The sequence below is a fragment of the Eptatretus burgeri genome, chromosome 4 (genome assembly GCF_056783735.1).
Source record: "Eptatretus burgeri isolate ZD-2024b chromosome 4, Ebu_testis_v1, whole genome shotgun sequence".
Lineage (NCBI taxonomy): Eukaryota > Metazoa > Chordata > Myxini > Myxiniformes > Myxinidae > Eptatretus > Eptatretus burgeri.
The window spans coordinates 129,831,884-129,903,972 of record NC_140964.1 but is presented as its reverse complement, the minus strand read 5'-3'; the positions used below and the strand labels follow the sequence as shown (position 1 = coordinate 129,903,972).

The following is a 72,089-nucleotide window of genomic DNA, read 5'->3' as shown; positions in this document are numbered from 1 at the left end:
GTTTACGCAGACACTTACCCTATCCCGTGTCCCTATCTAATTACGTGACAATTATCATTTCCCCCTTGAAGAAATGAACATTTACTAGACAACTTATTACATCGAGATCCTGGTAAACTCGAACAGCATGGCATACCTAATTAAACATCCTAATTACCCTTTGAATGCATACCCCCCCCCTCAAACGTAACAATATACTCGTGGCTCTGGGGGGGGGGGTTGTGTACATGACTCTTTTAGAGCGTTACCCTAATTTTTTTTTGTTCTATATGCCAAGACCTTCAAAAAAAGTTTGGGTAACACCTCCAGATCAAGTACGTTTTCTCTGTAGGGTCAATCTGGGATTCACAGTTGGCTACCAGCAAACCATAATTGAACCAAAATGCCCGTATTGGGTTTGGATGGAATATATCATTGTTAAGCATGCATGAATTATTAATTTTGATTTACTTCAATTACTTATGCATTGCTTAAAACATTTTAGCATGATTTATTCTCTTAAAACTTGGTTCACAGTAGAAAATGACCATATTTTATGTAATTTTAGTCAAAAAGTCAAAAATGGCTTTCAAGTTGAAAGTACCTCAAAGTTTGATGGTCTCCGAATGACTTAATATTGTAAGTCGAGCTATAAAATTTGGCCAAATGTTTCATTATTAAGTTCTCTGAGCAATTCAATTTTCATATTCTCACAATGGGGCTGTGTGTGATGACCACAGAGCTCATTGTAAATTAGTCACCCCTACCCCCAAATGGCCACTTTTGCGGTACTTCATCAAATTATATCTCCTTAATTAAATGCCATGGAAAGTTGATTTTTTTAATACTAAATATAGGTTATTGACCCCAAGGAATTCATTGGTAACATTTTTGTATTTTTTTAGCTGATTAAATTAGCATAATCCCAAGATTTTCCTCAAAATGACTGCCAAAATAATGAAAAATAGACATGATTTAACATTGAAGTTTTAATTAATGGTCTAAAACAGTGATGTGCATATGCTTCAATCCCACAGAGACTATATTGAGACACTCATCTTAATTAGATGTAGGGGAACTTGGGGCACAACCACATACCGGGGCAAGGTCAAGTCCCAAAAGATTTCCATATTTTATTTCTAGCCATCACACCATGTTTAGAATGATATGGGCTTTTCCTCGTGATAATTCAAGAAAATATATCAACAAGTCAGGAGCATATTGAGCTATTTGGCAGCAATGTGTATGTAACTAATAGTATTGATGTATGTGCACCACTGTATTAATGGTTGTGCATAAAGCAGAATTATTTCAATGTGTAAACATTAAAATTCTTAAATTAATATTGCTTTTGACTTGTTTTAATAGATAGGCCAGAGGGAGTGGGAAGGATATTAAGTTAGAGTTTCATCTTGAATATTGTTCTGCATTCCGAATTTAATATTTTGGCAGCAATTTTGGAATTATAAGTAGATAAACTCCAAAAAAATGTAACCAATTAATTTATTGTGGTCAAAAACCTATATATATATATACATGTCATATCAGAAATCAACTTCTTATGCCATTTAGTTGAGTAGATATCATCATTTGATGAAATACCATAAAAGTGGCCATTTGGGGGCAGGGGTGACTGGTTTACAATGAGCTTTTTTTCAATATTTTGGCAGCAATTTTGGAATTATGCTAAGTAGATCAGCTACAAAAATGTGACCAATGAATTCCTTGGGGTCAATAACCTATAGTTGGTACAAAAAAAAAAAAATCAACTTCCAATGCCATTTAGTTGAGGAGATATCATTTGATGAAATGCCGTAAAAGGTCATTTGGGGGTAGGGGTGACTTTGGTTTACAATGAGCTCTGTGGTCATCACACAACCCCATTGTGAGAATATGAAAATTGAATTGTTCAGAGAACTTAATAATGAAACTTTTGGCCAAATTTTATCGCTCTACTTACAATATCAAGTCATTCAGAGACCATCAAACTTTGAACTACTTTCAAGTTGAAAGCTATTTTTGACTAAAATTAGGTAAAATATGGTCATTTCCTACTGTGAACCAAGTTTTAAGAGAATAAATCATGCTAAAATGTTTTAAGCAGGGCATAAGTAATTGAAGTAAATCAAAATTAATAATTTATGTATGTTTACTAATGATTTATTCCATCTAAACCCAATATGGGCATTTTGGTTCAATTATAGTTTGCTGGTAGCCAACTGCGAATCCAAGATGGACCCAACAGAGAAAATGTACTTGATCTGGAGGTGTTACCCAAACTTTTTTTTGAAGGTCTTGGCATATAGAACAAAAAAAATAGGGTGACGCTCTAAGAGTCATGTACACAAACACCACCTCAGAGCCTATACCAATAAGTATAATGATACGATTCACACCTCAATGAATACTAAACCATCAGAAACATTTACAAAATTAGAATATGAAAGATTAATGTCAGAAAGCCCAACTTCAAAGTTAGTGATATTGAAAGAATATATAGGTGGAAATCTCATTTTGAAAAGGTTATACAAAGCGATGGACAAATGAACTTTTTAAAATCGTTGATGTAAAAGATAGTTCCTTGGACTTATAAGGTATAGGATTTAAAGGGGGAAGAGATTTTAGGTTCATTTTATTTACAGGACAGACAAAGATAAATTGAAAATTTTTTTGGACTCCACCCACACAATCCACATCCACAAGCTCCACCCACAAAAAACACATTCATCATATTCACATAATTAGTGATTAGTTAGTTCCCCACACATGTTTATTTAATTTAAAAAATTTGCTCCACCAAACCACACAAACCCTGCCCACCCCCCTCATCCCCCTGTGCGTCCCCACCTTTGACCCACCACCCCCCCCCCCCACACACACGGGGAGGGGAGGGGGTGGGATGGTGGGTCGTTGGGGGAGCGCACATACCCCCCCCCCGCACTCCTTTACTCTTTTTTTTTTTTAATAATTAAGAATTAAATAATTGAAAGCAAAGCAAATATAATTCATCAAGATTGAAAATAAACATTCTTTTTTGGGTAAATATTCAGTTGTAAGAATGGATGATCTTTCCCAGCAATCTGCTTCAGATGTCTTGAGTGTCAAGTCAGATTCCTCCACATGATTAAGTTGAGTTTGGTTCATCCAGCAGAGATGCCAACTTTTGGAAATCAGAATTAGGGAGGATTTTCAACCGACACCAAATAATGTGCGCGAAGCGCACATCTCGAGCGCGGAGCGCTCGACCCTTGCGGCGGGGTCCAGGGCCCGCCTTAGGGCCCTGGAAGCTCTGGGGTTCTAGACGCTCTCTAGTGCCCTCTGAGCCCTATTTTGGAGCATTTAACATGTTAAGAATTCCCACTTTTTGAACAAAAAAAAGGGGAAAATTGTGCACTTTTTAATGTTACATGTATGTTAATATTAGTAAGTTAGGGGACAATCAAAGATTAACAAAAAGCACAAAAGAAGCAATATTTTTCTTACCTTACTGGCTGGTACTACTGCTGCTTGCTTTTTCCATGGCAGCTTTGCTGAGTGACAGCTGTGTGGCTCTTTTAGCCCTTCTGATTATGTCTTTGCTGTATTCTCTCTGGTAGCAAGGGGTGCTATGAGCTAGTTTTTCAATTAAGAGAGCTTCCAGGGTTTTGACACTCAAATTGGGACGAAATTCAGTATGATTCTTCCGTACAAGACTGAGTGCCCGCTCACATGATGCGTTCGAATGAGGAATGACCAAGATTCCCTTCATCACTTTGCTCAAATTAGGATACTTCTTGGCACCAGTGCAGGGATCTGTGAGCTGTGAAATGCGATGCCACTGCTCATCCACTCTCACTGTCTCAGTAGCAATTGTAGCTATGGAGGCGTCTGCCTGGTAGTGAGCGAATTCACTCTCAAGACTGTCTATGTCACTATCACCGCCACTGAACAGACAGGGGAATTTCTTGATGAAAAACTCTACACAGTCAAACCCCACTTCTTGGTGAAGCTTAACATCCAGCACCTGAGCATGCTTGGCTAATTCATCATCTAGCGGCCAGGTTTTGAAGATGTAATTGCAGGCTTTCACATAATATGAGCAAAACTGCACTGAAGAAACCTTGGATGTCTGACTCACTCAGAGTGAAGGTGGATTTCTTGAGACTCCTTTGTTCCCTTATATACAGTTTGGCATCGTTCCCAATCATGAGGTCCTCATCATTCTTCTGATGATTTCTGTCAGAGAAGGGTAAATTTACCAGAGGAACCGATGACACCGATGGTTTCAAAAACCGTACGAAGATATCTTTCAGAAGACCATTCAATTCTCCGTGCGGGAGACGAGTACAGGGTTCGTGCCTCTTTGGAGCAGAAGATTCCCTTCTCAAAAGCTTGTTAGCATATCGAAGGAAGAAACAATGGAGTTTTGTTTGTGGAGACAAGAACATCCTGTTGACACGTTTTCTCTAGATTCCTGCACAGTGTTTGAGGAAGATGCGCTTTTAGTTGTAGAACTCGTAGTACACTTAGCCGCAGGGCGATCACACTTGCGTTTACTGCCAGCAGAAGAGGTCAGACTCGTAGTACCAGATCCAACTTTACGTTTGAGGAGAGAGCTTGAGGTAGGTGCAGCCAAGGAAGAAGACCTCTGATTCGAAGGTTTTGCTGAGCTTCTATCAAGTGATTTGGCAAAAGCAGAACTTAGCAGGTCCTTCTTTGCCTGTAGATGGGACTATCACAGTCTTTCTCGACTCTGAAGGGATCTGCTTTGTAGATGAACGTGATGAAGGGCCGGTGATGCTACCTGCTCTCAGCATTGGTTTTGGTGCTGTCCCTGCTGTCTTCTTCGCAGCAGATACTGCAGTGGTAGTGGTGAATGCTGCTCCACTAGTGCTTGATCCTGCAGTGCCAGTACTGGCAGTAGATACAGTGCCGTCCTTCTTGCTCGTTGTTAGAGTCTTGGCTACAGTTGGTTGCATTTTTCTTCGTACTTCTTCTTTGAAGAAGAGGCGAAGTGGCTCCCACTGTTCAATCAGCCTGTCTAGGCACTGACCAAGGGCAGCCACCTTGTTGCGACATGCTTCAGAATCTTGTGTGTCGGGGCATCACAGAGTTCTTGCAGTGCTTTCACTCCTTTGACGCGTTTACTACTTTTGTCCAAGTAGTAGTAAATATCGATGAGAAAGTCATCTAATTCAATGGGTAAGGCCTGAGCCGCCTTCTGGCCGTATTGTGCATCATATGGCAAGGGCATCCCATGATGTAGCACTCTGGATTTTGTTTGTGGATATAAGCAGCGACTCCTTTGTGCTTGCCCACCATGACAGAGGCATTATCAGCACAAAAGGAAACACAATTTCCCCACGGAATTTTCCTGTCACTGAACTCATGATCAAGCAGTTTGAAAATGTTTTCTCCAGTGGAATCTTGTTTGCACGCAGGCAAACTTAGCAAACCTTGCTTCACAATCCCAACACTGTTGTCATAGTACGAAATCAGGACAGGATATAGCTGGGCCTCACCACTGTCATTGCTACCATCTGTAGCTAGGCTAAATGGAGCTCGTCTAGCAATATCGGCAATAGATGAAGCAGTAACATTTGACAACTCACCAATTATTGCTGAAGTTTTTGTTCTTGCACATCCATACTTTGAAGCAACTTTTGAATCTGGAAACATCTTTTGAAATAGAGGTCCAGCATGATCTGAGACTGATATGGGCAAGTTATGTTCCACAATAAATCCACTAAAGAGAAGTTCCGCTCGGGTAACATCCTCTTCCTCGCTTGTCCCTTTGTTTGGTGAAATAATTCAGAAGTGTACCAGTACTCGTGCTCGAAGATCTCTCCTTTGCAATGTCTGTGTGCCGTTTTGCTTCCAACGTGCTTCCGAATATCATCGCGACCTCCGTGCTCAACTGAAAATATCAACGCTGCATACTGTACAATACGCATGATGAATTCCTCTTTCAGACTTTCGAATACACGGGTATTGGAGACTGTATTCGGTCTTGTACTTCTGAGACCATTTCTTGGTCTTCGTAAGTTTCTTTTCTGCCATTTCGTAATCAACATCGAGGGCTTGAAGCATCGGTAACTTCGAAGTCAATACAATATCTGATATTGTATGTGCAATACAATATCGAAGTCAATACAATTTCCCTGACAATATCTGCTGCTCTTCCTTCGCTCCAATTGGTTCTTCTGACCACGTCCTTGTTAAAGTGGACATCTCTCTGGCTGTTATCAGAGAACCACCTCACCGCCGTCGAGTCTGGCATTTCACTCAAGCCGACTGGCAGGGTCTCCCGAGCAGCCATCAAACTTACAGACTGGTCTCCTATCACTACTTTCTCAAACATCAACTCATCCTGGGAATTCTTTCAAAGAAACTTGCTCTCCCTCATGCACAGATTTATCCCCTCTCGTGTTCAGTTGTCTTACCCTTCCTCCCGCCCTTGGTTTACTGAAGCTTGTGGCGAGGCAGTTGTCCTGGAAACAACTTGCCTTTGCCTCATGGAAAGCAAACCCAACTGAGGGCAATCTCAGTTCTTTCCACAAAGCTCGGAACAAGTGTGTAGCTACCCTCAGGAGAGCCAGAAAACAACATCTTTCTCATCTCAAGTCTGAACTCTCAAACCTCTCTCCCTCCTCAAAATCCTGGTGGCGTTTAATCAAATCTGTTTCTGGTGTATGTTCCCCCTCCATCCCCTTCCTTACCTCAAATGGCCGCACTGCTGATTCCACACGTGATAAAGCTGAATGTCTAAACTCGGTGTTTGCAGCTAAATCTTGTGTCCCAAACCCATCACTATCTCTACCCACTTTACCCAGTCGCACCCAACTGTCCCTGGACTCTGTATCCTTTTCTCCTGACAAGGTGGAGAGCTTGCTTTCAAACCTCGAGTCAGATTCTGCAACCGGTCCAGACGGCATCAGCCCACGTGTCCTCAAAGCCTGCTCTTCTGCTCTTGCTCACCCTCTCTCTGTTCTATTCACCCTCTCATTTTCCCAAGGTCATCTGCCATCTGCTTGGAAATCTGCTAACATCACTGCCCTGCATAAAAAAGGTGCAAAAACAGATCCCTGTAACTATAGACCAATCAGCCTTCTCCCAATCATCAGCAAGGTTATGGAATCCATCATCGCCCAGACATGAAATCCTTCCTCTTCTCCAATGGCTTGATTTCCAATCATCAATTTGGTTTCAGACCAGGTCACTCTACCCTAGATATGCTGCTACTGCTCTCCCATCAATGGATGGAGGTCCTCAATGCCAGACAGGAAATCCGAGCCGTATCCCTGGACATATCACGTGCTTTTGACACAGTCTGGCACCCTGCCCTACTCACCAAACTCTCTTCCCATGGTATTCAAGGCCATCTCCACTCATGGCTCGCAGACTTCCTCTCATGTCGCAGTCAACGTGTGGCCCTAAATGGAGTTCTTTCATCCCCTCTTCCTGTGCAGGCTGGAGTTCCTCAAGGTAGCGTTCTGGGCCCTGTTCTTTTCTGGTTTTCATCAATGATCTCTCGGACTCTCTGGAAAATCCTCTATTTCTCTTTGCCGATGACTCCACCCTCTGCCGTACCATCTGTCATCCCTCAGACCGGCAAGCAGCAGCTTCTTCGCTCACTGCAGATCTGGATAAAATCACAAACTGGTCCAACACGTGGAACATGTCTTTCAATCCAGACAAATCTCACACTCTCACTATGTCTCTTCGAAAGGACCGTTTACAAAACCCCCCCATCCACTTTCTCAACAATCCTCTGGAAGAAGTCTTTTCTTTCAAGCTTCTGGGTCTCACTATCTGCCATGACCTTTCCTGGGAAAGTCACATTTCCCACCTTGCCTCAAAGCCAGTCGCCGACTGGGAATCCTCCGTCGTGCAAAGTCCTTCCTCGGCCCTCTTGAGCTCCTGACCACTTACAAAGCTTTTGTCCGTAGCCTGATGGAGTACTGCTCTCCCCTCTGGGCTGGTGCTCCTGCCTCCCACCTTTCTCGACTTCACGCTGTCGAAACCAGGGCTTTTAAGATCATTGGCATCTCCCGCAATGAAGCTGAGTCTTTGGGCCTCTCACTCAATCACCGCAGGTTGGTCGGTGGTCTTTCTGTCTTCTACCGACTCCTCTCCAGCCTTGGCCCCCCTGCTCTCTCTGCGATTTGACCCCACCACATTTCCACAGGGCGCTCAAGGTCCGCCAACAACCCCCTTCTGGTAAAACTACCAAAATCACGAATCACTGCTCATCTTCTCTTTCATTCCTCTTTTTTCCCGCCTTTGGAATAAACTTCCTCACTCTATTCTTTCCCATTCTTCCCTCCTCCAGGCTTTCAAAACAGCTGTTCACCACCACCTCTTATCTTCCCCCATCCAAATCCTCGATCTTTTCTACCCCGATAATCCACCGAAGCCCACTTCCTTCAATTCTCCTGCTTTCCTTCCTGAAAGTCCCTTTAATGTCCATCTTCCCCACGCCATGTTCCCGTCCCATCCCCATCCCTCTCCCTTCCACATTTCACCTGTGTCTGTTCCCCAATGTTTTGTCCCTTCCACTCCCGCCCCTCTTGTCTCATGCCTCCTTGCTGTGAGTTGTGTGTTAGCTCTCATACGAGCCTCGACCAAGGTATACAAAAAAAAAAAAAAAAAAAAAAAAAAAAAAGTCGATGTTCCCACACTGCAGCGCCACTCCGAGAACTCTCGCGGCTGGTAAAAACCCCACGGGGGTCGCGACCGCCGGGCTGGTACGGGCCCAGCTGCATGCAGTGAGCGTATCGCATGCATATACACTGTGCATACATACCGCATGCACTGTATTGCACACATACCGCATGCACTGTATTGCACACATACCGCATGCACTGTATTGCACTCATACCGCATGCACTAAATCTCAGTGCATGATCGCATAAGCGAGATCCAGACCCAATGTTTCGCTGCTCCTCATTTGAATTTGCAATTTTTTACGTACAATTTGGAAGCAGCGAACGTTATGGAGTTACCACATGCTATACGTAGCAGACGATGCTTTTCATTCAATTCTCATATTAGTACATTCTGATTAGTGAACAGTGCAAAAATATCAAAATTTCGGGAGGATAAGGATAGTGATCGTAAGGGCGGGAGTTTGGGTGAATTTTCGGAAGCCTCCCGATGAAATCGGGAGGGTTGGCATTGCTGCATCCAGACAGGTGTTTAAACTGAAAAATAATAATAATAATAATAATAATAATAATAATAATAATCAACACTCAAGAGATATAGACAGATAGATAGACAGGGGGAGAGAGAGAGACAGACAGAGACAAAGGCAGAGAAAAACAGAGAAAGTCAGAAACACAGAGACAGTGATAATCTCACCTTCGGCTTGGGATCAAAGGGCATGAGAGTACTTATTTCCAGTCAACAATATCATTCAGTTAATTTCTGAACGATTGAATATTGTGAAGAAAGTCGTTCATTTTTATCCACTCGTCGTGTAAATCAGATAATTCATTTTCCACATCTGTTATTAACAATGCCCTTATTGGAGACAATCTGTTGAAAAAAAAAAACTATTAGTCATGCAGTGATTTAATTCTGTTTTAAACAATAAATAATAAATTGGGTTGTGAAATCTCACCTGTCTTGTGAAAACGATTGATCCGTAAGGTTGTACAATCCATTCTGTGAATGAAACTCGGCACAAGTCAGTTTAAATAAGCTTAGTAATGACTTAATGGGAGATTTCACAACAATGATTTTTAAGGGTGTGTTCCAGATCGGAAATGACTTGGTTTGGGTGAGACAGCTTGGGAGAGACGTGGGCGAGACGCTCAAGCAGTCACTGATTTTAAAACAAAAATAAAAATACTTTAAATGATTGATAAAACCTACGTTTAAAAGCTGTTAACTAAATTTTGTTCTGTTTGTGTTGTATAATTAATCATCAGACACGGACACACTTCCTCATTTTCGCAGCACGACTGTGCTCTTAAAAAAACACTTCCCTATTTTACAAAACCAAAGGAGGTTTCGTGCTTTAAGAGATGAATACACTTGATTGGTTCACTCTTTGAGTGGAATGAAAATATAAAAGGAAAGAAGTGCTTTAATCAGTAAGTCTGTTTAACATTTGCTCAATGGGGCAGAGATCAGTCTCCTGTTTTGGACTTTTTGGGTTTGAGTTGGAAAGGTTTCCCCATTCATTTGTATGGGAGAGGGAGGAAATCAGTGTCCTATTTTGAGCTTTTGGGGCTTGAGTCAGAGTTCCCCCATTCATTTGAATGGATGCCTCAGAAACCACATTTATCCTCTACTTATGGCACTCATTGAAATCCTTTCATCTCCTCTCCTTGTCAAGGCTGGAGCTCCCCAAGCAGTATTCTATTAATAGTCTGATTCCTGATCTTTATCAGTCATCTCTGACTCTTTGGAAAATCCCTTATTTATTTCCTAATGACTCCATCCTGTACCATGACATCCCTCATACATCAGACAGGCAGGCTGCAACCTCTTCAGACCTTGTCTACTGGTCAAACTTGGAATAGGTCTTTCTATCCTGACAAATGTCACTCCCACAATCCCTCTCCAAATGGACCATCTGGCACACCCTCCCATCCTCTTTCCTAATAATTCTCTTGGTGAAGTTCACTCACTCAAACTACTGGGTCTCACAATCAGCCATGATCTTTCCTGGGAAAACCACATGCAGAAGTTGAGGACTTGTGGTGGGGGATGATTTAAGCAGAATATTTTGGGAGCATAGAGCTGCACAATATTAACTTCAGCTAGTATTGCACAGTATTGTGAAGTCACACATTTTAAATCACGTGGAAGTGCTGTGGCTTCCTACTCATGTGATATCTTGGGAAAACGCTTATTTTTAAATAACTGTTTATTATGAAACTTGAATTTATCAAGGGTTTCAGAATAAAGAAAGGTCATAAAAGCAGAAGTGCTCAGTCTGTGGTTGGTATTGGGATTGTGTAATGGCATACGATGATCAAAAAACAAGTTCTCTGTATACCTAAAGGCAATGACAGAGCAAATAAGGCTGCAGCAGAACTATGATTTGGCTCTCCAACAACAGGCAGCTGCAAATGTGAAGACCTTGCTTGAAAAATCCAAACGACAAGCAACAACCTGCAGATCAGTGCTGAAGCACAAGTCTGCAGACTAAGATGTCATCCCCAATGCCCATGCAATTTCTCCAAAATTAATATTGTGGGTTTGAGGGTGATGAAACAATAACAAAATGTTGTCAATGACAGTTGACATTGAAAATTTCCCATTATAAATCTTTAATGGAAAATGTACTCAAATATGGTATGATTGTATGTGCTTGAACATGTAATTTACATAACCATATCTTTCCTCCGTGTTGAAAGATGATCAACCTGTCGAGGAAAGATGTGATTTGCAGCCCAACCTTTCAAATATGCTTTAATTTAGTAAAAAATGGAATTCCCTTTTAGTTAAATATATTTTACTTAAAGGGATTTTATGACATGATAGATACAAGGTACCAGCAAGCTTGATAGGAAAATATTATATCAACTCAACTGGAATGTTGGTCTGAGGCAATGTCCAGATGTATTCACTAAACTCTGAGGGCTTCATATTATATACAATTCCCTAGTCTGTTAAGAAGCAGACTTAACTTTTCACCTTCCATACCATAAATTGTATATGATCTATCAAAGTACCCAAAGGATTTCAGTTTTGACATCGAGCTGGGATAGATTTTACACATCTGGTCTTGAAATATATGTGACAATCCTTCAAAATTAGGCCGATCGCTGCACAAAAGCTGAAAATGATTTTCACCTGGAAATACATCAACCTGACAAACTGAGGCACCAACGTTTGAAAATGCCAAAGAGCTGCATGTCTCACTGAACACTGAAAAAAGAACTAAAATTCTCCATGTATTTCAGAGATCCAGAGCAAGACCTCTCACCAGATTAATATACATTTTGCATATGGAGTAAAGAAATGATAATTTCTTGTACACCTGTAACTGCATCAGCATCAAGTTGAGTAGGGACAGGAATAAAATTATCAACCATACAATTTGAATATCACAAATAAACATATTTTTGGCCCCAATCTTGGAAAAGACATAAATATATATGTATTAAACTCCCCCCCCCCCAAAGAAAAGAAGGCAACCCCTCAGATGGCTTAATCTGTACCACATTTATTGGCCAGAAGTTGAATGCACCATCACTCAAATGCACACAATCGTCATCGACGTACCCAGCACAAGTGAGCAAGTTAAACGTTCTCACCACCACCAGACAAACATGTTCATTGTGGAAAAAAAAAATAATAAAAAGAAGGAATCACAAGGTCATCAAATCAGAGTATATAGTGTCCAACATGACGACAACCATTTTGGGATAAAAAAAAAAGAAAGATTAGTCAAGCACAAATACAAGCCGAAGCAGAAAGTCACAAGTAGAGTGTAACGGCACAATTCAATCGAGGACAATATCATGATAGAGCCAGAGGTCGAGGAATTACATCTTTAGGGCATATACCTATTGGGGAGTGGGGTGGGGAGGAAGGTGCAAGTGGTACGGTGAAGATCACAAACAAACAATTACATCCCAACTCGTATACGAATACTTGTGATAGGTGGACTGCCAAAATTACACCTCATGCACTCAACCTCACTGCTTTAACTGAAACTTTGGCTTCCGAAGACAACCGCATGCTTTCTCAATTGTCGCACCTTGTCTGCAAAGTTTCACCTCCAAGCATTGTCTGCATGGCTACTCGAGTATCCCACAAATTTTTCATCACAAGACCAGGAACAGAGCTCTCCAACACCATCACTGACAAAACAAGATGTCACTCCCCCCTCCCGCCCAATAAAAAAAAATTCCAAAACAGACAATTCAGGGCTCAATTCACCATGGTGGTCTTTCTCTTTTTATAATAGACAGTGAAACGAATGAAAGTTGAGTCAAAATCACCATCTGCTCCTCGGCATCCTTCGTGAAGAACTACGTATCAAGATCGAGTCTCGTACAACCCACTGCGCCCAATGTACCGGACCCATTTGATGACGTCGTGATCGCTGTAGTTCAGCTTGGGCTCGAACACCTTCAGGTATCGCACCTTAAGGCCCGATGGAGCAAAAGGAACCTGAAGGGGAAATAAACGGTGACATATTATTGCATTTCCTGAAATGCAGAACTGCAAACATGCTTTCGTATTTATGTCTCCACAAGCAAGCCTGTGGGCCAAAATACAACTTTTTGTTGTCGTTCATAGCACTAATGTAAATTATTATTATTTTTTTTTATTCTCATAAGCAAATAGGTACAGTAAGGGAGAATTGATGTTACTTGCTAGGAGCCAATCACAACACACCATTAATCAACAAAGTGTTGTTACAACAGCAGGCCCCATACTTTGGCTATGCATTTATCGATGGGATCAATAAAGATTGCCCAAATGAATTTTTTCTTGACCATGCACTCACTGCCCAGGTCCTTGGTAATGAAGTCACATTTTAAACTTTGTGCAACCTGTGGTTTTGGAGGAGATGTAAAACTGAGACCGGATATTGCATCGATGGAACGCCCTGGTGAGTTATCTGCTTGTTCTACTGTTCTTATCTCTACATCTCCACCTGTAGAGAATTACAGTTTATAAACGGTTAGATTGAACTGATGTTGTGCACACTATTTTTGTCATCTGAAATGATTTCCCCATTAAAGAGTCAGAGGTTATGTTTTCATGCCTGTTTGCAGGATATGTCTAAACGTTGTGGATGAATTCCGATGAAATTTGGTGGGTCGGTGGGGTATGATACAAGGACGATCAGATTTTGGTGAAGATCCATATACTAGAATTGTTCAAGCAATTCGTCAGAGACGGCGCCAACAACTAGATGAAGCACAGTATCTCAAAAAAAGTTGTGAACATTCAGACGAACCTTGGGCAGGTTATGTGTGTGGCCAGGACGAATCGATTTTAGTGCAAATGCGAATCCAGATCTGGGAATCATTTAAAATTTTCAGTGATTCTTCACTTTTGTTAGATTGGGGGGGGGGCGAAAAAAAAAATTGGGCCAGATATGTTCTACTTTATCAGGCATGAGGTGGTGGAGGTTCACTGGTTCATTCAACCGAGTGCAGTCCTAGTTATTACTACACTACATGATCCAAGGCTCATAGTGGAGCGACCACACACCTCTTTCTGCATTAAAGTTCCTTGTGAATCTAATATATATATATATATATATATATATATATATATATATATATATATATATATATATATATATATATATATATATATATATATATATATATATATATATATATATATATATATATATATATATGACTGCTTAAACCCTATAAAGGAAATGCTGGACATTACATCAATTTTGGTGGATGTTTAGTTTGTTTACATATTACGTACACACTGACAGACATTGGCTATTATCGTAATTTTCGGCCTACAAGTCGATTTGGTCAATTTATTTCGTTCATTCATAGTAAAAGACCAAGCAAATAAACTTGGGGAGTTGGCAAAACTGTCAGGAAGAACAATTGGAGGTGTTAATTCCTCCCTGACACTCACAAGCATCACTTGCGTCCAAGGTCATTAATACTAACTCGCCGTTTTGGGCATATTGTTTATATATATATATATATATATATATATATATATATATATATATATATATATATATATATATATATATATATATATTAAATGTCGGATGACCTTTCTGATAAAATTAGGAATGTAAATAGTTTTCACATGTTTATGAAACAGAGGTGCAATATTTAAAACAAGCTGCAGAATCATTATCAGCACATGTATCACAGTTTGTGACAGTTCACAACCCTTTCCAGGAATACATCCACAACACTGTGGAAACTTGCAGTCATGAGTTTTATATGAACAATCAAGCAATTTATTTCTGAAGACACTGAATTTTTTTTTTTTTTGCAATTGTACAATTCAATGTCAAACCATAGACAAGTCCATTCTGAGTACAGGTCAAGGCTCAGACACTGGGTGGGGGAAAGATGACAAAAAAAAAAAAAGTCGTGTGTGTGTAATATATATAAAACACCACACAAACACACCTGATCAGCACCATGAATCGGCTACTGCAATCATTTCCTGGTTTACAAAAAGTTGCATTTCATGGGAATTTGATCATACCAATGGAACCCTTCACCACTATTTTGATTGTAATGTAACAAGGCAGTTGACATTGCTACTCAATATGGTGCTGTTGACAATGTATAGTTTACTTTGTCAGCAGTACCACATTCACCTCAATTGTTGACACCAATAGGTATTCAGACCTACGCTCTGCCTCAGATTGGTTCCGATGTTTCTTATGGAGACAGAGCATCAGTTTAACGTGAACAAACGTTGATTTTCAAAGCTATTGCTTTTCCTGGGGGAGATGCGGGTGAGAGGATGACTCGGACAACATCATAACCATCACGAGCTTCCATGATCACCTCACATACAGTGGGGAGAACAAGTATTTGATACACTGCCGATTTTGCAGGTTTTCCCACTTACAAAGCACGTCGAGGTCTGTAATTTTTATCATAGGTACACTTCAACTGTGAAAGACGGAATCTAAAACAAAAATCCTGAAAATCACATTGTATGATTTTTAAATAAATAATTTGCATTTTATTGCATGAAATAAGTATTTGATCACCTACCAACCAGTAAGAATTCCGGCTCTCACAGACCTGTTAGTTTTGTCTTTAAGAAGCCATCCCATTCTCCACTCTACCTGTATAACTCTGCACCTGTTTGAACTCTTTATCTGCATAAAAGACAGCTGTCCACACTCAATCAGACTCCAACCACTCCACAATGGGCAAGACCAGAGAGCTGTCCAAGGACATCAGGGACAAAATTGTAGACTTGCACAAGGCTGGGATGGCTACAGGACAATAGGTAAGCAGCTTGGTGAGAAGGCAACAACTGTTGGAGCAATTATTAGAAAATGGAAGAAGTTCAAGATAACAGTGAATCTCCCTCAGTCTGGGGCTCCATGCAAGATCTCACCTCGTGGAGCCTCAATGATCATGAGAAAGGTGACAGATCAGCCCAGAACTACACAGCAGGACCTGGTCAATGACCTGAAGAGAGCTGGGACCACAGTATCAAAGAAAACCATAAGTAACACACTACGCCGTCATGGATTAAAATCCTGCAGCACACGCAAGGTCCCTCTGCTCAAGCCAGCGCATGTCCAGGCCCGTCTGAAGTTTGCCAATGACCATCTGGATGATCGGGAGGAGGAATGGGAGAAGGTCATGTGGTCTGATGAGACCAAAATAGAGCTTTTTTGTTTAAACTCCACTCGCCGTGTTTGGAGGAAGAAGGATGAGTACAACCCCAAGAACACCATCCCAACTGTGAAGCATGGAGGTGGAAACATCATTCTTTGGGGATGCTTTTCTGCAAAGGGGACAGGACGACTGCACTGTATTGAGGGGAGGATGGATGGGGCCATGTATCGCGAGATCTTGGTCAACAACCTCATCGAAGATGGGGTGTGGCTGGGTCTTCCAGCATGACAACGACCCGAAACACACAGCCAGGGCAACTAAGGAGTGGCTCCGCAAGAAGCATCTCAAGGTCCTGGAGTGGCCTAGCCAGTCTCCAGACCTGAACCCAATAGAAAATCTTTGGAGGGAGCTGAAAGTCTGTGTTGCCCAGCGATGGCCCCGAAACCTGAAGGATCTGGAGAAGATCTGTATGGAGGAGTGGGCCAAAATCCCTGCTGCAGTCTGTGCAAACCTGGTTAAGAATTACAGGAAACGTCTGATCTCTGCAATTGCAAACAAAGGTTTCTGTACCAAATATTAAGTTCTGTTTTTCTGATGTATCAAATACTTATTTCATGCAATCAAATGCGAATTAATTTTTAAAATCATACAATGTGATTTTTCAGGATTTTTGTTTTAGATTCCGTCTTCTACAGTTGAAGTATACCTATGATAAAAATTACAGACCTCTATGTGCTTTGTAAGTGGGAAAACCTGCAAAATCGCTAGTGTATCAAATACTTGTTCTCCCCACTGTATATCTGGAGCATGCTAAAGTAGTGAATTTCAAAGCTGCTCTTCTCAACCACAAAAAAATATATATATAAAAAAAAAATTGGGAATGGGAATGGTGGAAATACCTCGAAGTTCATTGAAATAGGAGGTCGAGCCCACTTTTTCTTCTCATTTGTAGGAAGCAACTCTATCTCTGCACTGATTTGAGACTCCTTCATCCCAGCCATGCGCTTTAGCCTGTCAAGGGGGCATTTGGCTCATCACACCGCTTGGTGGAAAATTCGATTCTCAAGGCCATACCAAAACAAACAAACATTCACAATACTCACTTCCACACAATGGCATTTTCACTTGCTTTGTACTTCGCTTTTCCCTTCATACAAATAACTTGGACTCCACTGGTATTCAATGGCGTTGGGATCCGCACCTAAGCAAAACATTTCAAATTCGCAACATGTGAAACGCAATACCACCCGGCCACAACCCTTTTCGTCGATGTGCGATAAATTATGTGTACAAACGTACCTCAATCTTCTGTGCCAGCAGTGAAGGCTTAAAGTTTGATTTGATGACAACCTTCACCTCCAGCTTCGCTCGGCCAACCTCCCTCACAAGAGGAATCACACGAAACGGCAGAATTATGTCCTTTGTGGTCCGGTATCTGAAGGAAACCCCAAAAACTGTCAATTGACAAAGACAAAAATAATTCACAACCAAGCAAACTGCAACTGCTGAACACCAACCAAGTCTCACCCACGTTTGGCAGCTGCAGAATATAGCTCCAATCAATTTATTTCACACAATCTGGTTGTGTACCTCTGAAGCTACAACAGTTCAAAACTCTCAATATACAAGTGGTGAAGGAGGGATGGAGTGGGAATAAGCGAGTTTTATACAAATCAAGATTCTCTCCCAGACAGACATCGACTGCACAAAATATGTCGCAAATTTTCCTGGAATGAAAAACAAACGAGACAATTCCACGTCAAGACGTCGATCGATACGCCTCCACCCACATTATTACATATACTTGTACAAAGTGATTTAAATCCCTTCAGCTGTTCTCAAGTATCACATTTTTTTTACCTGACACCAAAAACTAATTCGTTCATCTTTGCATCAATATATACAGTGGGGAGAACAAATATTTGATACACTGCTGATTTTGCAGGTTTTCCCACTTACAAAGCACGTAGAGGTCTGTAATTTTTATCATAGGTACACTTCAACTGTGAAAGATGGAATCTAAAACAAAAATCCTGAAAATCACATTGTATGATTTTTAAATAAATAATTTGCATTTTATTGCATGAAATAAGTATTTGATCACCTACCAACCAGTAAGAATTCCGGCTCTCACAGACCTGTGAGTTTTGTCTTTAAGAAGCCCTCCCATTCTCCACTCATTACCTGTATTAACTCATTAGCTGCATAAAAGACAGCTGTCCACACTCAATCAGACTCCAACCTCTCCACAATGGGCAAGACCAAAGAGCTGTCTTAGGACATCAGGGACAAAATTGTAGACTTGCACAAGGCTGGGATGGGCTACAGGACAATAGGCAAGCAGCTTGGTGAGAAGGCAACAACTGTTGGTGCAATTATTAGAAAATGGAAGAAGTTCAAGACAACAGTCAATCTCCCTCAGTCTGGGGCTCCATGCAAGATCTCACCTCGTGGAGCCTTAATGATCATGAGAAAGGTGAGGGATCAGCACAGAACTACACGGCAGGACCTGATCAATGACCTGAAGATAGCTGGGACCACAGTATCAAAGAAAACCAGAAGTAACACACTACACCGTCATGGATTAAAATCCTGCAGCGCACGCAAGGTCCCTCTGCTCAAGCCAGCGCATGTCCAGGCCCGTCTGAAGTTTGCCAATGACCATCTGGATGATCCAAAGGAGGAATGGGAGAAGGTCATGTGGTCTGATGAGACCAAAATAGAGCCGTTTGGTTTAAACTCCACTCGCCGTGTTTGGAGGAAGAAGAAGGAAGAGTACAACCCCAAGAACACCATCCCAACCATGAAGCATAGAGGTGGAAACATCATTCTTTGGGGATGCTTTTCTGCAAAGGGGACAGGACGACTGCACCGTATTGAGGGGAGGATGGATGGGGCCATGTATCGTGAGATCTTGGCCAACAACCTCCTTCCCTCAACAATAGCATTGAAGATGGGGCGTGGCTGGGTCTTCCAGCATGACAATGACCTGAAACACAGCCAGGGCAACTAAGGAGTGGCTCCGTAAGAAGCATCTCAAGGTCCTGGAGTGGCCAAGGCAGTCTGCAGACCTGAACCCAATGGAAAATCTTTGGAGGGAGCTGAAAGTCTGTGTTGCCCAGCGACAGCCCCGAAACCTGAAGGATCTGGAGAAGATCTGTATGGAGGAGTGGGCCAAAATCCCTGCTGCAGTCTGTGCAAACCTGGTTAAGAACTCGAGGAAACGTTTGATCTCTGTAATTGCATACAAAGGTTTCTGTACCAAATATTAAGTTCTGTTTTTCTGATTTATCAAATACTTATTTCATGCAATCAAATGCAAATGAATTATTTAAAAAAAAAAAAAAATCATACAATGTGATTTTCAGGATTTTTGTTTTAGATTCCGCCTTTCACAGTTGAAGTGTACCTATGATAAAAATTAGACCTCTACGTGCTTTGTAAGTGGGAAAACCTGCAAAATCGGCAGTGTATCAAATACTTGTTCTCCCCACTGTACTTGTACCAAGTTTCATCAAAATCCCATCACTGGTTCACAAGTAAGCACGGTAACAGAATTTTTACCCAAAGGGAAGTCTGACTTTTAACCCCATAATCTAATCAGTTTATCAAAACATCATTAGACATACTTTTATCAAGTTTGACGTGGATCCCTTCAGCCGTTCTTAAGTTATTGCGGTAATGACAACCCATCATGGACGCACAACTCGTAAACAATGCTTCTGGTGACAGTCGGTGGAAGCAGAACAAAAATAAAAAAAAGTTTTGGAAGCTTCGTTTGCAGGAAAACATGGTTACGGCAGTCCCATGTAACGCAACCACGGTGGGGCACAAATCAACACAAGGCAAGTGACAAAACTCGCTTGATAACCATAATACCAATAATGAGCAAAACTGCTCACCTCATGAGCTCAAACTCGCCATCAGGTGGGATGAAGCTGATGCTGCGCTCGGACTCAAACTTGCTCAATCGTACGCACTGATGGAAGGTGCAGTCATCAATCGCAATGGACTGTTTGCCACTGCAAGCAACAGAGCATACATACACAACAATTAGTATTAGGTAGTTGTCAATACCCACAACCATGCATGCAGCACACTTGAGACATGACCAGATCACATCACATCGGAACCTTTCAACACAGATGTAACGAATACATTTCATCAAATTAAAACTCATGCTGGAGTTTCAACATCTATATGTGGAACCAGAACGGCATGCGGTGGAGCACGTTCCTCTGTCAGGCTGAACAGTTTACATTTTGAATCCCACTAACAGGCCAAATCTGCATCTGGACCTGAACCAAATTAATCCACAATTCGTCAACTTTTTGAGATGTGATGCTGTCCATCATTTTTTAAACACTGCCCCTCCCCCCAATCTCTCAAATGCTGAAGAATCAAAGAATAAAATTCTCATATTTAATATCTTTACCAAAAACAAATCAATTAGTCTGTCACACTCAAACTGTCCACCAAATTTTGCCAAAATCCATAAACAACATTAAGATACCCTGCTCAGAGAGAGAGGGGGGGTAAAAACAACCTCCATCTACCTAAGGTCGTGGAGGTAATAAAGATATCGGTGTACTTTTACACATATTAAAAGAACAGAGGCAAACTTTGTACAAAACAGCTCTTTTATAAACATCAAACTTGTTAATAGTTACAACTCTATTGAGGGGGGAGGTCACATCACAAGGTACACTACATGGCCAAGTATATGGACACCCCTTCCAATTAGTGGAATCTGCCATTTCAGCCACACCCATTGCTGACGGGTGTATAAAATCAAACACACAGCCATGCAATCTCCATAGACAAACAATGGCAGTTGAATGGGCCGTACTGAAGAGCTCAATGACTTTCAACGTGACACCGTCATAGGAAGACACCTTTCCAACAAGTCAGTCAAATTTCTGCCCTGCAAGAGTTGCCCCAGTTAACTGTAAATGCTGTTGCTCCTTGACATTTCCACTTCACAATAAGAGAGAGCTCAGTCGCAAAGTGGTAGGCCACAAGCCCACAGAACGGGACCGCCGAGTGCTGAAGCACGCAGCGCGGAAAAATCATCTGTCGGTTGCAGCACTCACTACTGAGTTCCAAACTGACTGGAAGCAACGTCAGCACAAGCACTGTTTGTTGAGAGCTTCATGAAATGCGTTTCCATGGCAGAGCAGCCACACACAAGCCAAAGATCACCATGCGCAATACCAAGTGTTGGCTGGAGTCGTGTTCAGCATACCGCCATTGGACTCTGGAGCAGTGGAAGCACGTTCTCTGGAGTGATAAATTACACTTCACCATCCGGCAGTCTGACGGATGAATCTCGGTTTGGCGGATGCCAGGAGAATGCTACCTGCCGGAATGCATAGTGCCAACTGTAAAGTTTGGTGGAGGAGGAATAATGGTCTGGGGCTGTTTTTCATGGTTTGGGCTAGGCCCCTTAGTTGCAGTGAAGGGAAATCTTGAGACAGCATACAATGACATTCTAGATGATCCTGTGCTTTCAATTTTGTAGCAACAGTTTGGGGAAGGCCCTTTCCTGTTTCAGCATGACAATGTCCCCATGCAGAAATGGTTTGTTGAGATTGGTGTGGAAAAACTTGACTGGCCTGCACAGGGCCCTGACCTCAACCCCATCGAACACGTTTGGGATGAATTGAAACGCTGACTGTGAGCCAGACGATCTAATAGCCCAACATCAGTGCCCGACCTTACTAATGCTCTTGTGGCTGAACGGCAGCAAATCCCCACAGCAATGGTCCAACATCTCGTGGAAAGCCTTCCCAGAAGAGTGGAGGCTGTTGTAGCAGCAAAAGGGGAACAAATTCCATATTCATGCCCATGATTTTGGAAGGAGATCTTGGGCGAGCAGGTGTCCACATACTTTTGGCCATGTACTTATGGATGAAACAGGAGCCAACTTCATAGCTTCACTCACAAACCACAAACCCATTTTTCTCCACCCAAAACATACCTTGCCCTCACTTTTCCTCCATTAAAAATAAAACCAAGTAATTCCCTTTTCAGGGCACAACCAAACAGCCCACCTCTTGCCTGCCTCATCCGTTCCTCCTTTGCTTTGCTTCTCAATTATAATCTTGTCATTCATTCCAAACTTGCACTCTGGCATGCCACTGAGATAGCTCTTCATGACGACACGACCAGACACGTGTGCACTCAGCACCTGACCTGCCAGAGGGTTCAGATCACATGTCAATGTTGAGGGTGGGGGGGAGGGACACAGAGGGTGTAAGGTCATTGGTGACCGATCCACAATGACAGTGGTGGGGGAGGGACAAAGAGCTAAATATCAGTGGAATATTACCCTGTGGTGACATGAGCAGATTTACACTCTCCAACACATCCAGGAAAAGCTCGTTTCTCCGATACTTGATGCCCTCGCGGCGCCAACCAATCTGCCCGGTCACCTGGCTCGTTATTTGAGATTGCTCTTCTTTTGTCTGAAAACGGAGTACAATGTTAGGGTAGGTACACAGTTACAGTCGATATTGTTTTAAAAATAAATAAAAAACTGACACCTTGAAGTGACAAAATGGTCATAGTGATCAACTACCATGCACTCATGCCAAGGCTCATTCATGATCTTGACAACTGCAGCAGCCACACTTTTTTTTTTTTTCTTGTGTTGCTTCATTCCTCCCCCCCCAATCCAATTTGTATTTCAGAATGGAACAATTATGGCAAAACATATCGAAATGTCGACTTCATCTGAATGCTGAAAATTATGTTAAGACCATTTTAGCAGATTTCACACCACGAACGGCAGGTTAAAAGTGCTCCAGTTTGTGGAGCAGAGTCCGTGGATAAAAACTCGAACAGCACATGCACGGAAGGCCTCATTTAGCATTCATACGTCATTTCAAAAGTCACGAATTACCGTTAAAGACGAGTGTAACTCACGTCTTACTGTGCTAATCAGATAAATACCACACATACACCCTGAAGAGTTAAACACGTTCAACATGCCACTGACCAGTCATCATTTTGTTTTTCATACACGTTAGGAGTCATCCGTCACGCTGAACTCAGCACCTAAAATGGCTCCGACTGTAGATCGGCAAAACACTGCTTTGGAGTGAAATTTGTAGTCCTGAACTGGAGTTAATTTTTGGGGTGTGGATTGTACCAATAAACTGGTATTTTCCTGTGAATTTCGGAAAAGTTATCTGTGTCACACAAGTGATTACGGTATGGTCTCATCATACTGGTTAAAACCAATAATATTGGCTCATGCACTTTATAGATATCAGGGTGAGCAGAGGAATAATAAATCCATGGGGAGGACCACTCCGACACAGGATACCAGCAAGCTGGCACTCATTTTGCCGACCTCAGGATGGCAGGCGGAGTCAACCCCACCTGTTATCAATTCAACAGCAGAGGGGGATTTGAACGCAGGATCCTAAGATCCCAAGCCCAACACCCTAACCATCAAGCCAACACAAGGCATACAGATCACGATGCACGCCATCTTCCCTCGCTTAAATATAGGAAACTTTCCACACATCAAACCAATGATTGACAGAATATTTAGAAATCGCTTCACACTTGTTGATAAAAGGATTATTCAGAAGAGTGAAAAACCAAACCAAGGATATGAGGATGAAATAGCCAAGTTAGAGGATGGCACAGCATACCTGATGCTATGTTAATTGGTAGCAATGCCAAGTCCGAAGACAGGAGAGCACGCAAGTGCACAAGGTGTCAAGGGGTTTGAGAAACAACAAACAGTCAACAGTATTAAAAACCTCTTCATGACCAAGTAAACCAATGTTAACCAAATCATTTGCTTTTCCAGCAAATGACAACTTTGCATGCAGTTACAACAAAAAAAATGAAAGCAAGTCAACAAAAAGATCCACAGAAAATGTAATGAGAGAAGCCCCATTGACAAATAAATAAATAAAAATAAGTATTAGTAATGAAATATTTATATGAATGATTCTTCAACTCGAAACACTACCGAGATGCAGAAGAAAGGAGTCAATGGAACAGCAAACATCACAAACTTCCCACCTGTGACTTTATGCCTTGTTGGGTGATGAATGTTTTCAATGTTCCCGTTTCAGAGTTTTGTGGGTAACCAAAGTCCAGTATCTCTGCAAAACAGACTCCAACCATGGGTTTTGCACATTGACAAAGCACATCCTCAGTTGCAGCTCTTTCAAACTCCTATAAAGTAATTATATACATATACATCCATCCATACATACACGAGGTCCATCTAAAAAAGTAACATGACTGAGCCTGTGTGCTCCACTTACACAACTTGAATGAACGGGTTGAATCAGTCTTTAGCAACATTCCAGCAATGTGATTGGAGATTTTTTTTTTTTTATATATATTTTTTTTTTTTACAGGTCGTGCTTTATACTTTGCCTAGTCCGAGTCGTGAGCAGAAAGCCAATCTGAAGTTTCTTGCCAAAACACCTTCCGAATCCTTCGCAATGCTGCAGCAAGTTTATGGGGAAGACACTATGTCACGTACACATGCATTTGAATGGCACAATAGGTTCAAAGAGGGATGGGAGGTGGTTGAAGACGATCCACGGTCTGGAAGACCTTCAACGAGCAGAACGGTGGACAACATTGAGCGTGTGAAGCAGATGGTGCGCGCAGATAGTCGACTCATGGAGCAGATGATTGCTGAGGAAGTTTCCATCAACAAGGACACTGTCTGGAGCATCATCACTGAAAATCTCGAAATGCGCAAGTGTGCGCAAAGACGGTCCCCAAGCTGTTGTCCGAGGACCAGAAACAGCAGAGTCACTGTCTGTCAAGACATTATCGAGCGCCTAGAGGATGATCCAGATCTGCTCGGGAGAGTCATTACTGGTGATGAATCGTGGATATTCGAATACGATCCCGAGACCAAACGGTAGCGTCATCAGTGGAAAAGTCAGTAATCACCAAAACCAAAGAAAGCAAGGTTGCCGAAGGTCAAGGTGGTGCACATCGCGTTTGACATCAAGAGCATCGTCCACTTCGAGTTTCTACCACAAGGTCAAACAGTGAATCAATCTGCACAAGGAGATCCTCCGGCACCTCATGAGATCAGTCCGGAACAAGAGGGATCTGTGGGAGAACAACGCTTGGGTGCTCCACCATGACAACGCTCCTGCTCACAGTGCCCTGATTATCCGACAGTTTCTGGCAGAGGAACGTGCCAACATTGGAGCAACCCCCGTATTCGCCAGACTTGCCCCTTGTGATTTTTTTTCCTTTTCCCCAAGCTCAAGGGGACCTGATTTCCTGATGTGGAGGCCATCAAAAGGGCAATGACGACAGAGCTCCGGAGGATTCCAGAAGAAGCCTTCTGGGGGGGGGGGGTGCATCGAAGGGTGGAAGAAGATGGACAAGTGTGTGAGACTGCAGGGAAACTATTTTGAAGGGGACAAGCTGTGATTTCAATATATTGTTACGAATTCACGCCAGCCGGCGTGCGATCGGCCGCGTAACTCCAATCGAAACCGCATCACCCACCGGACGGACAATTCAGTCATGACCCTCCTGGAACTACCGCCAGGAACCAGTCATGGGTGGGGGTTTAACCTCATCACAGCCCAGTCCGCATTCTACCCGCGCGAAATAGGGTGAATCGCGGAATGTCGATATACCCAAGTACCCGTGCAGCTAACCTACCGAGGGGCTGCACCGCGCCGCAGGTAGGCCTGGGACACGAACTGCTTAAGCGGTCCGTTCCGTACTACAGTGATAACCAAGCGGTGTTATCGCCGACCTCGACGGATCAGATTCTCTTTACCGGGCGTTCAAAACCAACTCATTCCACGATGCAAGATGGCACTTTCAAAGGGGAAAGGACGCAACGAACGGGATACGTTTCACACAAGGACATTTATTATGAAGCGCAACGCAAGCAAGGGCAGTCATGCAATATACAAGCAAGGAAAAAAGCATTACCACCGACTATAATTATTATGTACAAGCACTTAAACAGGTTTAGAGGACATGGCGCCACAGCATGCATACAAAAATAACAGGAAAAGACCTCCCTTCAGCGGCCGACGAGTCACTCTCCCACGACCGTCAGCGTGGTTGCGGCCTCCCACGCGGCCGGCAAACCCTCTCCGGCACCCCTCGTCCGGACGCGCAGGTCCACCAGACAGCCGGCACTGCTGCGCCTCCCGTAAGAGTCTCCACCAACAGGCCGCTCGCCAGACCACGAGCGCAGGAACGAGCGAGGGGAAGAATTGGACCACCGAGGAGACAGGGGAGAGCATGAACCGAGAAGAGAGAAAAGCAGCCTCGCGCGCGTCCGCGCTTTATAGCGCGGGGCTCCGCCCTTCGCCCCACCTCGCTTCTGACTCCACCTCCCTTCGAGAAGGTTCCCAAAAAAGGGGCGTTCCTCAATCCCGTCCACATCACGCCGTTCATCCACCAATCGGGAGAGAGCTGCTTTCCTCCACACCAAGCGCGGGGGATTCAGGCAGAAGAATCAAGCGAGGGAAAATTAGGCAAGAAAAACCTCACAGGCTCTGCGAGAGCTTTTATTCTGTCAATCCTGACCCGCGTTCTCGGACGGTTCCCGACGCAGAAACCGTCGTAGCGTGGACCGTGGAGGATGGCGTCCTCAAGCGGGCGTAGTGGGGGTGATTTGAGCATGGTTGGCATTGTGGCATAGTTTGTGGCAGCGGTTGTTTGTGTGGAGGTTCAAAATAACGATAGATAAAGAAAAACCCTATCTCAAAGGGTCGCAGCCCGGTGTACACGAAGAAATCCCTCTAAACAACGGTGGGGAAAGCTATCTGAACACTCACTTACTGGCATAGCTAATGTAAGGAACCTTTATGGTGTTCTGCGAATTTCCACAGCCATAACAATATTTTTTGGAATAAAATTTGTGAAGTCAGTCCCATTACTTTTTAGACGGACCTCTTATGTGTATATATAAAAAATACAAATAAAAACCTCGCTCGACTGTACCAATGCAAATTCATAACACAAACAGTTTTTTTTCGGGGGGGGGGGCTGGGGGACCAGCAAGATGGCCGAGATGCACACATTTACTTTTGAGCCGTTTAACCTGGGTTCAAAATTTGATCTACAGACTGTCATTCTGGTGTCTCACAGGCAAGGCATCAATGTGCGTGCCATTAAACAGGATGTCCCATCTGGCAGAATTAAAGACCCTATGGTGTCCTTTGTGAAGAGTAGGGAAGTTACCAATAGGACCCCAAACAAATTCCAAATTCCTGCCCTAACCTACCACGTGGTGGAAGAGGGGGGGGGGCACTGCTGCATCAGCGGCACAGCCATGCGCCACATACAAAACGACTGTTTTTCCATGAGCCTCAACTTTGTAGAATTGTCAATTTTCTCTTCTGCACAAAGATTGATGTGAAATGGACTCTTTTCTTAACGCAACCCACCATCAAGCAGCTCATAAATGAGCACGAAGTTGTTTTTTATATTCTCTTCGGAGATCTTGCCAAAATATGAAGCCATGACTTCACAAAGCTTCAGCAGGAACTCGAAGACCATGGCTGCATTAACATTTTGCTTTGTGACCGCAGCGAGCCACACGTTGGAGCGCTTCACATGGAAAAAGCTTGTGCGCGCGATGTTCGTGACCGGAGAGCGAACTTGCTGCCGTGCATGGATCACATTGACTCGGAAAGCATCCACTGCATTCCGCCGGCTGTTATGGAGGGGGGGGGGGGGAAACAACAAAATAAATATATATTTCACAACACCAAAAAGCAGATCAAAAGCAACAAGGAAAAAGGCCAGGATAACAAGGTAATCAAATGTTAAATGGAGAGTACGAAATATTTTATGACAAGCAATCGTTCTCGCTCTCTCTCTCTCTCTCAGCCTGTGGCTGCTGGTTGAATCATTGGTTGGGACACGGCCATGCCGCTGATGCAGTGTCCCCCTTACCAGTACACTGGTACTCATGTTGCCGACCTCGGAAGGCTGACAGGCTGAGTCAACCTCCTGGTGTATATCAATTCAGCGGCCAACGTGGTTTGAACTCAGGACCCTAGGACCCCAAGCAGCCACTAGGCTTATTGTACACTCAAATACATAAACATCCAAAAGGCAATTGAAGCATTACAAAACTTGTTTGGGGGTGGGTGAAAAGAAGAGGAAAAAAAAAAAAAAACCAAAGAAAGGACTCGTCAGAACAACTGGATACGCAATGACAGTTTGTAAATTAATCCGATGGCACATCTGCAAAAGCTTTGTTATCCCAGTTCCACAAAATGTGGGAACATGAACCAAGAGCAAACACTGAAAACATGGAAGTATCTCTCATACGACCTCAAGATCCCAGCGAACACAAAGCATTGCAACCAGATATCATACTTGGGTACAAAAATAAATAACAAAGACGAGAAGGGCACTCACTGCAGCGCATACCACCACCACGTGATGCCCGATTCACGACAACAAATCGGACCCAATACATTTTTGAAATATGCTATATGCATTGAGCCAAAACACGACCACTGACAGGTGAAGTGAATAACTGATTATCTTGTTACAATGGCACCTATCAAGGGGTGGGATATACAAGGCAGCAAGTGAACAGTCAGTTCTTGAAGTTGATGTGTTTGATGCAGGAGAAATGGGCAGGAGTAAAGACCTGAGCGACTTTGACAAGGGCCAAATTGTTATGGCCAGACGACTGGGTCAGACCATCTTTGAAAGGGCAAGGCTTGTGGGGTGCTCCCGGTCAGTAGTGGTGAGTACCTACCGACAGTGGTCCGAGGAGGGACAAACCGGTGACAGGATGTTGGGCACCCAAGGCTCATAGATGCGCAAGGGCAATTAAGGCTATCCCGTCTGGTCCGAACCGACAGGTCTACTGTGGCAAGTCACAGAAAATTTTAATGGTCACGTGAGGAACGTGTCACAATGCACAGTGCATCGCACCCTGCTGCGTAGCCGCAGACTGGTCAGAGTGCCCATGATGACACCTGTCCATCAAAGCACCAACAATGGGCACGCGAGCATCGGACCTGGACCTTGGAAGGTCACCTGGTCCTAAGAGTCCCGTTTTCCTTTAGATCACGTGGATGGCCGTATACGTGTGTGCAGTTTACCTGGGGAAGTGGTGGCACCAGGATGCACTGTGGGAAGACAAGCTGGTGGAGGGAGTGTGATTCTCTGGGCAATGTTCTGCTGGGAAACCCTGGGTCCAGCCATTCATGTGGACGTCAATTTGACACGTGTCACCTACCTAAACACCGTTGCAGACCAGGCACACCCCTTCATGGCAATGGTATTCCCTGATAGCAGTGGCCTCTTTCAGCAGGACAATGTGCCCTGCCACACTGCACACCGTTCGGGAATGGTTTGAGGAACATGATGAAATGTTCACGGTGTTGCCCTGGCCTCCCAATTCTCCAGATCTCAATTCAATTGAGTATCTGTGGGATGTGCTGGACCGACAAGTCAGATCCGTGGCAGCCCCACCTCGCAACTTACAGGACTTTAAGGGTCTGCTGCTAATGTTTTGGTGCCAGATACCAGAGGACACCTTCAGGGGTCTTGCAGAGTACATGCCTCAGCGGGTCGGCAGTGTTGGCAGCACACAGAGGACCAACAGCATATTAAGCAGGTGGTCATAATGTTTTGGCTCATCGGTGTGTGTGTGTTTTTTATATATATATATATATATATATATATATATATATATATATATATATATATATATATATATATATATATATATAAAAAATCATTTTTGGCTCATCTGTAAATGGCGAAGAACCACTAAATAAGTAAATAATAATAATAAAATTATAATAATTCTCATATCCAGATCTTCACCAAAATCGAATTAATTTGTTAGGGTCACAGACCCAGCCTGGCCACAAAGTTTTATGAATCCGTCCACAACTTTTTGAGATATCGTGCTGTATATTAGTTTCGCCATATCTCTCTGGTGAAGAATCACTTAATTATTGGATCCAGATCCAGATCTTCACCAAATATCGAATCAATTTGTCAGGGTCACACACCCAACGTTTCATCTGAATCCATCCACAACTTTGAGATATGCTATATCTCTTTCTGGCCGATCTCTCAGGTCAAGTAAAAGAGCATGCTCCGGAGTAGCGCGTCACTGCGTCTGCCGGTACTTCAGGGGCCTCAGTCTGGCCATCCCCCAAGCAGATGACCCATCCTCATCTCCTTGAGATGCTGATCAACCTGCTACAACCACGAGGCACGTGGTCGGCCCATTAGCCTCCTCCACTCACAAGTCTCCCTCACAAAGAATCTGGTGAGCAGGATCAGCATCAGGAAAACAAGCTGCATGTCCATACAGCCACAGCTGACACAAGGACTATGCAGGTAACAAATTTCATTTGGGTCTCGCTCAGCAAATCGCTTGTTGGACACAAAATCCGACCAGCGATGGCAAAGGACTCTCTGAAGGCACCTGGTACCATAGGAATCAAGTCTCCGCCTCAGATTCCGAGTCAGAGTCCAAGTCACAACCATAGAGAAAGACTGGAAGCACCAAGGACATGAAGACTCAGACTTTTGTCATACTGCACAGGTCACGACAGTGCCACACCCCATGATCCAGTGAATCCATGACTTCCCAGGCCCAACCCAGACATCTATTGACCTCTGGCTCACAGCCAGAGACATAAATATCACTGCCAACGTGAGTGAATCTCTGACTTCAACATCTTCACCACAAACAGGAACAGACAAGATGTCGTTGAAAGCCTGGATTAGTCTTGACCGAAGAAATCCATAATCCCAGCAGCTCAGACTCGTCATTCAGCACCTCGAGGGAACCCAAAAGGATATCCAGAGTCCCCAAAAAGACGACTATCATCTGCGAAATCAAGGTCAGAGATCTTGACATTCCCAAACGATGCACTGCAGGAACTGAAGAGCAAGGATACGGTCGATCATTGGCCTCTTTGGTGTAAAGCCTGACTGCTCTGGACACTGGTGCTCAACCAGATGGTGGCAAACCCGATCAAAGACCATGCCTGGCACTGAGAACAGTCACCCCTCGGTAGTTGTTGGTCCTGGCGCTCACCCTTCCCTTTCCAGACGGACAACAAGGCCCCTCTTCCAATCAGTTGGGATGATGCCTATGTTTCATAGTGGGGCAGATAACAGCAATTTTTGAGAGGAATTGTGCAAATGATACAAGCATCAAATTTGGCACATTTGTTCTCCAGGGGATTCTAATCAAATCTGCCAGATTGGCCATTTGAAAATACAAATTTTGAAAAAAAAAAAAAAAAAAAGTCAAGATCACGAATCAATGTTGGATGCTGGCTGAGATTGGTGAATGCTTCAGAAACATCATCAAAGACGTTCCAAGTCTGCCATGCAGTTTTCTTCCCTTTACCACGGAAGACAGACGAGTCACATCCAGTGAACGCATGGAAGTATGGCATCCCTCTAGCTTTCTCAGGCCCTATTGCAGAAACTACCTCATGGACTGGAATCCATCGTGCCTTGGCTCCTTGGCCAAAGGAGCCAAGGCCAAAGGTAACAATCCACATGTTCTCAAGACCTAGTTCCTGCAAGGATGGCAGTACAGATAATGCTATGACTAGTAAGTCCGTGTCATTCGCCTTAATGATAATGGACTTACTACCATCCGTCGTTGCATCCCTGGCGTGTACAAATATTTGAGTGTCAGCTTCTTCATGACAACATGGAGACAGCATCCAGTGACTTCCTTGTGCTGCTAATGGCATCTTCTCCTTTTTGTGACAATGACTGTGCTTGTCGTCTGTGCTTCACATATCTTTTCCGCAAGGAAGTGAAACAGCTCAGTCTTGTTGCTGTCATCTCGAAGAAAGCTTCTCCAGTTACTTGGGGTCTTACTGGTTCCTGTCACTTCTGATTCCTTGCCCCCTTTTCGGACTTCAGACTTGACTTCTTGTACTCAAACACTACGTCCACCCTCTTGTACCTGGCACCATAGGATTCCACCTTTGGGATGATGTCTTCTTTAGCATAGTCATCAAATATCTTTGAAGTGCGTGGAGGTAGGGCACTGATAAGTTCTGAGCCATCAATGATGACTGCATCTCCCCGTGGTTCTCTGTCTGGGATGTTCACTTGCGCTTCAAGAATTTCAGCCAGCTGTGACTTCAATTTTTTTTGAAAACTTTCTTTTCAAAAATTTTAAATGGCCAATCGGGCAGATTTGATCAGAAATGCCAAATTTGATGCTTGTATCATAATTTGCACGATTTTTCTACTATCTACTACACTACGAGGCAGAGAACAGAATTGCATGGAACAAAACGAAAACAGAATTTCCACCAGCCTTGAGAAGTTGAGCATGGATGCCACAGGTCCCAAGAGCTTTTGCCCATTTCAACCGGTTCACCGCAGCCTGCGTTTCCACAAATGGTGGATCACAGTTGATTAGAGGGTCAGCAACAGCCAACATCCAACTCAATAGCTGGTGGATCAGCCTGGTACAGCCACTCAAAGTAACTGGCCCAGCGAGCCTTCACTTCAGACTCCTGTCAAGAGCCCACCACCTTACACCGACTGCAGTACACCGAGGGACGGGCTTGAAGGAACACTGTGTGAATTCCCCTGCAAGCAGGACGAGAATCACTTGACCACAGGTGATGCTCTTCCCCCTCACCACGCATAGTTTTACGCCTCAACTCTGGTCAATGGTATTCAGTGTCCCGAGAGATAAAATTCTTCTTCGCCCAACAGTGAGTTAAGACATCCTCCGGCAACGTCTAGGATGATGATCTTGAAGGCACTTCACATCTCTTCAGGATTCCCCCAAAGCACCGAGACCCCCCAAATACCCACTAAGCCTGTTTGCAAACTCTCATCCTTGAGCTTGTCAACATCCAGCCGAGGACGGGATGGTACCATTCTCCAAGATTCAAGCTGAAACTCAGTTGCTACCACAAACTTGTCAATTTTGAGGAACTGAGCACTCCAGGAGCACCCTGCAGTTCTGGATCATCCTCCAGTGACCATCAATAAGCACTTTGCCATACCACCAGCGTTGGAATACCAAGTCCAGTGATGAACCTGTCAGCACTGAAACCATGAAGCAGCCACCCTCAGTCCATGACTTCTTGCAAAGTGAAGGAACTTGGTGCTATTCCAGAACACAGTTCCAGACCCATGGGGACCAACACATCTCAACCATCCCCATCAGTTCCAGTCGATGCAATGAAATCCCCCAAGACTAGAAGGGTATCTCGTCTGGGGCACTGATCAACCAGACTCTAGCGTGGCATAGAATGCGTCCTTCACGGTGAGATCAATTGCCTCATTCAGAGCATATAGACACCAGGGAAACGACACCCAAGGAGTGATGAATTCTTAGCTTCACAACACGCTTGTTGGACAGTTACAGCAACCCCTTCGGCATGGTAACCATCAAAAGCCAATGTAACCACCCGCCATGATCTCACCACTATCCATTCTCCAAACCTCAGTGCTGCAATTCCAATGTTCAAATGTCTGAGCTCAGATAACAGACAGATGATCATCCTCTCTTAAGGATCAGACATTCCAGGCACCCACCTGAAGGGACCACCTCAGGTTAACCCAAGGAGATCGCCATCTGGTGGACGACACCTCAGCACTACCTTGACACGACCGCAATCTGATCCGAGGAGGTTAACTTGTGTTTTTCCTCTTATCAAGTAATGGGGGTCCCAAAGGCTTTGCCCCAACCCTGTCCTCCAGTGAGCTGCTCTGCGAAGGGCAGCTGTACAGGAGGTACTCCCATGGAGGGAGTTTTCAGATTGTGTTTTGAGAAGTGAATGGGTTTACAGTGGCCAGAGTGCAAATCCTGCCACCAACCTCCTAAAAAAAAAAAAAATTTTAAATAATTTTTTTTTTTTAAAGCAGCTTCAGACCCCCAGCAAAGTTACCGAGGATAAGTCTTAAAGACCCCATAGAGAATGGTGACCAAGGATGTGCCTGATAAAGGACACAATTAAATAAGGCTGTTAATTATCCTCAAAAGGAGCGTTTTAATTAACCCAATTTTCACTTCCTTGGAGTTTTCTTCGTATGCCTGCAAAATTTCAGACCGATAGGTTTCATAGTTTTGGAGTTTGAGGACACCAAATTTTGCTGCAAGGGATCCTCATGTAATAAAGCCCCATCACTTGAAGTTAGAATTTATGTAAAATAATAATATATTCACTGAACTTTATTCCAAGTGGAATAAAACGAATGATCTTTTGTTTCAATAACCTCAGACTTGTCTCACTGACCTTATTCAATTAAAACAAAACTAAATTATGATGACTAAGATTCTGTAAAATACCCTTTTTTTGCACACCTTGTCGAGGCTCGTACGAGTCAAGAGCCCATTTAAATCTCATCCTAGATCTGTGGACGGCATTTACAACATAGGTCAAAAGAAGGGAAAAAAAAAAAAATATTTCTCAACATGACTCCCCAACCCTTCCACTTCTCTTTGATCAACATCCTCCACCATTTTCCTTTTACAAATGCATCTCCATCACCTCAAGCTTACATAATTTTCAATCCAGTTGAAAATAAAAATAATAAAAATAATAGCAGAGCTGTTATTTATTTAAGGGTTTAATGATTGGTGCCATGCAGGAAAATATCCATATCAAATTTATGTCTCAAATTAGAAGCCAATCAGAAGTGACAATTCAAGTCACCACTGCTTGTAGCTTTGCAAAGCAGTCAAAATAAATTTGGTTAACATATGCTTTAGACTGCCACGATGAAGATGGGCCCCTTCAAATTTGTTTTAATTGTTCAAGCCGAGCTTCCAGAAGTGGAATGTGAAGGATGTCATGTGAGTTTAAGATACAAGAGCAACAGCAGTAAAAACAGGAAGGCACAGTCAGCAGAATCAGACATTAGCCAACAATGCTAACACAAACAACCGATGACAGAAAACCGGCCTTTCAACCAGTGACAACTTAATTAATAAATTAAGCAATGAAGTTATAAACCACTGTACATGATCCTCAATCCATGAAAATGACTGTGGTGGGGGGGGGGGGGGAAGGAGTGCATTTCTGGGTGAACTAGGAGTTAAATATTAGTTATAACAATGAATGTTCGAGTTCACTCAGGCTTACAAGTTGTTCAAGTAGAGAACAGTTCAGGAAATATTGTTTAGCAATTAAGAAGAATTCTGGTGTTAACACTTCCTGGAGCATTAATTCTTCCTTAGGATTAGATGCGTCGATAAAGTCGATTGAAGTTTGATTTTTTCAGCTTGGATTTAGTAAGAGTGAGGGATTCACTCTTCAAAGCAATCAACAGTTTTTAACTCTTTTAATAAGTTTTTGTGTGTGTCAGGTTTGATGGAGCATTCTTTTCTGAAAAGTACTCAAGTTTTCATTGTTTTGATAAGCAGATGTTTGAGGATGTTGTTAATTTTATTCATTTGTGGGATAACGTTGATAGGTTAAGGGTATTCCCGTGGGTGGGAATTGCAGCCCCCTACGAGCGGACATCTTAGTTTGTGAATTTTCATTCATGCAGAAACTGGAGAAAAAAAAAAAATATATATATATATAGAATTAGTTAAAATGATCATACATGGCATTATAAAAGGTATTTGTGTGATTAACTCTTAAATTTTTTTGATAGGCAGCTTCACAAGATTTATCCAGATAGCCTGATTGTAAACACAAGAGGTAATGATTGTACAGTTGCTGCATATCTGGACAGAATGGTTTTAGTACAAGTGTACATCATAAAGTTGATGATTTCAGTTTCCCTGTAGTCTTGTACACCTTTCCAGGTAGCAATTAAAATGGGTTACAATATCTTTTCATCTCAGCGACTCAGATGTCGAAGAATTTGTTCAGTAAAGGATGATTTTGGGGAACGTGCTGAGAAGGTTTTTTTTTTTTTCCATCATGTAAAACAGGATATTTGGCTGATTGTTTGATCATGTCTTTTGACACTCCATCGTCACCATTTAAGTTTGGTTGGTTTTCATGTAAACGAGTTTCTATTACATTTGATATAATAATGAATTATTTAATATTATTGATTAAACGCATGTATAAAATATATGTATACTAGCAGAGCCTACCCGTCGCTTCGCTGACGGACCAATTGGTCGTTCTGTTTGCCAAAAATTTTTGGAGAGAAGGCAAGGAAGACAAATTTACCCTTGCATCGAGTGCTTTAACCCCTCCCATTCGTCCTGATGTCCCTTCCTTCAATAAATGTCTCACACACAATGACAGGCTTTGACAGGTCCCTCTGTTTTTTGTTTTTTTTTGGAGAAAAGGGGGGATTGGAGGGGGTGGGAGAATAGAAGAAAAGGAGTACAAGTTTACCCATGCGAAGTGCTTGAACCTCAGCATTGCAGAGGTTAAAAAAAAGGAAATTGTAATTTTGCAACCGCCATCAGGTGGCGCAACATGGTACACATTTACATAGAGAATTTACACACCCACCCGCCCCCCCATGAAGCAATGGTCACCTCACCGATGTATATAAATATTATATTTTCTTTTCGGAATTGCTCAGGTTTATGAGAATTATTTGATCTAAATTAAAACAAGCACGTGATGATTGTGCTTCACACATACTGTTGCTCGATTGCTCCACAAATCAGATAGCTCCAGTTTAATTCCCCCATCTCCTGCCCGAAAATGGTGAAATTCACTCTGATCTTCAAACATGGAAAATTCTCTTTGGCTTCGTGCGAAGTTTTTCTCACTTCTGAGTGAAAGATGTCAACTTTGGAAATGTCATCCTGATCTGTGAAGGTCGGTTCAATTGATGTTGCTCGCTGTACTCAGTACCTGGCTTTGAAGAGACAGAACTTGACAGAAAAAATTATCTGGAATATCATGTACTAGTAAAGGTGCCCGTCTTGGACGGGCATCACTGGCAACATATGGTAAAAGACAGATAGCATGAATGTATTTTAAACAATATATTATATCATTTTTATCCATTGATTATCATTCAGGTTTTTCCCTTCGACTGTCCCACAGTAGCTCCACTTCGATGACATTACCACGTGTACCATTCGTGAGTTCCGGAGGATCCATAGAGCGCATTAAAATTACAGGGCACCCTACTTTAAAGTGATCCAAAAGGCCGGATCAGTTTTGTGTACATATTCATATCTTGTAGATTTTAGCTGATTCTGAAAATGTTAACAGCATGTCGATCGGATGGTTCTGCGATTTCCTACGGTAGTAAACAGAAGTACGACAAGCCTGTACGCCACTATGCGGAGACCCGAGGACCTAATATTTCACAACAAACTAAAAACTGACAAAATTTGAAGATATTTTAAATAAACAATTTATTATATTATCAATTAAATATCATTTTTATCCATCGATAATATGAATTGTTCTGTCCAGCTATAGTTGTTCTCCTGGGATCTGCGCATCCATCCACGATCTATGTTCTAATGAAGTGCAGTAGGAATAATAAAAACAGCACCGTGCGGGAGTGTAGGTAATCTCTCAAAATCTCTCGGAAAGCCTTAAAATGCATCACAATCGGTTTTATTGTGAACAGATATACGGACGGACATCGAGACCGGTTTTATTAGGTCATCATGAAGGTACCGCTTGATATTACGCATTGAAACAGAGATATGAATACTCAAGTGAGTTTATTATATGTCTATGATTGATAGCTTATTGACAGCTCAATAACATGAGCAATTTACTATGGCATATAGTGATTAATAATAACATACTCTACAAAAGGTTTTACGAACTCATCTTAGTGGTCCTCTAAAAAAATGGGAAACATTTTTATTTCTTTTTTGTGCAATAATTCCTCCCATTTTGCAAATGGAGAACAAGAACTGTTTAACTACCATAATCATCAAAACGAATTTTGAGGGGCCTCTTAAGGAAGACAATAAATTCATTACTATATATATATATATATATATATATATATATATATATATATATATATATATATATATATATATATATATATATATATATATATATATATGTCAAAGCTTGTTTCATTTCGTGCAGTAACAAAAATCTGATGGTGGAACAAAGAAAGGGGCGTGCCGAAATATTAATATAGATTAGATATTTAGACAATATAATAAAACACACTGTTGCAGTTCTAGGAGCCACATGCCTCCAAGGCAATGGCAGCCAACATATAATGCTCCCAAGACAGTTATTCCATGAATATACATTTAGATAGTCCCTTCCATTTTGTCGAGTGGGTCAAATGGGACGTGCATTGTGGGAATCTCATAGCTCGGTTTGCTTACACCACTAAACTTCATTTCTACTCTTCTGCTTATTTCTGAGGTAAATCCAAATTTGGGTACACGCATAGGCCAAAACGTGCAGCACGTGCGTGGCTCAGGGAGTGGCATAGGAAGGCCGCAACGGCGCTGCACGAGTGCGGCACAGCACAGAGCTTCAGTCCTCAAGCGATCCTCAACCCAACTTTTGCAGCAAGTTAAACAGTATTCTCGGTAGCTCGAGACAGACTCAAGCTTCGAATCTGGGATGAGATTGCTGGTTGCATTGAGAAGGCAAACAAATGAATATCTCTTAAAGAGGCTGCACGGATGTGGTTTTGCACAACACAGAAGCAAATGACAATATCGGCAAGAGCATGGATAGTCGCTTGGTGCCAATAGCTACATAGTCAGAGGTTGATAATAGTAAAATGACAACCACGGCACATTGTGCATGATACGGGCGGCATGTACTTTTGAACCCATTTCTGGACTAATTATATCGGCATTCTCTTTTCCTTCCATATCTATATCCTTTTTCATTAAAAACCTGCATCTAATTATTATATCTGATCATTCCCCTCAAATCTTGACAGATCAGTGTTGGCCCCACACACACACACAAAAGCAGAATCGGGCAAACGTGAGCGCTGACCACGTGGGCCATGGCGGATCCGCACGTACTGCACGAAACATGCATGGATTTATCCTAACACTTTACCGTCAGTCCTCGCTGGCAGCCGCGGGTGTTCCCCACAGATGGCAGACGTTCCCTCGCCTCTCCGGCCAGTGAAGCTGCGTTCAGGCAGAGGCGTGCTGCGCAGTCTGGATCGCTCGAGCCGTGTGACGTATCACGGAGCATGCATAGATCAGTGCTAATCGGAGGTGCCCGAGCAGGCATGCAGGACTGACGCCACTTTCGACCGGTCATCAGGGCTCTGCCCGGGGATTCTTGCAAGGCAATTCATATCGTGTCGTGAGGTCAGAGCAAGACATTTTCACGGCTTTCAATTCTGGTGACTCATCGCTTCGGGGTGGCCCACCGCTCTGCGGGTCCTATAAAGGTTGAAGGGGCCGTTCGCGCCCTCTGTTCCTTCTTAGTCTCCCGCACACACTGGACTTCGTCATCACCTGGACTCCACCCTCAACTCAAGTCCCTCCTACACGCTGAGAGTCGCGTCTCGACGTTAGCTGCACGAAGCCCCACAAAACGAGAAGCATCAGCTGTCAGGAAGGTATCGCACCACAGAGCAGTCCCCCCCAAAACGTATTGGTGGCATGTTCGGGCAATCAATTGTACAAGGTACCGAGAGACCATAGCCTCAACTCCTCTCCCTTCTTGTTCTTGCTTCAATAACTTTTCATCGGGTTGTGTGAGTGTTGTCCTGGTGCCTGGCCCCGCAAGTTAAGATTGCAGAAGATTATTATTTCACTTCAAGTCTGCTTTTACAAGTTGCTTGCAATATTTCTGCACCTCTCATTTTTCTTTCCCTGCTTAACACCCCCAATAAACCTATTCACTGCACCACATAACTTTCCTCATCCCATTGTAAATAAATTAGAAATGTTCCCAGCTCGTTTTTGTCTTTTCTTGCATCGATACAGCATGGTCCGAATCCTAGATTAGCCGGGACTTTATTCCCAATGATCTGTTCCTTTTCGCCGGTACGTCCTTGGCTGCATCTAATCTGGTAGAGTGATCTGGTTCAGACAAGGCGTACAGAGAGCGCGTTCCCTGGTAATTAAATCACGTATTTAATTAGGTAACCTGGTTAACCCACAAGACGGGAGGATCCTAGGTCACGTGGTTGAGTTATTGGCGTCCACGGTCGGTTAGCGACCCGCCGAGTCACGGAATAATCCATGTGCGACGGCCGACAATTCCAGGGAGTCTGCTGGGAGCAGAGATAGCTTCCCCTATAGAGAGTGAAGGTGATTTAAAAGGCATGACGTGACAACGCCATGGCATCTTTCTTTCGTTGTGGACCAACAATGCATTTCACCATGACTGCAGGCGAACAGGTCAAAAGCTTTTGAGAAAGATGCTACATCATGCCTTTACAACACACACACACACACACACACACACACACACACACACACACACACACACACACACACACACACACACACACACACACACACACACACACACACACACGGTTAATTTGGTCTGAACAACGCTTGTGGTGGAAAGCCGACAACAGCCGAGCTTAGCTCGTTAGATATACTCAACTGCTGCCTGCCCTCCAACAAGATCCCAAAGCTTTCGTGATGAGCAAGAATAGTGGCCATCATCAAATCTGGGAAAGGTGCATCCATCCCCAAAAGCTTCCGGCCCATCTCCCTGCTATGTCACACATACAAACTATTTGACTCATTTTGAACCGTGGGGCTCCCTTTGTGGAAGAACATCTTATTCCAGAACAAGCCTGCAAAGGTCAACTTCTGAATTTCACCCAATTCATTGAAGATAGCTAAGAGGAAGGGCTGATGACTGGTGCTGCTTTTGTTGACCTGTCAACCACAGAATACTCGTGCAGAAGCTTTTTCAGCGAACAAAAGATGCCAGACTGCAATCTCATCCAAAATATCCTGGAGAAGACATTTCTTTGTGGACATGAAGGGCAAAACGTAGCAGGTGGTGGAGATAGAACAGCCTCCCACACGGTAGTGTCCTTTCCTCCCTGCTGTTCAATATTGCAGCATAAACGGCTCAACCAATGTCGAGCTCGTTGCGGCAGGAGGTTAAAGTCCGATGTCCCAAGCAGCTCAACTCCTGAGGAGCAGTTCTGAATTCATGCTGGACAACGCGCGTGCGGGCCGTGAAGAGAAACAGGAAAACCTTAAAAGCTTTTTAAACCAACGCCTTTATTTCCCAAACCACGAAACAATAGAATGAACCAGGGATGATGTTATTACAACAGAGAAGGTGGTGGGTTGTGAATAAGGGAATGCAAGAAATAAATAAATGAGAAAGAATGAGAAAAAATGAATCTAAAGAAACCAAGGCGCTTCACACCAGACTCCTCACACCACAGGCAGGTCGGGGGGGGGGGTCTTTCTGTATTCTAGTCTCCTCTCCAGCCTCGCACCCCCTGCTCTGTCTGTCTGTCTGTCCCCCCCCCATATTTCCACAGGGCACTCAAGATCTGCCAGCAACCCCTCTCTGGTCAAACTACCAAAATAAATAAATAAATAAATAAATAAATAAATCGCAAATCACCTTCATCTTTTCATTCCTCTTTTCCCTGCCTTTGGAACCCCCCCCCCCCAAAAAAAACCCAACAAACTCCCACTCTCTCCTCCAAGTCTTCAAACCAGCTGTTCACCACCATCTTTCATCTTCCCCCATGCAAAAATCACGATCTTTTCTACCCCCGCTAATCCACCTCCTTCAAATTCCCTGTAGTGCCCATCTTGTTTACCCTGTGTACCCCATCCCTCTCCCTTCCACAGATATCAGGTCTGTTCCCCACAGTTATTTATTTTATTTTTTCCCCTTCCCTCTCCCACCCCGTTATGAGTTTGCCCTCATATGAGCTTCGACAGTGTATACAAAAGAGACTCAAGAGACGGGAAAAGGAAGAAAAACCGGGGGACTCAGCGCTGGCAGCAGCGGGGACGAGCAGGCGACGATACGAAACGGGCACAGGCAGGAAGACCTCCGACGAGCTCCTTCTCCCTCCAGAATGTTTCAGTCAGACCTTCCAACTCGGTTCTTGTCATGTGCATCGTTCAGACATCCATCATTTTTCCTCAAGCTTCTGTCTCCAACTCTGACCAACTGCCCGATTTGCTCCCATTTTTTCTTGGCAACGCTCTGCACCCCTCCCCCCCCCCACGGATGAGTTCATAGCTCCTCCCCCTTTTGTGCCAAGTCTCCAGGTACCCTCTCTCCCCCAGTCGAGGTTGACATCAAGATTATACACACACAAACCCTCATTAATCATTACCACACATTCAAACAAAATTCTCAAGCTGACATTTCCATACTTGCACATGGACCATGCCACTCCATACATTCCCATCTGCTCTTTGGGAATATCTAGCATCCCCCCCACACACCCAAATACAAGGAATTCCCCTATGCTGATGGCTTCTGCATTGCAACACGACTCAAAACTGGCAAAGTGGAAGGCTCTCACCAATGCCTTCGCGAGACCAACTGGTTATAATGCAACCAACTATCCGCAGGCCAATCCGGGGGGGGGGGGGGAAGAAAAAAAAAACCCCCAGTGCTTTTCATCTCAAGAACAGGGATGCAAACAGAGCTTAATGCCCGCTGGTATGGCAGAAGACTCTAATCTCCAAGCCAGTCTATCTCGGAGTTACATTGGTTCATACACCAAGCTATAAAGCCCAAGTCATCAAAACAGCTAAAGTGGGAGCCAGAAACATCCTGAAGAAACTGGCCAACACAAAATGGGGTACTCTTACAGCAATTACAAGGAGCACTGCTCTTGCCCAGTGTTATTTCAGCAGCTGTGTATGCATACCCAGTGTGGAGTTTCTCATCTCATGCCAAGAACATGGATCCAGTCCTTAGCACAGCCAGTGGAGCCAACTCTGGCTGCCTGAAAAACACATGTGGACGACCTGTACCTGCTACACGGCATTGCTCCACCATCAACCAGAAGACATCACCTCCCATGAAGAACAAGCCAAGAGACTCAAATCAAGGATCAGCTTCCTCAGTGATGTCCAGCCACTAATAGGAATCATCCCCACTCAAGAGAGGCCTGATCCAGACAACTCGAAGCTCGACCTCACAAGTTGTCTTTCAACTATAAAGAGTCAACGCCACCAGGAGCTAGTGAGCCATGGCCAATCTGGCTACGCCTTAAATTGCCTCGGATGAGAGTCAGAAGATGCAAGACCTCAATGCAGATGTGGGGTTATGACAATGACCTATATGACTGCGGAAAAGCCACCCAAACAATGGAACACCTCTTCGCCGGCCATCTACTGCCTCAGCCATGGAGACCATATGACCTGGAAGCTTTCAATTGACATGGCAGAGCCTGTGTCTTGCAGTGGCTGAAGAAGATTTAATCACAGGAGAATAAGCATGTCGTCGGCGATCCGTGTTGACACGGCGGAACCAACAAGCCCGGCTAACAGGTTAATCCAATTCATGAAGTGAAATTGAGCATGCTCACAATTTCTCAAAACAGATTATTATGAGGGTGGGGTGGGGAGGGGGGCGGAGGAAGGGGAAGGACAGACGTGTCCGCAAAGGGGAGATCAGGCAGCAAATTACACCCACGTGCCCTGGAAACAATGGCCCTATTCATCCACTCGTGGAACACAGGACAATGCTAAAGCACACGATGTAGGTCCTTGTTCGGGTGTGCAGTGGACTGGTGTGGGGCTTCTCCCCACTGTGGCTTGCATGCTGGTAGCAACCACATGTCACAAATCCAAACCAGCAGGAACTCCCAACAATCAACCAGGGCCCCTGGACCAAAATAAATAAACAACCAAACACCATGCAAGGCGTGTGCACTTTTATTACACCCCAGGGTGATAATTTTATTATTACACCCCGGGGCCCAATGAACATGATTATTTACGGTGCATTCCCATTGGATAGTACGCAGAAAATGTTGATTTATGGGCAAGCTCACGAGCCTGACTGATGTGCATACAAGAGTATTGTTACGGCTGTGGAAATTCGCATTACACCATAAAGGGCCCTCAGGTGAGATGTCTTCATAGGTACATGTGTAGTTAGCCCAAACCCGTTGTATAGAGGGAATTTATGTGATGCATCCAGGCTGCGACGCTTTGAGTTAGTCGTTTTTCTTTTTCGATCTTTTATTTCAAACACACATTTCAACAACCATGCCATCCCCATCACAGCACCAACCACACTGCAACCACCATCTACGCTACTACGTTCGCTTCCGAACGGCAAACAAGGGCGCCAAGGAAGGAGCTGCGAGGACGTGCGGGTTTTCCCGTCTGTTTTTCCCGCCATTTTCCCCGCGCTTGGTGTGAAGGAAGAGGGGAGGGCAGCTCGCTGCCGATTGGTGGATGACCAGCGTGAGTCGGTCGGCGAGAGGGAACGCCCCTCTTCAAGAACGCTCTTGAAGGAGGGTGGAGCCGAAAACGGGGGCGGAGTGAAGGGCGGAGCCCCTGGATATTAAAGTCTGACACGGGCGGAGCGCTTTTGGTGCTCTTGCTGACTTAGTCTTCTTCTCTCTCTTCCGGCTTGCTCTTCCTCTTTGTCTCCTCTTCGAGGTGGCCGCTGGCCTGGTCTTCTGTGGTGTGGTCCAGAGACCCCGCTGGCGGGATGGAGCATCTGCCATTCCCCACAACACGACCTCGAGCAACAACGTTTCCCCCCCCCCCCCCCCTTTCTATCCGTGCTGAGATAGCGCCGGAAACCCCGTCCGTGGCGTCGAGCGGCCAGAGGCACGCCGGAGAGGACTCGCCTACCACGCCAGGGATCGGAGTCGCAGCCAGGCGCGACCATGCCGACGGACGTGGGAGAGGGACTCGACGGCCCAAAGGGAAGTCACCATTTTCTTTTCCGGGTTTTTGTATGGATCTTGTGGCGCCGTGTCTCGTAAAGTAGAACTGTTTAAGTGTGGCCGTGTATTCGGTTGTAGCTCTGCATCGTTTTTGTTTTAATTGCTTTATGTGCATTACTGTAAATACGTGCTTGTCTGTGTGTGAGTGTGAATAAAATGCTTGCTTGTTGAACTGTGCCCGTTTCGCTTCATCTTTTCTTTATTGACCCTCCATCTTGCTTCATGCAAGGGGTTCGTAGTGGGTGCAACATCCCGGGAATTAATCTGAACCGTCCAGGTCGACGATAACACCGCTCGGTTATCCCGATAGTGCGGAACGGGCCGCCCAAGCGGCTCGTGTCCGGAGTCGACCTGTGGTGAGGTACGATTGCCCGGTTTACCATCCGCGTGGGTACTTAGGTAGGTCGAGTTTGGTGAACAACCCTATCCTACGCGGGTGGCCGATTGGCAAGATTGTGGTGAGGTCGAAAGGCCCACCCGTGACTAGCGCCCGGCGTTGGTCCGAGAGGGTCACGACAGAATTGTCCGTCCGGTGGGCGACGTGCCGCGATTCGAGTTACGCGGCTGTTCGCAACAGTATGTTCTTGGCAAGTGTTGGAACCCTGTGCTGACCCCATGCAGATTGGTTATGAACCGAAGATGACATTCTGTTCTGCAAAAGGTCAGATGTGCAATGGGGGAAGGTTTAACAATTTGGGGGAGGGGGGGACAGAGAGAAATAAATCTTTCTAAACACGAGCTCAACACATTTAATTATATATATATATATATATATATATATATATATATATATATAACCCCCGTGTGGGGGTGACAGTCATCTCTACAATACCACAAGTTCTCAATGTTCAGGTAACCGCGAAACAGTCCAAACTAACCGTTTAGATTGAAATAGTACAGAGATACACTAGGATAATACTACTAATGACATAATTAATGAATGTATTTTTCATTTACTACCCGGATTAACACATCAGAATCAGCAGTAAGTGCAATACATGGTTTTCCGGTCCATCCACTCTGGGGACATTTCACTTTCGGTTGTAGAAAATAAAATAAAAAATAAAAAATAAAAAATAAAAAAAGGCTTAGCTCTCGGAGATTATGATAATCCTGTAGATTATAATGGAACTTTCAGAATGAAAATTGGTCAAGTATTTAGAGATATTGAGGTTTGAAAAATCGTTCGAGCAAGCAAATTCATTAATTATTAATTCCACAGAAGTTTCGTGACACTGCACAAAGTAACCTGTCAGGAATGAAAAAAATTTTTGTATGCCAGATTCATTAATTATGGAATGTACTCATTGATATATTAATCAAAAAGCCCCAAGCATGTAGCATAATTTATCACTTATCCCCTCATCCGGGATCCGTGGCCTCGCTCCACAGCCTGCAGCCCTATGTCCGCCGGCGATTATGTTAGATATCGGCATGATCGAGAGGAGCCTGCGAATTATCCCTGCTGATGCACTAAATTGATGCAATTGTTTGGCCAAAATATTCGTTGTCAAGATGTTGCGTGATTAAATCACCAATACAGTCACTCAAATTTATACCGCCGACATACTTCCTAACAATCACCTTCGCCCCAGAAACTAGTCAATCTGAACCACGCTGGCCACTGCTCAGACCCCATGACCAGACTACTGCGCAGTTCTACTACGCAGTTTGGTTAAAGATGACTCGTCATTTTGGCGCGCGCGCACGAAATTATATTTTGAAAATAAATGCCGACGTTTACATTTCGGGTTTTGAAACTTTTGCGGAAAATGTATAAATATAAAAGGCTAAAAAAATGTGTTTTATATTTCATTTCTCCTTCCTTCCTTCTTTGTGAATCGCATCGGCGTTTTTGGCCATCTTCCAGATCACGTGACGATCAAACGGGAAGGAAATTCAAAAATCGTCTGGTTAGATACAAGATATTTTTTGCCATCATAATCAATAAACAGTTGCCGAATATCTTGCAGAATGGCAGACTAGATAGGTTTTGAAAATGGCGATTTTTATAACTTACGTGACCTCGTCCCTGACCTTAAACCCGGACAAAAGTTATATCGTTGTGCAACACTCATCGACCTCTACCAACATACCAAGTTTCATCAAGATCGGAAAGAAAAATTGACGGACGGACGGGCATTTGGTCCGGCTTTACAGAGATGACCTAAAAATGAGAATACCACACTGAAAGAACCATTATAATTTACCCCTTCATCCCCATGACCAGATTAATCCACTTCTACTATAAATTGATAAAGTGTGTGTCATTACACACTATTGAATGTACGGTTTGGGCTGCTGAGACACCTTTGAAGACCCTTTAAAAGGACCCAGATAATCCAAAAGACCCTGAGAACCCTTTAAGACTACAATACACCAAAATGATGAGAATAAATAACTAATTATATATACATGCCATGTCAAGGTATATTAAGCAGCTTAATACATTCCACCACAGCATGGCATTCTTTAAATAAGAATAAAAAATAGTAACATTGCATACAATAATTAGAATAGTATTATATGGCAATAACGAACATTTAAGCCCCACACTGGCCCCAAACAAACCTGTGTTTATTGAAAGGTAAGCTAATGCTCAATCAGTACCACACAGGTATGAAACAAGGCTGTGAAGACTAATGCAAAAAAAATATGTACAGAATATTTTTTTATATAAACCAACTAATTGTATCAAACACCCACTTTGATAATCAGCATCTTTGTTGACAAGACTCATTAAAACTTCAGAGACAAAAAATATATATATATATATATATATATATATATCTATCATAGTGAATAAAATTAAACGAGGTGAGTGGAGCGGGTGCAAGTACATATGGGGAGGAAAAGATAAATGACGATTAGCTTACCCTATATCGTCACGGTAGACGCGAGAGATAAGAACCTCTCCTTTGTGGTTGTAGATGAAAAGTCCGCCAATCATCTTGGATCATGCATTAGAATCACTCATAACTGTGAAATCTGCCGACAAAAGGTAAGAGGTGGGTTAGATGAGGATCGAGAGATGCCAGCAAGGTCGAATCTCCTTATTAACCACATATGCATTACAAATCAGACCAGCAATGCATGAGGTTTGAATTGTTAAATTATTTAAAAAAAATAATTACGTGGAAGAGCTAGAAGGGTAGTTCAACAATAATGGGCTCATTTCATCTACAATGAAAATAACACCAAACAAGAGGAAACGACACCATTTGGTGAAACAAGTCAGTGATCCGGAAATGGTCAAATACAATCGGGGATGCAAAATATACACAAGGACAATTACTCGGGCTGGTATAAACCAAAAAAACAAAAAACAACATGTAGTCAACCATGAAAATCAAATTATAACCACCGACAAGGACAAATCACAAACCGAGACAACAGCAAAATGGGAATTTACTGAGTGGCTGCTGAAAGGATTTCATTTCGGTGGCACAACCACAACCACCACCTAATGTCCCAAGCAGGACAGGAGGAACCAACTAACCAACCACCCACCATCACCACCACCACCACCTTCCCGACAAGTGGGGAATTTTTTTTTTTTAAAGCAAATTACTGGACCGACCAAAACATTTCATGATCATTGCTAAAACGATCACACAACATAAAACGCAAACAAAAACAAACAACAACTGAATACAAGAAATCCAAAACCCCAAGTGAGAGAAAAAACAAACAAACACAAGATTCAATTGAACAATTTTATAGCCACAGTGATCAAATTGATACAAAATTCTTGCACATCCACTCTCTGCCCCTTTCACCCGACCATTTAAAACCCTACCGAGTGCCGTCCAAGGTCATATTCCACACGCTTGGAAATCAGCAAATATCACCGCATTATTACATAAAGTAGAAAGGGCACTCGGTGGAGTGCATACCCCACTAGGCTGAACAGTTTACGTTTTGCATCCAACCGATCGGCCAGATCTGGACCCAGACCAGAATATAATCGGCTTGTTCTTGTCACCTACCAACTCATCCACCATTTTATAACAGTACAATATTGTTTTTCACCCCATTTCTCAATGGTGAAGAATCACTAAAAAATAATATTGTCAGATTTCAGAATCCGGTGTGATGAGTGTGTATCCACGCATCCAGGTCCTCAGACAGTTATTTCCTTAAATGCATGTTCAGATTAGCCCCATCCCCATGTCTAATGGGATCTTAAATGTGATGTGTTGAGAAGGGTAAAGGACAGATCCCCTCTCTTAAGGGAAGTTTTTTTATATATATATATATATATATACACATTTTTTTTTCTTCTTTACTACAGACGCATTCACACACACTTTTCACGAGCTCTGGCACCATTATTTTTCCTCAGCAGCGTTGATGCACGCATTTCTTTCGCAACTTTCTCCCCCCCCCCCACCCGAATGATCTGTTGTGTACCCTTGTCTGTGTTTAGCTGCAAGTAACCCCCTCCCCCCCCCTGATAAGCAGCTGCTCTTTGTCTCTTTCCTGGCATTGATTGATTTTGCTTTGAAATTTATTCTTTATTTACCTCAGAAAATGAAAAAGTTATTTATTTTATTATTAATAAATCATCATTTGTCGATTTCCAACCTGTCAGTGTTTGTCCTTTCCTTCCATTGGTCTAGCATTGTTCGAACTGAGATAGACTGGGAGGTAATTACCACAGATTTGACCAAAAATAGTCGGCACGCACCAGCGGTTAAAACGCTCGGCCAACCGAATTAAAATCTAATAGAGATAACATTGGTGCTTTGTCGAGGGCACACCCCCCGCTCAGGTAACCACGTGAACTCGAGTTAAACAGAATAATTAGATGGCGGACACTGGAACTTGTGGTTGACTGGGTGGCATCCGTGGTTCTAAAACAACCCACCGTACCATAACGTTACTTGTGAGCGGTGGCCCCAGGTACGGCTCTTCAGAGGACAACCGGGGATTAATCCCAGAGTGACAAGGTGGTGTCTCAGTACCAGTGTGAACCACTCATTTTCATCAATGCCAAGGTGAGCAAATGAAAAAAAAAAAAAAAAGCATTCACGAGGTTTTGGAAAAGCGATAATACAAAACCTCTATGCCAAGAAAAGCAAGACGCCAAGGTGAACAACGAATAGCCAAGATCTTGTGAAAAAAAAGCCACAAGGAGTGGTCACAACAATAATAATAATTCAGGTATCCATATCTTCAGCCAAAATAAAAAAAAAATTAAAAAAACTAAAACAAAACAAATCATTGCCACACACCCAATTTAGTGGGAAACAAAGATATCCTGCTCACAGACAGACATGAAAACCTCCATCAGCAAGGGTTTATCAAAAAAATTTTTGTTGGCTTTTCAAATATTTTTTATTCCAAAATTGCCACCTGATGCTGGTTCACAACCCTCCCCCCCCCAATTATATATACACACACGTTAATTTCCTACCCCCAAGAAATGACGTGGGTCACATACCCAACACATTCACAAAGCCTATGAAAAATACAATCCACATTTCTAATATATAAATGTTTTGTAAAATACAATAAAAACAAATTTTTTTATTATTATTATTAAACTTTTTTTTAACCCCACATACTTCATGCATTTTTTTAATTATTGGCTATGTATCCACATCTTCAATGTGTAGACATTCCACATTCGCCGCACAATTTGATAGTTTTAAAACCAGTGGTATTTTGCATCATTTTAAATGGAAGCGTGAACTGAATTTTACTGCAGCGACTATGATGGAATTTACGTAAGCAGGTCAGTATTGCTCGCAAAGGAAACGGAAAGTGGCAGTGAATGAAAACGCGGCAGCACAGCTCTCGGTAGTAGCTACAAAAAAAACTCCGTATCAACATTGGGAAAATGGTCGATTCAAAGAATGGTGCAAGCCGCGACAATATCTGGTATGTCTACCTGTCAAAAATATAGTAATAAAAGAACAACCTTTACAACTCAACAAGTTTCATTCGTCAATTGTTCTTTGCCATCACTTAGTTTGTGTCAGGACAGTCAGGTGACCCTGCCTGTTGGAAAATAAGTCAGTCCCCCAAAGGGGATACTTTTTAAACGGTGCAGCCACTTCACCGCACAACTTCCTTTGGACACTGGTATAATTAAGATTTTTTAACAAAATTGAAAAAAAAAAAAAAAAAAAGGAGGCAGGCATGGACAACCAACTGGTGGCTTTATACTCAATTGTTGAGAAATGCCAACAATGGGGCTTGTACACAAATCAAGCAAGACAGACACCATTGGGTAGGGAGGAGACAAATGCAGAAGGGAATCCATCCATTCTCTGAGCAGAGCATTGGTGCTGCCGAAGCAGTCTCCTAGCCTGGTGTTAACTTAGTGTGGCAGCTTGGGATCCTAGGGTCCTGAGTTCAAGCCCAGTTGAATTAAAATACACCAGAAGGTTGACGCAGCCTGTCATCCTTCCGAGGTCGGCAAAATGAGCACCAGTGTACTGGTGAGGGGGACACTGCATCAGTGGCATAGCCACGTCCCAACCGATGATACAACCAGCATGAGAGTCTCCTGGGCTATTGGGTACAATCCTGAACGGGTCACCACTCCGATACAAGATACCAGCAAGCTGGCACTCACTTCGCCAACCTCAGAAGGATTTACAAGTAGAGTCAACCCCACCTGGTATTAATTCAACAGCCAAGTGGGATTTGAACTCAGGATCTTCGGATCCTCGGATCCTCGGATCCTCGGATCCCAAGCCCACCACCCTGACCATTAAACCAACAACAGGCATAGAAGGGAATAGGTTCAATTGAACAAACACAAGGTTCATGGATGTGAAGAAGAATTTATAATTGGGTTTGTTCAGGACACTTTTAAAGTCCCCCCAACGTGACCGTGTCCGCCGGAACAGACACTTTGATCAAATACGGGGTCTCGTCGTCGTCCATGTGGTCTAACCCCCCCCCCCCCAATAACTTCACAAACCAATACATCACTCAAGGTAGCTAGCAAAGAAGGGGGGGGGAACATTTTAAGCAACTCGCCTTAAAACACCCCCCCCCCGATAAATCAGACATCCGCAGGTCTAATGGATAGCCGGCTTCATGAACTCCACAACGAACGGAGGAGCTCCGAGATGCACGCCTCCCTTATTACCGGTGACTCATTCATCGAACAATGCGCCTAATCACGAACAAGAGAAAAAATAATGAATTAAACACCCGAAGATTACAGGCGACGAAGATGACAGGCTTACGATGAGCAGATACACGTATTTACGGACCATCGTGACAGCTCCGACAACTGCGGTGTCATAATATCCTGAAAAATAACAATAATAATTATAATAATAAAACCCCCACAGAGCCAAAACTAGAACAGGAATTAAAATAAAACAATTTCTCAAGAGCCCTATGTGTGAGGACGTACCCGTGTCCACAACCGTGAGGCCTCCGAGCGAAGGCTCGCTTCGAATTCGCTGATTGGTTAAAACCAAGAACGTGTCAACCGCTCAGCGCCCGCGTTTTAAGAGCCACGTGGTCACATGACTTCCGGATTCCAGTGGAGGGGGCGGGGTTTGCTCCTCCTCGTGACGTCATCGCGGAGGTCCGCAATAACAAGATCAAAACGCGCGCAGCACGTGGTATCAGTTTCGTTTTGCGTCGCTCCGGGTGTGTTCACTCGTCAGGTTTGTTGTTGCGCGGTAACTGAACACACCCCGGATCTTGGTGAATCATTTTATCTACAGAACGCAGGATCTACACGACTACCTTCACTTCGGTGGACATGATCATTTTTCCTTGAACCATGACCGTGACGGTCCAATGGATTAAACACTAAACGGTGTACACTTGGTAAACGGTCTCACAATTATACACTCGGTTCTTTCTGATTCGTATATCTTGTCAATAACAATATGTATATATATATATATATATATATATATATATATATATATATATATATATATATATATATATATATATATATATATATATATATATATATGGTCACGTGCAGTAATCGTCATCATCGTGATCCGGGCTAAGTCTATGACGTAATTTCCGGTCAATCTTTGCTTCACGAAAACTGAACGCACGTATGTATATTCGTGAGAGTTCATTCAGCGTCAAATATCCTTCCCCGCCTCGATTGCTGTGACAATATTTGCAAAATTAATGTAAAAACAAGGAGAGAAGAAGAACCCTGTTTTTAAAATCGTCATGAAGATCTGTGAATCACCTAATGAGTCACGACCAGCTACACTGCCTCGGTCTTCGTACCCAACGGAATAAAACACAACAAAGGCAAGAGGTGAGGTAAATATTACAAACAACACCAAATATAAATTAATAAAAACTCTGAACATCGGAACATGTGGGACTGTGGTGAACACGAAACATAAATGTGTTGGGCGTTTAAAATGAACAGAGGCAGAGAAAAAGAAGGATCGAAATGGAGAGAGAAGAAGAGCAAGAGGGAGAAGACAAAGAAGAGGAGGAAGAAGAAGGAGAATAGGTAAATTAGGAAGAAGAGGAAGGAGAACAGGGAAAAGAAGAATTGAAGAAGGAGAACAGATAAAAGGAAGAATTGAAGGAGAACAGGGAAAAGAAGAATTGAAGAAGAAGAATAGGTAAAGGAAGAATTGAAGAAGAAGGAGAATCGGTAAAGAAAGAATTGAAGAAGGAGAACAGGGAAAAGAAGAATTGAAGAAGGAGAACAGGTAAAAGGAAGAATTGAAGAAGGAGAACAGGGAAAAGAAGAATTGAAGAAGGAGAACAGGTAAAAGGAAAAATTGAAGAAGAAGAACAGGTAAAAGGAAGAATTGAAGAAGAAGGAGAACAGGTAAAAGGAAGAATTGAAGAAGGAGAACAGGGAAAAGAAGAATTGAAGAAGGAGAACAGGGAAAAGAAGAATTGAAGAAGGAGAACAGGTAAAAGGAAAAATTGAAGAAGAACAGGTAAAAGGAAGAATTGAAGAAGAAGGAGAACAGGTAAAAGGAAGAATTGAAGAAGGAGAACAGGGAAAAGAAGAATTGAAGAAGAAGAATAGGTAAAGGAAGAATTGAAGAAGAAGGAGAATCGGTAAAGAAAGAATTGAAGAAGGAGAACAGGGAAAAGAAGAATTGAAGAAGGAGAACAGGGAAAAGAAGAATTGAAGAAGGAGAACAGGTAAAAGGAAGAATTGAAGAAGAACAGGTAAAAGGAAGAATTGAAGAAGAAGGAGAACAGGGAAAAGAAGAATTGAAGAAGGAGAACAGGTAAAAGGAAGAATTGAAGAAGGAGAACAGGGAAAAGAAGAATTGAAGAAGAAGAAGAATAGGTAAAGGAAGAATTGAAGAAGGAGAATCGGTAAAGAAAGAATTGAAGAAGGAGAACAGGGAAAAGAAGAATTGAAGAAGGAGAACAGGGAAAAGAAGAATTGAAGAAGGAGAACAGGTAAAAGGAAAAATTGAAGAAGAAGAACAGGTACAAGGAAGAATTGAAGAAGAAGGAGAACAGGTAAAAGGAAGAATTGAAGAAGGAGAACAGGGAAAAGAAGAATTGAAGAAGGAGAACAGGGAAAAGAAGAATTGAAGAAGGAGAACAGGGAAAAGAAGAATTGAAGAAGAAGAACAGGTGAAAGGAAGAATTGAAGAAGGAGAACAGGGAAAAGAAGAATTGAAGAAGAAGAATAGGCAAAGGAAGAATTGAAGAAGAAGAACAGGGAAAAGAAGAATTGAAGAAGAAGAATAGGTAAAGGAAGAATTGAAGAAGAAGGAGAACAGGGAAAAGAAGAATTGAAGAAGGAGAACAGGTAAAAGAAGAATTGAAGAAGGAGAACAGGTAAAAGGAAGAATTGAAGAAGGAGAACAGGGAAAAGAAGAATTGAAGAAGAAGAATAGGTAAAGGAAGAATTGAAGAAGAAGGAGAACAGGGAAAAGAAGAATTGAAGAAGGAGAACAGGGAAAAGAAGAATTGAAGAAGGAGAACAGGTAAAAGGAAGAATTGAAGAAGAACAGGTAAAAGGAAGAATTGAAGAAGAAGGAGAACAGGGAAAAGAAGAATTGAAGAAGGAGAACAGGTAAAAGGAAGAATTGAAGAAGGAGAACAGGGAAAAGAAGAATTGAAGAAGAAGAAGAATAGGTAAAGGAAGAATTGAAGAAGGAGAATCGGTAAAGAAAGAATTGAAGAAGGAGAACAGGGAAAAGAAGAATTGAAGAAGGAGAACAGGTAAAAGGAAAAATTGAAGAAGAAGAACAGGTAAAAGGAAGAATTGAAGAAGAAGGAGAACAGGTAAAAGGAAGAATTGAAGAAGGAGAACAGGGAAAAGAAGAATTGAAGAAGGAGAACAGGTAAAAGAAGAATTGAAGAAGGAGAACAGGGAAAAGGAAGAATTGAAGAAGGAGAACAGGGAAAAGAAGGATTGAAGAAGAAGAAGAATAGGTAAAGGAAGAATTGAAGAAGAAGGAGAATCGGTAAAGAAAGAATTGAAGAAGGAGAACAGGGAAAAGAAGAATTGAAGAAGGAGAACAGGTAAAAGGAAGAATTGAAGAAGAAGGAGAACAGGTAAAAGGAAGAATTGAAGAAGGAGAACAGGGAAAAGAAGAATTGAAGAAGGAGAACAGGGAAAAGAAGAATTGAAGAAGAAGAACAGGTAAAAGGAAGAATTGAAGAAGGAGAACAGGGAAAAGAAGAATTGAAGAAGAAGAAGAATAGGTAAAGGAAGAATTGAAGAAGAAGGAGAACAGGGAAAAGAAGAATTGAAGAAGGAGAACAGGTAAAAGAAGAATTGAAGAAGGAGAACAGGGAAAAGGAAGAATTGAAGAAGGAGAACAGGGAAAAGAAGAATTGAAGAAGAAGAATAGGTAAAGGAAGAATTGAAGAAGAAGGAGAATCGGTAAAGAAAGAATTGAAGAAGGAGAACAGGGAAAAGAAGAATTGAAGAAGGAGAACAGGGAAAAGAAGAATTGAAGAAGGAGAACAGGTAAAAGAAGAATTGAAGAAGAAGAACAGGTGAAAGGAAGAATTGAAGAAGAAGGAGAATCGGTAAAGAAAGAATTGAAGAAGGAGAACAGGGAAAAGAAGAATTGAAGAAGAAGAACAGGTGAAAGGAAGAATTGAAGAAGAAGGAGAATCGGTAAAGAAAGAATTGAAGAAGGAGAACAGGGAAAAGAAGAATTGAAGAAGGAGAACAGGGAAAAGAAGAATTGAAGAAGAAGAACAGGTGAAAGGAAGAATTGAAGAAGGAGAACAGGGAAAAGAAGAATTGAAGAAGAAGAATAGGCAAAGGAAGAATTGAAGAAGAAGAATAGGTAAAGAAAGAATTGAAGAAGGAGAACAGGGAAAAGAAGAATTGAAGAAGGAGAACAGGTAAAAGGAAGAATTGAAGAAGAAGGAGAACAGGTAAAAGGAAGAATTGAAGAAGGAGAACAGGGAAAAGAAGAATTGAAGAAGGAGAACAGGGAAAAGAAGAATTGAAGAAGAAGAACAGGTAAAAGGAAGAATTGAAGAAGGAGAACAGGGAAAAGAAGAATTGAAGAAGAAGAAGAATAGGTAAAGGAAGAATTGAAGAAGAAGGAGAACAGGGAAAAGAAGAATTGAAGAAGGAGAACAGGTAAAAGAAGAATTGAAGAAGGAGAACAGGGAAAAGGAAGAATTGAAGAAGGAGAACAGGGAAAAGAAGAATTGAAGAAGAAGAATAGGTAAAGGAAGAATTGAAGAAGAAGGAGAATCGATAAAGAAAGAATTGAAGAAGGAGAACAGGGAAAAGAAGAATTGAAGAAGGAGAACAGGGAAAAGAAGAATTGAAGAAGGAGAACAGGTAAAAGAAGAATTGAAGAAGAAGAACAGGTGAAAGGAAGAATTGAAGAAGAAGGAGAATCGGTAAAGAAAGAATTGAAGAAGGAGAACAGGGAAAAGAAGAATTGAAGAAGAAGAACAGGTGAAAGGAAGAATTGAAGAAGAAGGAGAATCGGTAAAGAAAGAATTGAAGAAGGAGAACAGGGAAAAGAAGAATTGAAGAAGGAGAACAGGGAAAAGAAGAATTGAAGAAGGAGAACAGGGAAAAGAAGAATTGAAGAAGAAGAACAGGGAAAAGAAGAATTGAAGAAGAAGGAGAATCGGTAAAGAAAGAATTGAAGAAGGAGAACAGGGAAAAGAAGAATTGAAGAAGAAGAACAGGTGAAAGGAAGAATTGAAGAAGAAGGAGAATCGGTAAAGAAAGAATTGAAGAAGGAGAACAGGGAAAAGAAGAATTGAAGAAGGAGAACAGGGAAAAGAAGAATTGAAGAAGAAGAACAGGTGAAAGGAAGAATTGAAGAAGGAGAACAGGGAAAAGAAGAATTGAAGAAGAAGAATAGGCAAAGGAAGAATTGAAGAAGAAGGAGAATCGGTAAAGAAAGAATTGAAGAAGGAGAACAGGGAAAAGAAGAATTGAAGAAGAAGAACAGGTGAAAGGAAGAATTGAAGAAGAAGGAGAATCGGTAAAGAAAGAATTGAAGAAGGAGAACAGGGAAAAGAAGAATTGAAGAAGGAGAACAGGGAAAAGAAGAATTGAAGAAGGAGAACAGGGAAAAGAAGAATTGAAGAAGAAGAACAGGGAAAAGAAGAATTGAAGAAGAAGAACAGGGAAAAGAAGAATTGAAGAAGAAGGAGAATCGGTAAAGAAAGAATTGAAGAAGGAGAACAGGGAAAAGAAGAATTGAAGAAGAAGAACAGGTGAAAGGAAGAATTGAAGAAGAAGGAGAATCGGTAAAGAAAGAATTGAAGAAGGAGAACAGGGAAAAGAAGAATTGAAGAAGGAGAACAGGGAAAAGAAGAATTGAAGAAGAAGAACAGGTGAAAGGAAGAATTGAAGAAGGAGAACAGGGAAAAGAAGAATTGAAGAAGAAGAATAGGCAAAGGAAGAATTGAAGAAGAAGAATAGGTAAAGAAAGAATTGAAGAAGGAGAACAGGGAAAAGAAGAATTGAAGAAGGAGAACAGGTAAAAGGAAGAATTGAAGAAGAAGGAGAACAGGGAAAAGAAGAATTGAAGAAGGAGAACAGGGAAAAGGAAGAATTGAAGAAGGAGAACAGGGAAAAGAAGAATTGAAGAAGAAGAAGAACAGGTAAAAGGAAGAATTGAAGAAGAAGAACAGGTAAAAGGAAGAATTGAAGAAGGAGAACAGGGAAAAGAAGAATTGAAGAAGGAGAACAGGTAAAAGAAGAATTGAAGAAGGAGAACAGGGAAAAGGAAGAATTGAAGAAGGAGAACAGGGAAAAGAAGAATTGAAGAAGAAGAAGAATAGGTAAAGGAAGAATTGAAGAAGAAGGAGAATCGGTAAAGAAAGAATTGAAGAAGGAGAACAGGGAAAAGAAGAATTGAAGAAGGAGAACAGGTAAAAGGAAGAATTGAAGAAGAAGGAGAACAGGTAAAAGGAAGAATTGAAGAAGGAGAACAGGGAAAAGAAGAATTGAAGAAGGAGAACAGGGAAAAGAAGAATTGAAGAAGAAGAACAGGTGAAAGGAAGAATTGAAGAAGGAGAACAGGGAAAAGAAGAATTGAAGAAGAAGAAGAATAGGTAAAGGAAGAATTGAAGAAGAAGGAGAACAGGTAAAAGGAAGAATTGAAGAAGGAGAACAGGGAAAAGAAGAATTGAAGAAGGAGAACAGGTAAAAGAAGAATTGAAGAAGGAGAACAGGGAAAAGAAGAATTGAAGAAGAAGAATAGGTAAAGGAAGAATTGAAGAAGAAGGAGAATCGGTAAAGAAAGAATTGAAGAAGGAGAACAGGGAAAAGAAGAATTGAAGAAGGAGAACAGGGAAAAGAAGAATTGAAGAAGGAGAACAGGTAAAAGAAGAATTGAAGAAGAAGAACAGGTGAAAGGAAGAATTGAAGAAGAAGGAGAATCGGTAAAGAAAGAATTGAAGAAGGAGAACAGGGAAAAGAAGAATTGAAGAAGAAGAACAGGTGAAAGGAAGAATTGAAGAAGAAGGAGAATCGGTAAAGAAAGAATTGAAGAAGGAGAACAGGGAAAAGAAGAATTGAAGAAGGAGAACAGGGAAAAGAAGAATTGAAGAAGAAGAACAGGTGAAAGGAAGAATTGAAGAAGGAGAACAGGGAAAAGAAGAATTGAAGAAGAAGAATAGGCAAAGGAAGAATTGAAGAAGAAGAATAGGTAAAGAAAGAATTGAAGAAGGAGAACAGGGAAAAGAAGAATTGAAGAAGGAGAACAGGTAAAAGGAAGAATTGAAGAAGAAGGAGAACAGGTAAAAGGAAGAATTGAAGAAGGAGAACAGGGAAAAGAAGAATTGAAGAAGGAGAACAGGGAAAAGAAGAATTGAAGAAGAAGAACAGGTGAAAGGAAGAATTGAAGAAGGAGAACAGGGAAAAGAAGAATTGAAGAAGAAGAAGAATAGGTAAAGGAAGAATTGAAGAAGGAGAACAGGGAAAAGAAGAATTGAAGAAGGAGAACAGGTAAAAGAAGAATTGAAGAAGGAGAACAGGGAAAAGGAAGAATTGAAGAAGGAGAACAGGGAAAAGAAGAATTGAAGAAGAAGAATAGGTAAAGGAAGAATTGAAGAAGAAGGAGAATCGATAAAGAAAGAATTGAAGAAGGAGAACAGGGAAAAGAAGAATTGAAGAAGGAGAACAGGGAAAAGAAGAATTGAAGAAGGAGAACAGGTAAAAGAAGAATTGAAGAAGGAGAACAGGTAAAAGAAGAATTGAAGAAGGAGAACAGGGAAAAGAAGAATTGAAGAAGGAGAACAGGGAAAAGAAGAATTGAAGAAGGAGAACAGGGAAAAGAAGAATTGAAGAAGAAGAACAGGTGAAAGGAAGAATTGAAGAAGAAGGAGAATCGGTAAAGAAAGAATTGAAGAAGGAGAACAGGGAAAAGAAGAATTGAAGAAGGAGAACAGGGAAAAGAAGAATTGAAGAAGAAGAACAGGTGAAAGGAAGAATTGAAGAAGGAGAACAGGGAAAAGAAGAATTGAAGAAGAAGAATAGGCAAAGGAAGAATTGAAGAAGAAGGAGAATCGGTAAAGAAAGAATTGAAGAAGGAGAACAGGGAAAAGAAGAATTGAAGAAGAAGAACAGGTGAAAGGAAGAATTGAAGAAGAAGGAGAATCGGTAAAGAAAGAATTGAAGAAGGAGAACAGGGAAAAGAAGAATTGAAGAAGGAGAACAGGGAAAAGAAGAATTGAAGAAGAAGAACAGGGAAAAGAAGAATTGAAGAAGAAGAACAGGTAAAAGGAAGAATTGAAGAAGGAGAACAGGGAAAAGAAGAATTGAAGAAGAAGAAGAACAGGTAAAAGGAAGAATTGAAGAAGAAGAACAGGGAAAAGAAGAATTGAAGAAGAAGAACAGGGAAAAGAAGAATTGAAGAAGAAGAACAGGGAAAAGAAGAATTGAAGAAGAAGAACAGGTGAAAGGAAGAATTGAAGAAGAAGGAGAATCGGTAAAGAAAGAATTGAAGAAGGAGAACAGGGAAAAGAAGAATTGAAGAAGGAGAACAGGGAAAAGAAGAATTGAAGAAGAAGAACAGGTAAAAGGAAGAATTGAAGAAGAAGGAGAACAGGGAAAAGAAGAATTGAAGAAGGAGAACAGGGAAAAGGAAGAATTGAAGAAGGAGAACAGGGAAAAGAAGAATTGAAGAAGAAGAAGAACAGGTAAAAGGAAGAATTGAAGAAGAAGAACAGGTAAAAGGAAGAATTGAAGAAGAAGAACAGGTAAAAGGAAGAATTGAAGAAGGAGAACAGGGAAAAGAAGAATTGAAGAAGAAGGAGAATCGGTAAAGGAAGAATTGAAGGAGAATAGGTAAAATAAGAGGAAGAAGAAGTAGGAGAAGAAGAAGAAAAAGAAGAAGAGGAATAGGAAGAAGAAGGAGAGGAAGAAGAACAGGCAGAAGAAGAAGAAGAAGAAGAAGAATAAGAAGAAGAAGACTGACAGAAACAACAAAGGCCTGTTTTTTCTGCTCCCAAGCAAGCCGTAGTCGTGTGATTTTTATCAGCCGCATTATTGCCGAGATGAACCTTGTTCATTCCTTCCCCGACATCGGTGTTCATGGGACCATGGGCCCTGATATGTGACGGCGATCCTGATGAAGGGCGGAGCGACAGGCGACAAGGGGTCGAGTGAGTTAAGTGGGCGTGGTTTGATTTCGTTTGTTACTTTCACCACAGCATTGTAAACTTTCCCGATGATTTTACACGTCTCTTCACCCTTAAACAAAGCGCGGTTTGTTCGCAACGAGCTCGTGAAGTTCCGCTAAACTCGAACCTCGTTTCCTGTGCTGCTTGAAGACTCCTTTTGAATGCCAAGAGATGGGGGAGACGAAGATAATATACCACATGGACGACGAGGAGACGCCGTATTTGATCAAAGTGTCCGTTCCGGCGGACACGGTCACGTTGGGGGACTTTAAAAGTGTCCTCAACAAACCCAATTATAAATTCTTCTTCAAATCCATGGACGATGACTTTGGGTGAGTGGGTGGGTGGGTCGATCGGGCCCGCATCGCGAGCAGGCGCCATGGTTTGTGTTTGTCCATTTAAATCGGTTTATTGTTGCTTCCTCCGTGTTGTGTCTTTTGCTCGACGTCGACGTGTCCGCACCTCGTCGATCCTCGTCGCAAGCTCGTACAATCCGAGGCCTTGTCCTTCGGGCCGCTGGCGGTGATGAACCGGCGCTGACTCGATAAGGGAGAGTGACGGCACGATGTCCCTCCTCCCGTGCGATCTGTCTGCTCCTCGATGTGTTTGTCTGGCCCCGTCCGATGCAGCTGAAACTGTCCGTCATGTACCGACGAGGAGATTAGGGGGTGATGCATTGCGGAGTACGCCGTCTCTGCGGGTAATCCCCTTTTCATGTATACACATGGGTACCGATTTTAAATAATGAAATATTCGCTGAATGGGGCAGGGGGGGGGGTGGTTGTAAATAGAATCTACTTCTTTAATTGGCCCGATTAGTCCCACTTAGCAAAGTCCGCAGATGACTGTTTTCTCCGCCAAGTCTTTCACGAACCGGCTGACCAAGCCTGACGTTTAATTGAAGATGACAGGAATGAGTAATTTGTTCAGGGTGCCGGTGATGACCCGCCTGCTCTTTGCGAAACGCACTGTGTGATCATTAATGTTCATCGATAATGCTGACAGACGGGGTGAAAGCTGGCCGTCCGAGGGATCTGAACACCGTGCCTTCAAAGCACCAATCTGACCGTTTTGTAGTCGGATCGGGAATCGAATCCACGCTAGATGGCTCAGGAAGGATGGTGCAGAAGTGCAACACTCGTATCGGATTACCTTTTGAAATTGGATACAAACTGCTGAAGTTAGGAGGGTACGCATTCAATACATGCATGGATCAGGTAGATATTGTATGTGTGCACACCTGGAGACTCTTTAAATGTATGTGTGCACACCTGTAGGATCTGGTCCAGCTGTAACAATGCTTTGGTGTACAGAGTCGGGGTGTTGTCGTAATATTGTTACGAATCTGGAAGCCATGTACACACAGACAGCCAGAGTCCCCATAGCTTAGTTATTTCGATAAGTATGTGTTTATAGTTAGAATCCTTCCTTCTGTCTAATGGGAATTTCGTGTGTGCACTACTAGTTATTTTTTTAGTCAGGTTTATTACATCCACTATGACAATGCCACCATCCCCACTCGACCCGGTCGCCATTGCCCACATCTTTTTGGCTGAAGGCGTGGGCGGAGCCTTCATCCCCTCAGATCGAGGCTCCACCCAAAGCCAGGGCATGGACATTTCCTCCAGCGAATGAGCGAAGGACAAGCATGACACGCACGCCCCAGCCAATCGGAAGGTGACCACGAGTCGTCCGACAACCCCTCGTCCAATCGGGAAGCGAGTGGCGAGGAGAAGAGATCCCTCCCACCTCAGAAGAGTAGAGTGGTTGTCAGGACCAGGGTTCGGCAGAGAGGAGATCATGGCGATTGCCGAGCGGTCTGTCGTCGTGGAGATCGTGGCGATTGCCAAGCGGTCTGTCATCGTGGCTGAGTGGTTGTCGACGAGGGCTCTGCAGACGGTTGTGGTCATGGTTGGAGCGGTCTGTGGTTCTTTGAAGGGCAAGTCCAGTGACCGAGCAGCCAGGGTCATGGGCCGTGGACTTCGGGTCGTGGTTTCGAGTCCCACCGTAGTGGTTCGGGTCAGTGTGACCGCACGAGGCGAGACAGGTACCCCGGCCCGGCTCTATTGACTAAAGACCCACGGGGTCCTGTGTGTGTGTGTGTGTGTGTGTGTGTGTGTGTGTGTGTGTGTGTGTGTGTGTGTGTGTGTGTGTGTGTGTGTGTGTGTGTGTGTGTGTGTGTGTGTCCGTCTGTCCATCCGTCCGTGGGCCCCGTCTGTAAGTAGAAATTGTGTAAGTGCTTTCCTTTGCTTGTACATTACATTTCTTTATTCGTGATAACTACGCTCTTTGTGTGCTTCCCCTCCCCGATTATTCTTTGTAAAATAAACCCCTGTTAAATGTACCAGCTCATTTTCTGTGCTTTCCTTCATTGGCCTAGCATGGTGCGTATTGAGAATTAGTAAGGCCGTTCGTGCCGTAAATTCTTCATTTGGTCCGGCGCGGCTTTGGTAACTTCCGCTCGGTTACGCCGTATCCGAGTCGGTGATAGCGACTCGATTCGGACAAAGTCGGTCGAGGGTGTGGTTTTCCCCGATAGTTGGACGCCATGGGTATTTAGGTATGTTGAAATTAGGCAATTAACCCTACCCCACGCCGTCAAAATATTGGCGACCACGGTCCGCTAAGGGACCCGTGAACTCTCGGACTTATCCGAGAGTCACGACCTAAATTCCGGGTGATCGGTGGGAGACGATTCCACTGCTCCACCTAGTGGTCATTTATCGCCACCAAACCCTGGCCCACAACAATATTGCTGTCCCAAGTGTATATGATGAACGTTTCTAATGTATAATTTATTATTTTATAATTATTTTTGCTTATCTTTCAGTTCCTACGTCAAAGTATGTATAGTATCTGTCACGAAAGGGACAACCTGGCCGTGTGATTGTCACAAGCAGTGCCACTGTTATGTCATTGGGCAAGGACGAACTTTCACCGATGATGTGTTGGGGCTTTGTGGTACTGCATCATCGAGTCTAGCACCTACTGTATCATCTGAGGCCATAAACCTGACAATTTTCATGCTTTGTCCTTTTTTATTTATTCATTTATTTTAAGAGGTACAATTACAAACATCTCTAAGGATAGCAAAATTCTACTAATAAGCAACAGCAGCGCAGAATGTTCTCATCTTGAATAATTATAAACAAGTACAGGTACATTCAAGGTACACCACCCACATACTAAATAAATAAATGACATGCCCTCCAGCACGCCACATCTCCAAGGCGCCTGGCGATTCCGCCGAGCAGCACAAAGAGCGGTGTATCGAACAGGAGTATCAAGAGATTGGGGTCTCATCTCAGATATTGGCCACATGAGAAAGAAAATATATGTCATAAATCGATAAAAACAATTCAGTAATTGATTAATCAAAAAATAAACGAAACTGTTTTTGCCGAAGCACATCTTCACTTTTGTCCCCAAAGTTCAGCTTCCTCGTGCAAAGGATGGCTGAGGTATCGCCCAGACAAACAAGAAAACGAACAGGAAAGAAAATAATTGATTGATTGTTTGTGAAATTAAAATGAAAAAAAAATAAATTGTAAAATAATTAATTTCTTGATCAATTGGCTATTGGCATACCAAAACCACCACTGTTTCATCTGAATCTTATAACTTATTGAAAAATGAATAATAAATCGATTAATTGAATTGATGAAGAAATCAAAAATATCACTTGTTCATTGTCGTGTCCAAATATCAGCTTCCCAGCTCAAACGTGCCTGAGATATTGCCCAGATGAGAAAGAAAATAAATAAGGAATGAATCGATAACTAAGTAGTTAATTGATATATTTATTAACAACAAAAAATTAAAGATACTGTTTTTTGCCGAAGTACATCTTCAGTTTCGTCCTCAAATTTCAGCTTCTTAGCTCAAAGGACGGCTGAGGTATCGCCTGGACAAACAGAAAACACCGATTCATTTATCACCTCAATATGGAATTGGGAAGGAGCAGTGTACAATTAGTACTGTACTGGTAATATGAATGGCCTGAAGGTACGAACACTCGCTTTGAAGCTATCTCGCCTGGGTTTGAATCCTGACCCAGCTGTAAACTGTCATCCCTGTGTTTCACAGGTGGGGGGATTCATCAACGTGTGTGCCGCCCCTCGAATGGATGTTCAGCCGGGTCTTCCGTCTACCGGCATTCTTCAGTGGCTGTTAGAGATCCCATTGTGTCCTTCGCGAAGAGGAGGCGAGCTATCGATGTTTGTCCCGATCCATGGGTTCCATTGCTCAAACGAGTCCACGTTCAGTTCAGTCTTAACACAAACATTTTGATGGTTGGCAGGTTTATGTTTCGCTCATTATGTATTCCAAGTAATAAATATTTTTTGTGCAAAATAATGTAGGGATGGTACCGGTATGTAACCAAGGTAGGGATGGTCACAAGAAATGATATGAAGTGAAACGGTCCGTACATCATTATTTGATTAATGGTTGTTCCCCGTCCATCCTTACCTCGTGCAATGATCGTGTATGTCGATTATTTCCGTTCATGAATTTAACCAGTTCTAACAAAGGGTGGCTGGGGTCCCCTCAGCGGTGTATAAGTAAAGGAAAGTGGTTGCTGTTTTGATTCATGCTGTTGGCTCTGCCTTTTCTCCATTGACTGGTGTGAGTTTATGGCTGCTTGCTCACACCAACCCACATTGTAGCGAGTGCACAAAACACCGAGTATATATCGACATCAGCTGAGAGAATCCTTGATCGTCGTGCAGTGTGGCGGACTTTTGAACAAACAAACACCCTCGGTAAATGGACTTGAACGATGTGCAAATGAGAGCCAGGCATCAGTAACTAATGAAATGGTGGAATTTTCTTCTTCCTCCCCTCTTCCTTCCTTCAAATCCTAAAATACCTGAACTGAAAAGCAGATAATGGCAAGAAAAATGTAAATGCTATCAGCAACCATCCTGCTCCTTCAGCACGTTTGATGCTACTCGTATTTTCTTTCACTTGATAAAATATTCCAATATAATTAAACTTTGTTTAAAAATCATACTTTACCAAACAGGAGAGGAAGACAGGAAGACATGACCTGTTGTGGAGTATAATCAAGATCAAAATATACATGTACTCATTTGAATTATGATTTTTAATAACAAGTACACCCACTCCCTATGGGAGTGGCAGGAAGGGTCATGGTATTATCCTTATCCTCTTTGGGATATTTAGATTACAGTAGATCTAGGCCCAGATATGTTGGTCTGTGGGTGCACGCAATAATCATATTGTTGTGGTTCTGTAAAACTGCATCCCTCCAAGACAATGGCACACAACATACAGAAATCCCAAGGCAGTTATTTCAATCGTATGTGTATTAGTTAGTCCCTTCCATGCGTCTAGTGCAGCGTTTCTCAACCTTTTTACCCTTGTGGAACCCTTGAAATAGTTTTCATGTCTCAGGGAACCCCTGCATAAAAATGATTACATACCATTATTAATATCTAGCTCTTTTATATTTTTATCGTAGTTCACGTGGTAAATATAATATTTTTTTTCGGATACCTGGTTTAAGGAAAAAATGACCCCCTTTTTGTCAAATTTATTGGCAATGAAAAAAAAAAACATACTGCTCATTTATGAGACCTCACACTGAGGTTTTAAATATTCGATTAAAAAAAAATGTGTATATATATATATATATATATATATATATATATATATATATATATATATATATATATATATATATATATATATATATATATATTAGACTTATGCGCTATCGCAGTTGCGTCGTACCTCCTATTACTCTTGTTTTGTTTACATTGATGACATCACGAGGCCGTTTCCGCGATTCACTGTTCAAACACATGTTTCAAACCACTAAAAAATCTGATTGAATTGGGTTGTGCTGCTTGGTCAATTTAAAAACGTCATTTTTGAAAATGTTTGTCAACCCCGAGTCTGTTTGACAATTAAAAAAAACACCTCATGTAACTTGATAAACAAAACTTAAACAAATAAAGCTGAAGCAATAACGGTAAACAGAAGAACTGAGAGAGACCGAGAGAGAGAGAGACCGAGACCCTTCGCGCTAGGAAGCACAGAGAAGATAGATGGACACCGTGCATGCGTCCCGTACTTGAGTCAGTCACTCAATGATACACGAATCCGCCGCGTACAGGCGCCATATAGACATCGTTAAATACATTCCCTATGGTTGTTATAATTGTAAATGATATAAGAGGTTGAAGCCTCTATTATAATAACCAAGGAGTTTCCAACAATATGCCGTACGTGTATAGTAAAATTACGAATATTAAATCAAACAAAAACTACTCAAAAATACATTAGCCTATTTATTAGTTTCTTGCGGAACCCCTAGCGACCTCTTGCGGAACCCTCGGGTTCCGGGGAACTCCAGTTGAGAAACACTCGTCTCGTGGGTAAAGGGGAAAGATGTGTTGTGTGGGACTCTTTTAGTTAGAGCTCTTATATCTCTTTAACCTTTAGTTTTTCTTTGCTACACCTCTTTCCTTCACATAAAACATGCAAGCAGTCATGCACCCCAATCAATATAGATTAAGCAGGCGTGTTGCGAGGGCCGCGTCTCCTGGGCATTTGCACACCATTTTTCATTCAAAACTGTGCGTCAATTCTCAACCGCCATTTCGCCTCAGATCTTCATTCCGCTCACCAAACTATACCATTCTCACCACAACCACTTCGGATGACTAATAAACATCCCCGCAACGACTCGCACTGACTAACACGACCTTTATTCATCAACACAAGGAACTTCAATCTCGTCCTCACACCACCACGTGGCCAACTTCTCTCACGACAAATGCCACGTGGCCAACTTCTCTCACGACAAATGCCACGTGGCCAACTTCTCTCACGACAAAGTCCACTTGGCCAACTTCTCTTACGACAAAGTCCATTTGGCCAACTTCTCTCACGTCAAATGCCACGTGGCCAACTTCTCTCACAACAAATGCCAGGTGGCCAACTTTTCTCACGACAAACGCCACGTGGCCAACTTCTCTCACGACAAACGCCACGTGGCCAACTTCTCTCACGACAAACGCCACGTGGCCAACTTCTCTCACGACAAACGCCACGTGGCCAACTTCTCTCACGACAAACGCCACGTGGCTAACTTCTCTCACTACAAACTCCACGTGGCCAACTTCTCTCACTACAAACGCCACGTCGCCAACTTCTCTCACTACAAACGCCACGTGGCCAACTTCTCTCACTACAAACGCCACGTGGCCAACTTCTCTCACTACAAACGCCACGTGGCCAACTTCTCTCACTACAAACGCCACGTGGCCAACTTCTCTCACTACAAACGTCACGTGGCCAACTTCTCTCACTACAAAGGCCACGTCACCAACTTCTCTCACTACAAACGCCACGTGGCCAACTTCAGTCACTACAAACGCCACGTGGCCAACTTCTCTCACTACAAACACCACGTGGCCAACTTCTCTCACTACAAACGCCACGTGGCCAACTTCTCTCACTACAAACGCCACGTGGCCAACTTCTCTCACTACAAACGCCACGTGGCCAATTTCTCTCACTACAAACGCCACGTGGCCAACTTCTCTCACTACAAACGCCACGTGGCCAACTTCTCTCACGACAAACGCCACGTGGCCAACTTCTCTCACGACAAACGCCACGTGGCCAACTTCTCTCACTACAAACTCCACGTGGCCAACTTCTCTCACTACAAACTCCACGTGGCCAACTTCTCTCACTACAAACGCCACGTCGCCAACTTCTCTCACTACAAACGCCACGTGGCCAACTTCTCACTACAAACGCCACGTGGCCAACTTCTCTCACTACAAACGCCACGTGGCCAACTTCTCTCACTACAAACGCCACGTGGCCAACTTCTCTCACTACAAACGCCACGTGGCCAACTTCTCTCACTACAAACGCCACGTCGCCAACTTCTCTCACTACAAACGTCACGTGGCCAACTTCTCTCACTACAAAGGCCACGTCACCAACTTCTCTCACTACAAACGCCACGTGGCCAACTTCAGTCACTACAAACGCCACGTGGCCAACTTCTCTCACTACAAACACCACGTGGCCAACTTCTCTCACTACAAACGCCACGTGGCCAACTTCTCTCACTACAAACGCCACGTGGCCAACTTCTCTCACTACAAACGCCACGTGGCCAATTTCTCTCACTACAAACGCCACGTGGCCAACTTCTCTCACTACAAACTCCACGTGGCCAACTTCTCTCACTACAAACGCCACGTCGCCAACTTCTCTCACTACAAACGCCACGTGGCCAACTTCTCTCACTACAAACGCCACGTGGCCAACTTCTCTCACTACAAACGCCACGTGGCCAACTTCTCTCACTACAAACGCCACGTGGCCAACTTCTCTCACTACAAACGCCACGTGGCCAACTTCTCTCACTACAAACGCCACGTGGCCAACTTCTCTCACGACAAACGCCACGTGGCCAACTTCTCTCACTACAAACTCCACGTGGCCAACTTCTCTCACTACAAACTCCACGTGGCCAACTTCTCTCACTACAAACGCCACGTCGCCAACTTCTCTCACTACAAACGCCACGTGGCCAACTTCTCTCACTACAAACGCCACGTGGCCAACTTCTCTCACTACAAACGCCACGTGGCCAACTTCTCTCACTACAAACGCCACGTGGCCAACTTCTCTCACTACAAACGCCACGTGGCCAACTTCTCTCACTACAAACGCCACGTGGCCAACTTCTCTCACTACAAACGCCACGTGGCCAACTTCTCTCACTACAAACGCCACGTGGCCAACTTCTCTCACTACAAACGTCACGTGGCCAACTTCTCTCACTACAAAGGCCACGTCACCAACTTCTCTCACTACAAACGCCACGTGGCCAACTTCAGTCACTACAAACGCCACGTGGCCAACTTCTCTCACTACAAACACCACGTGGCCAACTTCTCTCACTACAAACGCCACGTGGCCAACTTCTCTCACTACAAACGCCACGTGGCCAACTTCTCTCACTACAAGCGCCATGTGGCCAACTTCTCTCACTACAAACGCCACGTGGCCAACTTCTCTCACTACAAACGCCACATGGCCAACTTCTCTCACTACAAACGCCACGTGGCCAACTTCTCTCACTACAAACGCCACGTGGCCAACTTCTCTCACTACAAACGCCACGTGGCCAACTTCTCTCACTACAAACGCCACGTGGCCAACTTCTCTCACTACAAACGCCACGTGGCCAACTTCTCTCACTACAAACGCCACGTCGCCAACTTCTCTCACTACAAACGTCACGTGGCCAACTTCTCTCACTACAAAGGCCACGTCACCAACTTCTCTCACTACAAACGCCACGTGGCCAACTTCAGTCACTACAAACGCCACGTGGCCAACTTCTCTCACTACAAACACCACGTGGCCAACTTCTCTCACTACAAACGCCACGTGGCCAACTTCTCTCACTACAAACGCCACGTGGCCAACTTCTCTCACTACAAACGCCACGTGGCCAATTTCTCTCACTACAAACGCCACGTGGCCAACTTCTCTCACTACAAACGCCACGTGGCCAACTTCTCTCACGACAAACGCCACGTGGCCAACTTCTCTCACGACAAACGCCACGTGGCCAACTTCTCTCACTACAAACTCCACGTGGCCAACTTCTCTCACTACAAACGCCACGTGGCCAACTTCTCTCACTACAAACGCCACGTGGCCAACTTCTCTCACTACAAACGCCACGTGGCCAACTTCTCTCACTACAAACGCCACGTGGCCAACTTCTCTCACTACAAACGCCACGTGGCCAACTTCTCTCACTACAAACGCCACGTGGCCAACTTCTCTCACTACAAACGCCACGTGGCCAACTTCTCTCACTACAAACGCCACGTGGCCAACTTCTCTCACTACAAACGCCACGTGGCCAACTTCTCTCACTACAAACGCCACGTGGCCAACTTCTCTCACTACAAACGCCACGTGGCCAACTTCTCTCACTACAAACGCCACGTGGCCAACTTCTCTCACTACAAACGCCACGTGGCCAACTTCTCTCACTACAAACGCCACGTGGCCAACTTCTCTCACTACAAACGCCACGTGGCCAACTTCTCTCACTACAAACGTCACGTGGCCAACTTCTCTCACTACAAAGGCCACGTCACCAACTTCTCTCACTACAAACGCCACGTGGCCAACTTCAGTCACTACAAACGCCACGTGGCCAACTTCTCTCACTACAAACACCACGTGGCCAACTTCTCTCACTACAAACGCCACGTGGCCAACTTCTCTCACTACAAACGCCACGTGGCCAACTTCTCTCACTACAAGCGCCATGTGGCCAACTTCTCTCACTACAAACACCACGTGGCCAACTTCTCTCACTACAAATGCCACGTGGCCAACTTCTCTCACTACAAACGCCGTAACTGCCACATGGTCATTGAACTCTCACAATAGCCTCAACGGACATGGAGAAGACGTAAATAGGGTTATTTTGGTGCATTTCTCTCTTTCTTTCTCTTTCTTTCTCTATCTTTCTTTCTCTCTCTCTTTCTCTCTCTATCTTTCTCTCTCTCTCTCTCTTTCTTTCTCTCTCTTTCTTTCTCTGTCTTTCTTTCTCTCTCTTTCTTTCTTTCTCTCTCTTTCTTTCTCTCTCTCTCCCCCCCTCCCCCACTGTGGACGCACAAAAGAGCAATCGACGCAGGCGAAGCCCATATGTTCCTTTTAGTGGGGCAGATAACAGCAATTTTTGAGAGGAATCATGCAAATGATGATGCAAGCATCAAATTTGGCACATTTGTTCTCCATGGGATTCGAATCAAATCTGCCTGATTGGCCATTTGAAAATCCAAAATTTGAAAAGAAAAAAAAAAGTCAAGATCATGAATCAATGTTGGATGCTGGCTGAGATTGGTGAATGTTTCAGAAACATCATCAAAGACGTTCCAAGTCTGCCATGCAGTTTTCTTCCCTTTACCGTGGAAGGCAGACACGACGTCACATCCA

At 43.1% G+C, this 72,089-nt stretch overlaps 2 protein-coding genes across 5 annotated transcripts in view; one reads left to right on the top strand and one right to left on the bottom strand.

Moving 5' to 3' along the window:
• Nucleotides 1–12,122: 12,122 nt before the first annotated feature.
• AP2M1 (adaptor related protein complex 2 subunit mu 1) lies at nucleotides 12,123–52,531 on the bottom strand. Of its 3 annotated transcripts, none has more exons than XM_085876226.1 (11): nucleotides 52,384–52,531; nucleotides 47,879–47,990; nucleotides 27,656–27,924; nucleotides 24,282–24,364; nucleotides 22,570–22,705; nucleotides 22,292–22,433; nucleotides 20,141–20,260; nucleotides 17,538–17,673; nucleotides 17,342–17,439; nucleotides 17,138–17,249; nucleotides 12,123–13,095 (listed from the first exon to the last, which is right to left on the bottom strand). In XM_085876226.1, exons 2-11 carry the CDS (start codon nucleotides 47,950–47,952, stop codon nucleotides 12,961–12,963), a joined length of 1,305 nt encoding a protein of 434 aa, XP_085732352.1. In that variant the 5' UTR covers nucleotides 47,953–47,990; nucleotides 52,384–52,531; the 3' UTR covers nucleotides 12,123–12,960. The 3 variants fall into 3 exon arrangements, with proteins under 3 accessions (XP_085732352.1, XP_085732353.1, XP_085732355.1); XM_085876227.1 differs by lacking the exon at nucleotides 52,384–52,531 and adding an exon at nucleotides 52,211–52,275; XM_085876229.1 differs by lacking the exon at nucleotides 52,384–52,531 and adding an exon at nucleotides 52,238–52,267.
• An 8,284-nt stretch (nucleotides 52,532–60,815) lies between these two features.
• LOC147029109 (segment polarity protein dishevelled homolog DVL-3-like) overlaps nucleotides 60,816–72,089 on the top strand; it is an 86,431-nt gene continuing 75,157 nt past the window's right edge. Inside the window, exon 1 of one of the 2 annotated variants that reach the window (XM_085876192.1) lies at nucleotides 60,816–61,049. In XM_085876192.1, the coding sequence (XP_085732318.1) occupies nucleotides 60,979–61,049 (71 nt within the window). In that variant the 5' untranslated portion in view covers nucleotides 60,816–60,978. The other variant, XM_085876191.1, reaches the window with a different exon arrangement.

Excerpts from the sequence above, each read along its gene's own strand:
- AP2M1 (XM_085876226.1), bottom strand. The coding sequence starts at position 47,952 with ATGATTGGCGGACTTTTCATCTACAACCACAAAGGAGAGGTTCTTATC. Across the intron at positions 27,925-47,878 it reads GTCTACCGTGACGATATAGG|CCGGCGGAATGCAGTGGATG; the intron begins GTAAGCTAATCG and ends CCTCCATAACAG. Across the intron at positions 24,365-27,655 it reads CATTTATGAGCTGCTTGATG|AGATACTGGACTTTGGTTAC; the intron begins GTGGGTTGCGTT and ends TCTGTTTTGCAG.